Genomic DNA, 72,089 nt, shown 5'->3' with positions numbered 1-72,089 from the left:
GTAAGCCTCATACAATGAACTGATATCCAACACCGCTAAAGCTTCTTGAATTCTGTGTTGCAACCCGTCTACAAAATGGTCAATTCTGTCTCGCTCACCGGAAAAGTAGTCAGGAACATACATCTCCAACTCATTAAACTTCACAAAATAATCCTCAACTGACATCGAGCCCTGCTTTAAGTCCAGCAATTCTTGCTTCTTCGCTTTTCGAATATGCGACGGTATAAACCTAGCCTTTAACTTTGCTTTAAATTCATCCCAAGTCATATCCACTTGGTCTACACCTGCAGCTTCTTCACCTAACCACCACCGATTTGCTCGGCCTTCCAAGAAATAGGCTCCAATATTAACTCGTTGATCTGGCGGAACCTGAACAACACGAAATATCTTTTCCATCTTTTCAACCCAAAACTCAAGGACTCCTGGCTCCACTGAACCAGAATATGTTGGTGGGTTATGCCGCATCACAGCATCAATGAAACTCCTCTGTTGAGGCATCATCGCGGCCATAAACTGCCGAAAGAAATCCTGACTAGGTGCCTCTGTTGGTACATGCGCTGGCACAGGATACTGTGACTTATCAGACGAAGGATCAAACTCTGGGCCTTGAATAGCCCTACGTACACCACCACCTCGAGAATTCGACATACTGCCCCCAATTTTTCCTGATTCAATATCAATTCAGCACACAGCTAAACCAAGCATAACAATAAAAGATAGATCACATTAACATGAATGCACCCGCAAAACCCAAACCTCACCAAACCAATTCAATATCATTATTATTTTCAAAACCTTTTTAATTCAAAGAGCCAAAATCTATCAAACCTAGGCTCTGATACCAACTTGTAACACCCCCAGTTGGCTCATACTGGAAATGCTACCGCCACACTGCATCATGAGGTCGTCACCTCCTACTTCGGGCCCCACAACACAGTGTTAAGGCTAAAATTAATTATATAAGCATTTTATTATTCCCAAAAAAAAACAGGTTTATAAATATTTACAAAAACATACTCCCAAAACGGGAGGTTTTTCTAGTTAGAATTTACATATAATACATCAGATGCAGTTCACTCATTCAGCCCGTCTTTCTATCTCCCGAGACGTCCCCTGTCCCGGAGGTGCCATGCGTACCTGAATCAAATATTTTTCTTAAAAGCAGTCTAGAATTAAATCCATTTTAAGAACTAACATAAAATATGCCATGTCATGCTCGAAAATATAGTTTAATTTCCGTCATTTGCAAAATAAATGCCATGCCATGCCCATACTGAAATAATGTAACAATAATGTCAAAATCGACAACTCATGCACATATACCCATATACATATGTCAAAGTGAGCAGCCGGAATAACCTCGGCTCCATAATAACGGCTCACTAGACTATCATCAATAAATAGCCGGAAAATCCTCGGCTCAAGGAAGGACCTGGTAAACCCATAATAATATAACGGTCACCCGGTCACTTCCATATACCCACCATACGACTCCCGCAATCAATACATGGATAGCCGAGCGTTGTCGCCATTAACCACAAGACACCCCATAGTCTGTGATAGCGAAGATAGGACCCTCCTGTCTAGCCCTACCCCGTGTAGCGTAGTAGAATCCGTGCAACCTGGAATCACCCGAAGGAAACCCGGAAACTCTACTCCTCCTCGCACGCCCTAACGGGATCGCGTTTGGAGTTTGGCATATGATCCTAAACTACCGGTAGACCTCACTAGTAGCTACTCCAATGAGTGGAACAACACCGAACACGAATGATTAGACCAAATACGTCTCAACTGCAATGGGTCTAATCCCTGAATGACCGTGCGACTAAGTCACCCAGTTGTCCGACTATCGTCCACTATCGCCAAAGTGTTACGGTACATCGGGGTCGAATATCCTAACCCCAGATGATGCCCTCGCCTAGCACTACCGCACACGGCGACTAAACGATAGATCCATAAAACATATCCGATAAATCGTGCGATGTGTGCAGCATGTCAATAAGTGAATTTAATGAAAAGGGCTGGTGAGACGGCCCACCTATCCTCCTTTTCATAAATTCACCAACACGATCAAGTACGTATATCAATTACCGTAAAACGAAGTTTCACACATGTATATACACACACATATATACATATATAGATGCACTGACCAAATGATTCCACATAATATCATATTAACATATTAATCAGAATCGCATGCAACATGCATACCTAATTTCTTAAAATTAGATTTAATTCCCTACTGCTTACCTCCTACCGATACTTTCTGGATTTTTATAACTTCACCCAAGTCTCCTCCAACGTACACCTGTCCCATTATTTACTCAAATCAGATGAGCTTTATGCTTATTCTCAGGAGCTACCTGCTTATTCCAAAGCTAATTTCTATAATTAACTCGTCGGGCTCCAAACTTTTATATTTAGTAGAATATGATATTCTAGCTATAAAATCCTTCTACCTCATAATATTTATATTGCCCGATTATTAAATAAAAATACGCAAAGGTATGAACAAGCAGGCAGGTGCAATATACTGCCGTTTTTTTTATTCGACTTGGATTGGTACGAAATTCTCAAAATATAACGTCGGCGCTACGAATAGGCTATTAGCTAAAGAAATTCATCGATTAAATAGCTAAATAGCCAATTTTGAATTTTTGAAGAATTTCTAATTTAATACTCCAATATCAAAATTCGTATTAAAATTTATAATCGGACTCTACGAATAGCAAGGAATACCATACCCAAGTCGGAATTGGAATCGGACGGCTAAATCTTTTTCTTCCTTTTTTTTTTTCTTCTCCTTTCTTCTTCTCCTTCGCGTTTCGTCTTCTGCGTTCCTTCGCAGGTAAGTTTGTTATATATATATATATAATTATATTATTATTATATATATTATATATATTATATTATATTATATTATTATTATTAACGTTATTATTATTATTATTATTAAATTATATATTATATTATATTTTTATATTTATCCTTATCGATATTTATCCATTTAACAATCTTTTTAATTATAACTAATATACAAAATTGGAATATAATTTATCCCAAAATATTAATTTCTTGATTCCATTACTATTGTCAAATATTTATTTGCTATAATAATATTATTTTATACATTCCGAAATCGGGGCATTACAATTTTTTAGAATCGCAATTAAAAAATGATATTGGAAGAACAAGCCGAATATATTTTTATTAAAAATTGTATATAAATAATATTGATTTGAGTTTGAATTATAAAAGAACAAGAATTTGTTTGATTAGTATTTTAGTTTAAGGTATTTTTTTTATATGAGACTTCGAGCGTGTTTGGCAATTAGCTGATAGCTGTTAGCTGATTCAATTAGCTGATAGCTGTTAGCTGATTCAATTAGCTGGTTTGACTAGCTGATTCGATTAGCTGTTTGTATTAAAATGTTTGGTAAAAGAACTGTTTGATATTAGCTGTTTATACGTAAAATGACAATTGAGGATATTTCTATTTTATTTTTATTTCTAATATATTCAATTACGTTCTTTTGAGTTTAGAATATTTAAAATTTTTTGTTATTAGTTATTGAAAATTGTAAAAATGTTATAAAATTATTTATTTTTATTACAGTTAGATTTAAAAAATAATATATTTTTATTAAAATATATAAATAGTTTTTCTATTGAAAATGATGTAAAATATAAAATAATAAATTTTTCGTGTATATATTTATTATGTTAGTTATCTATTAATTCATTATATTTATAATTTTTCAATAAATTTAATTTATTTAATTTATTTTTAGTATAAAATTTATATAATGTAATTTTAATATAAAAATAAATTATTAATATTTATATTTTCTATTTTATGTTGATTTTAATAAATTTATATATTTTACAATTAAAATAATTTTTATATAAAAATTAATTATTTTAAATTTATAAAAATAAAAATATAATATAATAAAATATTATAATATAATTAATAAATAATCAAAATATATTTATTTGTGTAAAATGCATAATGAATTTTTAAGGGCATATAAGGAATAAAAACAAAAAAATCTATTTCAAAACGCTGGGTAAGTTAGCTTTTCAGAAATTAGCTTTTTGATCCAAAAACTATTCCAAAATGCTAATTTAAATTAGCTTTTTGACTGGTCAAACAGCTAAAAGCTGTTCAATAAGCTAAAAACTCTTCAAAAAGCTATTTGCCAAACACCCCCTTCGTAATTTTATTGGTAATATGAAAAATAATATTTTATATTAAATATTAAATTTTTGTAGGAAAACATTATATATATATTGAGAATAATCATCTATTTTTTTTAGATGAACTGATTTTTTTGTGTTACAAAGATAACTATGTTGATAATATAAAAAATAATATTTTGTATTGAATAAATGATTTTTTATTAGTGAATAATATATATTATATTAATTAATTTTTATATTTATATTTTTTTAATACTAATTTATGGAGAATTGTTTATTAAAAAATGTTTAGTGAAAGAGAAGTTTGTCAATAATTTTTGGTTGGTAAGGAAACCCAAAGTCATAGTTTCAGTTTCTCTTCCAACAAACGACGTCGTTCCTCGTCGCTTTGGCGTTATACTATTGGTCCATTGCATCCACGACACGACTATCCGATCTCGACCTGAAGCCTGCGTACTCCCATCCCCCTTCCTCAAGTTCCTTGCTTGCAGCTGCAACATCATTGGACGAAAAGCCATGTCTAGATCTCTCATAAAATCATGTTTGAGCCGCCTGCTGGAAGGCATCCACCACAACCGTCGATCTTTACAAACCCTGGCTTATGAGGAGGTCAAATCGTCTCAGGACAGGCCCGCTGAGTTCACTGCTTTTGTACTCCACGGCCTCCTGGGCTCCGGTCGGAACTGGCGCTCCTTCTCCCGATTGCTCGCTTCGCGTCTTTCTCCCTCCGGTGCGTGAATTGGCTTACATTCTCTTTAGCTTGTGCAATTCATGTCTACGTGTTTCTCTCTTTTGTTTTTAATGGGATGCAGTTTCGCATGAGAGGTGAGGTATTGACGGTTAGGGCAGTTCATTCATTTGCTTCTGAGCTAATAGAATAAGTTCAAGCAATTAACGGATATGAATAGGTCAAATTTCCGCTTAATTTGTTTTTCCAGGCCTAGAAATGTGCTTGACCTATTTGCGTACGAATTATTTTGATTAATTTGGTATGTTTTGTGCATTGGAGGATTCTTTAGAAGACGCCATAGTTGGTGATTCTTAGTTAAATTGTGATTGCATAGCCTTGTCAGAGTAAGGCACGTTTATATCCTATCAGCTCATGTTCAAAGTGAAACCAAGACAGATTCTCATGCTTCATACATATAATGAAACATAGCTTATGATGCCATGCAGTTTGGAGGATGGTTCTTGTGGATTTGAGGAATCACGGCAAGTCTGCTGAGGTAGAAGGATTGTTGCCACCTCATAATCTGGAAAACGCTGCGAAAGATCTCGCCAATTTGGTGAATTCCGAAGGTTGGAAGTGGCCGGATGTTGTTATAGGTCATTCAATGGGAGGGAAGGTTGCTTTGCAATTTGCTCAACATTGTGTTAATGGGCAATTTGGGGAAAATGTTAGCTTGCCCAAACAGGTATTTTTCCTTTGATGATCTAATCTTCAATCTCATCTATTTGTCGTCCAATTTTCTATAGTTTGATAGTGATATATTTTTGAGGAACAATAGGTAAGCCTTATTAGGCAATAAAATATGCACCTTAACTAGATTATGAAAATCCTGTTCCATGTGATTCAATACGGATGCTTTCCTTTATAATTTTGATATTAACTTTCTCAGCTAATGTACGTGTAAAACTGTTGCAGAACAGCTGTGGGTACTTGATTCCGTTCCTGGAAAAGTGATAGAGGATAATAGCGATGGTGAAGTGGAAAAAGTTCTGCAGACCTTGCAGAGTCTACCTTCTACAGTCCCGTCGAGGAAGTAATTCCCTTACTCTCTGTTCTTTGGTCAGTTGATAATCTAGTGATATGATCTTTGTTGTTAGTATCTGATTATAAGTGCAGAATTGATTCGTCTAGTGCATGTTTTGGAAAATTTATTACTTGCCTTTAACACTGCGACCTGTGGCAATGCTTTAATCCTCTGTTTTCTATGTTGTTGTTGTTGGAATTGAGGAGTTTTGAAAAAGAATTATAGTAGAGAAAAATTTTATTCGAAAGAAACGTTGATGCTTTCTTATTTCTCAAATGCTCATACTACATGGGTATTTATAGGAAGATTATTTATAGTAGGTAAAATTTATTAATACATTGAGAATAGTAAAAGTCTGTTCTGCCTTGAGAATTGGTGCATTGGAATTCTTATTCTTTTTATTGGAATTGCAAATTATATTTAACACCCCCCTCTTAATTTGTAATTCCAAAATCCTTCTTGAACTGTTGAAACTTCTCTTCAAATTCTTCTGAGCCAAACATCTTCTTGAACCGCTTTATTCGCAGCAATGTACTCTGCCTCCGCGGATGACATAGCAACTGAATTTTGCTTCTTTGCTTCTTCGAACTCCACGAAATTGCTTCTGATCCCAAGCAAAAAAATGTATCCCGATGTGCTCTTCCGGTCATCTTGGCTTCCAGCCTAATCACACTTTGTGAATCCAATCAACTTATTGTTCTCCTCCCTCGAATATTTGATGTCAAGATGTTTTGTCCCTTGAATGTAACGGGGAATCCTTTTTGCAGCTGCAAAATGTGGTTTGCTTGGATTGCTCATAAATTTGGAAATCAAATTTACAACATGTAAGATATCCGGCCTTGTGTGTGTTAGGTAGATGAGCGATCCGACAAGGCTCCGATAAATGTTTGGGTCAAATTTTTCTGCACCATCATCAAACTTTAATCTTTCGTTCAGGGCCATGGGTGTTGCAGCAGACTTGCAATTCTCCATTATAAACTTCTTTAACATGTCTGTTGCATACTTCTCCAGAGAAATGGAGATGCTTCCATTTTCTTGCTTTACTTGAATGCTGAGAAAATACTTCATCATTCCGAGATTGGTCATTTTAAACTCTCTCATCATCGCTTCTTTGAACCATTTCATCATTGCATCATTTGTTCCTGCACAGACTAGATCATCGACATATAGGAAAACCATCAAAAAATCATTCTCATTTTTCTTCACATAGAGAGATGGTTCGGAAGGATTTGTCAGAAATTCATTTTGCCGGAAATATGCATCAATCGTATTGTTCTAGCATCTCGGCGCTTGCTTCAGCCCATACAGTGCTTTGTGCAGCCTGTACACTTTTTCCTCTTTGCCTTTCGCTTCAAATCCTTGTGGTTGTTTGACGTACACCTCCTATTCTAGTTCTCCATTTAGAAATGCAGTTTTTACGTCAAAGTTGGAACACTTTCAACTCCAATTGTGCTGCAATTGCAAGAACAGCTCTTATTGTTTCCATTCTAGCCACGAGTGCAAATGTCCCCGTAAAATCCACTCCAAGCTATTGTGCATATATCCCTTTGCCACAAGTCGTGCCTTGTACTTTGGTATAGTTCCATCTTCATTAAACTTGGTCCTGAAGACCCATTTCAATCCAATCGCCTTTGAAGAGATCCACCAACTTCCATGTTTGATTCTCTTCGATACTTTTCATTTCATCGTCCATCGCATTTTTTCACACTTCTTCTTTCATAGATTCTTCAAAGATTGTGTTTCGCATGCAAATAGCGCAACATAAGATAAGTTATAAATTTCATCTAAAGAACGATACCTGCATGGCTTTTCATCCGAATCTGATACTTCTTGCTGAGAGTTACTGCTTGATGGATCAGTAATTCTTTGGGATGATTGTTGTGGAAGAAGTGGGTCGAGCTCAATGGAGGTTGTTGTTGTTTCTTCTTTATCCCATTTCCATGCCACGGTTTCATCAAAGACAACATCTCTTGATAGTACCAATTCCTTCGTTGATGGATTGAATAAGCGATATCCCTTTGATTCGTCGCTATATCCGATGAAGATAAATTTTTCTCATTTTCCATCAAACTTCTCCCTATTTTTGGATGGAATTAAAGCATAGGCAATGCAGCCAAAAACTTTCAATTGACTTACAATGGGTTTCTTCTTATCCCATGCTTCGTATGGTGTCTTGTCTCGCGCTGCTTTCGTTGGAGATAAATTCAGAATATGCACAGCAGTGTGGACAGCTTCTGCCGAGAATTCATTCGGTAGATTTTTTCCAGTAAGCATGCTTCGCGCCATTTTTTCAATCGTCCGGTTTTTTCTTTCTGTTACACCATTTTGTTGTGGTGTGTGTCGGACTGTGAGTTGTCTTTTTATCCCTTCTTTTCTTCAAAACTCTATGAATGGCTTGAAGATGAATTCTCCTCCTCGATCAGTTCGTAAACACTTTATTGCAAAGCCACTTTGTTTTTCAGAAAGTGCTTTAAAGTGCATAAACCTTTGAAATGCTTCCGACTTATGCTCTAGGATGTATACCCACATCATTCTCGTAAAGTCATCAACAAATAAAAGAAAGTAACTTTTATTTCCTAATGACCGTGTTCTTGTTGGACCACAAATATCTGCATGCACAATGTCAAGAGGTGCATGTGCTCTCCCTGCAACTTTCGGAAATAGGAGCCGATGCATTTTTCCATATATACATCCTTCACAAATTTTTTCATAATTTCCGATTTTTAGAAGACCGACAACCATGTCTTTCTGCTGCTGTAGAAGCTGCAAGCCTTTGAAATTGAGATGTCCATATCTCAAATGCCAAAGGTAAGAGTCATCCTCGGCAGCAATCTTCAATGCGACATGCAACTCTATTGTTGAGAGGAAAAAGATTGTTAGCCGACATCTCCACCTGTGCTACACAATCTCCATAATTTTTGTCGAAAATTTCACGCCTTCCATTGGAAAAAATCAGCTTATATCCATTTCTCATCATTTGCCCACCACTCAAAAGATTTTGTGATATATTGGGCTAGAAATTTACATCATGGATGAATTTGTCACCTTTTTTGGTTTGACCGGAAACAATTCCTTTTCCTTCAGTCATCACCTTCTTTCCATCACCGAGCTCAACATGTGAGGAGTAGCCTCTATCAATTTTATGGAAATCTTCTTGATTTCCAGATAAATGGTTGCTGCAGCCGCTGTCCAAGTACCACATCGCGGCTGATTTTCTACTATCTGATCGGGAGATAAATAACTTACATGATTCATCCCCTGCTGAGAAGTGCGCCTCTTTCTGTTCTTCTCTTTGTTTATTCTTTTGTTTATGCCAACAATCTTTGTCGGCATGGTTTGGCACCTTGCATGTCTTGCATCTCTACCAACAATTTCTTGATTCGTGGCCTTTTTTATTGAACACGTAACACTCTACATCTGATTTTCAAATTCACCTTTCCCTCTATCCCTTTTCTGAAATTTTCGGTCTCGCCCTCTCCCGGGTGCTTGACCGAAGGAAGATCCCCCTCTTCCTTGTTGCAATGAATTCTTGGAAATGTGTGCCTTTACTTGAAAAACCCGCTCTAATGGTTGGTTATTGTAGTTGCTCATTATTTGCTCATAGGCTTCCAAGGTTCCCATAAGTTCGAATTGAGTTAGTGTCCTGAGATTTTTCGTCTCAATGATGACAACAATGATGTGCTCAAATTTCTGCGGCAAACTTCTCAGAATCTTCTCCACTACTTTTGTCTTTGGAACTTCCTCTCCGCAACTTTTAATTTGATTGATTATTTCAGCGACTTTTGAGAAGAAATCGCGTACCATTTCATTTTCCTTCATAGAAGATTGCAGCTTTATGGTAATCACCTTTTCTCGATCCTTGAAACTCTGTTTTCAGAATCTTCCAAACTTCCTTCGCTTTCTTAATGCCAAAAATTCTGCGGTCGATAGGTTTGCCAACAGCTTGCTGGATAAACCGCAATGCTGTCGCATTTCTCTTCACATTTTCCTTATAATTTCTCTGCATTTCTTCTGTCCAATCTTCGGTTGCTGCCTCTGGTGGTTCTTCATAACCATCTTCCAGAACATCCCACAAATCTTGTGAGATGGAAATGGTCTCCATTTGCGAACTCCAGTAATCGAAATGCTCTTAATTTGAAAATGGGAATTTGGGCACTGGTATAATTGAAAACTGAATTTGATGCTGAAGCCATCTTCTCTTTGATAATAAAACCTAATGCTCTGATACCAAATCTGTTAGAATTGAGGAGTTGTGGAAGAGAATTATAGTAGAGAGAACTTTTATTTGAAAGAAATGTTGATAGAAATGTTGATGCTTTCTCATTTCTCAAATGCTCATACTACATGGGTATTTATAGGAAGATTATTTGTAGTAGGTAAAATTTATTGATACATTGATAATAGTCAAAAGTCTGTTCTTGAACCTTCACTGCCTTGAAAATTAGTGCGTTGAAATTCTTATTCTTTTTATTTTGGAATTGCAAATTATATTTAACAGTTGTGATCAATGCTTCGGTAGTTAATTCATTTGCTTGTTAGTCAGAAGAATCTGCTGTTGGCATTGATGCGCCCTATTCAATTGACTTATCATAGCTGGTTTATGTTTTTTTTTTTAAACTTAAAGGGTGTGAGGCTTCTAACTTTGAAAAAGTTATGTGATATGCTTTTTATCGTCAATTATCAGGCCATAACGTATAGTTTTGTTAGGTGGTTGGTAGATCACATGCTGAAGCTTGGGTTTTCAAAGAGTTTATCACATTGGATCGGAAGCAACCTCAAGAAATCCGGCAACAAGGAAACTTGGGCATTTAATCTTGACGGGGCTGTGCAGATGTTTAAGTCTTACAGGTGACTTAAAAAACATTTCGTGCATCATCCCTTATTTTGTAATTAGAAACATAATGGGTGTTTAAATTGAAGATCCTTTTTGAATTAATGTTAGAGAGATGGATTATTGGCCCCTGTTGGAGCAGCCACCCAAAGGCATGACAATATCCATAGTACGTGCTGAGAATAGCGACAGATGGAGCCGGGATATCATAGAACAGCTGGATCACGTGGCCTCTAAACGGGATGATGAAACAGTGGGGAAAACCTTGATTCATGTCCTTCCAAATTCAGGGCACTGGGTTCATGTCGACAACCCGAAAGGGCTTCTGGAGATTGTAGCTCCCGGGATGGCTTCCCTGAGGTAGCGATACATATCAGATCCATTTATATATATATATATATATATATAGTTTGAGTAATGAATAAATAGTGTAAACATATGTTGGTTCTCTGTTTTGCGTAACATTTGATTTCATTCGTTGTTTTTTTTTTTTTTATCCATGACATGAAAATTCATGGTCGCTACTGAGTAAACTTCAATAAGTAAACCGTTGGTTGAATCTAATAGTCGGTTGGAAGGAAGATCATGTTAGCATGTATTTTTTGGAAACTTCCACTGCTTTTTTTCATATATTGCAAGCTGCCTTGATGGTGTATTTTATACTCATTAGGTTGAATTAGGGAATGCAGGTTATTTTCATGCTCGTCTAATATGCCCAATGGTTAATGCATCTATCTTCAGCTGAAAAAGACATTAAAATGGGCACCCAGCACCTAAGGTTCAATGGAAGCAGGTGCTCTATGATTATCTTTTTCAAATATGACCGACGATAATTGGAGCGGTCTGATTCACAACTCTAGTGTTTATGTCAAAATGAATCTTAAATACTTGTGCAATGGCTTGTGATTCTACCATAGCAGTTTGAACCCATCATTCTCGAGTAATGACTTGACAAACCCATCATCTATTTCACGCACATAAGCATGTGTGCCCTGCCCTTTTCTCGTCATCCAAAGGACTTCTTGTTAGGGAACGTGGTTGATGTCTTACCCTTGGACTCGGGGAAAAGTTCATTTAGACAAGCTTTTTTATGTGTCGCTTAAGTGCTGCACTACATCGGGTGATGACTATTGCCATTGAATGACAAGCTTACTGGGATTGTGCTGTGCTACCCACAATTTATGTTGGACCTAATTTCTTCTTGTCCTAGCATAAAAGGAGCCTATTGCAATCCGTTTGTCACGCCAAGAAAAATTGTGAAGGTCCAACTATTCTCCTTTTGCATCTAAATGGGGACCAATTGGTCCCTCTTTATCTTGCATCAATTACATTTTTTGTCCAAATATATACCCGGGCAGTCCTTGATGCGGGGACCATAGAATCCTAACTTAATACGATATGTGTTTGAATTCACCATACTCAATTTAGCGATTTCTCATCCTAAAAGAAGGTAAAAATCCAATTGATCAATGTTGTTGAAAATCAATGGTTGTACTTTCACTATAATCATCAATTTGTTACATTTGAAAATTAACAAAATCGAAGAAAATTTCAAATTGATATTCAAAGTGATTTTTTTTTTTAAAAAAAAAAACTTAATGATAGAATCATTTAATTTCATGAATAAAAAATATACTAAAAATACTAGTAAAATAAACGAAATGATCTTCAAACTTTTGATATATTCGATTGATATACTTTGAAATTGTGTATTTCCTAGCTATTTAAATTTTAAGGGCAACATTGGATAGATAGGAAACTTTTTGGAGAAACTTTTATTGAAAAACTTTCCTATAGAGTGAAAACGTTTTTGGTAGTGAGGTTTTGTAGTTGAGAATTTGGACATCTCTAATCTATTTTTCTTCTTCATAAATATCAATAATTCATGTTGTATGAAATTTTATTCATTAAGATTGAATATTCAATAGCAATGAACAAAAATCAGCTCCTTTACATGAGTGTCAATATCAAACCTTCGGGTCTAAATTTTTGTGTCAATAATTATGTATTATTTTAATATTTTAATATAAAAATATTAATTAACTATAAAGGTATTCATATTAAAATATGATTATTTTAGGTGTGTTTATTTTATATTTAATTTTGTACTTATAGTTCAATTTATTAATAGAATAATCGTTAGATATCATATTTAATATAGAAAATAATATATTTTTCATAAAAATTAAGATATAAAAAAAACAATAAATGTATATATAATATTGTATATGATATTTATTAGTATTTTAGTCATTTTAAATAATATCTATATTAAAATAGTCATGTATATGATTTGTTCTTGAAAAGTTTTATAAAATATTGTTACATTTGCTCACAGCTCACATGCAACCCGCAACAGCCGTTACCGTTCGGGTGTGTTTTTGGGTATACCTCGGATCGAATTTAATAGTCTGCAAACTAAGTTCGATAAAACAAGTCACACTAGATGAACCATGTTGGGACATACAAGATTTAGGGGCATCGGGATTTGAACCAATGACCTTACGTTCACGAGTCCATCCCCACAACATCAGGCGATCTGTTACATGACCATATTTATTTAAAAATTGAGAGTTTGTTTGTTTAGTATTTCGATTTAGATTTTTGTATATGAGGTATATGAAATTGTGTCGGTAATATCACTACAAAAAACAACTCTTCATTTTCGAAGGAAAAATTCCCTCGCAAATCAAATTATTTTCCTCTCAAAACCTGTTAGCGAAAGAAGTTGCGAAAGAATAAATGTCATCGCTAAACAACTGCTCGCTAATTTGGATCTGAGGAAAATTCCCTCGCAACATTTTGCGAGGGAAAAATTCATTCGTAAATGTTTGCGAGGAAATTTTTCGAGGTATAGTCTTTCGTAATTATATAACTACAAATTTTGCGAGAAAATAAATTCCCTCTCAAAATTCGTTCTTGGTTGATTTAAATTTGCGAGGGAATTTATTTTGAGCAAAAATCCATCGTAAATTATTTTATAATTTCTCTCGATCGTACACCTATCTCAAACAATTACCAAAATAATATAGATTTATTTCGAATTCATATATCTGTCTCAAATAACTATAAACTAACAGTATAAATCCATTTTAAATTTGTACATGTCTAAAGCAAGTACAAACTAACAATATAAGAAATCAATTCAATAACTCAAGATAATACAAAATAAACTTATCTTCAGTAAGTAACCATTCCATTAATTCAAAAAATGCCAAAAACTAAACGAAATATAAAACAAGAATACATCATGCGACCGGGGGAGCACCGGTATCACCGTTCGGGTCACGGCGGTCTAAGTGAGTCTGAATCTTCTGAACTGTACCATGCTGGTCATATTTTGTTTCCTTAGAATTTGTTGCTCCCGCTTAATAATCATTATGCATTACCTACTTGTAGGCTCAACTATAGGGGTGCGACAGTCGCTACCGAACAACGATCATTCAGTAGGCACTGTCGATGCCAACGACCCCAATCCGAATATACATTCTTTTCATATCACATGAGACTAAGCTTAGAAACTCCTCGCCCTTGCTATAGTCATTGCCCCCAAGTTTGGACGTTCCCTCTTCTATATGTTTCATTCCATCCTAAAAATAAAAAAAAAGAGGTGTTTTAATTCAAGGTAAATACTGTTTTTAATTTTTAGTAGTGCCAAGATGGTATAAATGAAAGAAACACTTGCCGCTCAACTGCAAGATGGTATGCCAAGATAGATACCATTTTTATTGTTAGGAAAAATTATAACGTAACAGAAAATACCTGCACATCTTCGAGGGTAGTTGTCACTTCTTCCAACATCTCCTCCATAATTCCATTGTATTTGTAATAGTACAAGTACCATGAACCATGAGTTCTTTAATAGATCACCGAACAACCCTGGAGGAAAATATAGAGTCGAATTTCAGTTGAAATATATAAATTATTCACGTATACAAGTTACAACTGTAGGCAAGATTCCTGTTCAACCATGAACTGAGCTCGAAGTCAAATTAATTAGGATACTATCTCTATTCCAGTTCAAATAAATAATTTTTCGAAGTATTTAACAGGTGAGTTGATGTCTGGTAATGAATCATTCAAGCAAATTTATTATTCACTGTTGGTAAAGCCACTTAGACAACTGCCAGAGGGAAGGGCTTTGTAAATCTTTATGTATTATTGTCCATGGAGTAAAAGCTACAGATCGAATCTTTAGGCAAAGTTATGCAAGAAAATGCAGACAACAAACTTGTCAGTAAAAAATCAGAGAATCATATCAAGGACCAGCCATATTGAATGCAAATATCAATTTCATAGGCATACCTGCAGAAGATTATTTATAATTATCGTCCCGTTTCATCTCCAACATTTGCCTCCCTAACAACCTGCAATCACTTGCCACATTTAGGACTCTGTTAGACTAGAAATTGATTCCGACTTTAAAATTCTCGTTCTTGAGATACGGTGGATTCCCGGGTGACTCGATGTGAGCTCCCGGTCGTACGTGATCAATTTTTTTGGGAAGATAATTAAATTAATTTGAACCCAAAATGCACTCAGCGACAAATTGTATTGGCTTGAGAAATGTCAATTATAAGAACATAAATCAAACAAGAAAACAACAAATAAAAAAAAGACAAGAAAAACGGTAAAGATACTGCAATAAAGAAGTTGTTGGTCCCTTACTACATATTATTGCTTTGCTTTCAAAAGCCAAAACTCTCACTATCATTTCTCCTTTCTTAGTCACCATCTTAATGAGCAATTAAGTATTTTCACCCTTCCATATTTCTTCCCAGCCGTTGCACACACATAATTCACATTTGATCACACTTACTCCATGCATTATGAACTTTCCTTGAATTGCCAAAAAAAATATTTGTTCTTTAAATTAAAAAAAAAAAAAACATATCAACATAAATGCTCCATATATTTCACAAAATATTAATTATTCAAAACAATTAAAAATTTTGAAATATACCTACTTGAAAATTTTTATTTCCTAATGAAACTAGGCTATCATATTATTTAGGTCAACAACATCCAAGATCAACCCATTTATTCAAACTCCTATCCACCTTGTATAAACCCAAATGGATAGAGATCAATCCGTTTATTCATTTTTCACTCAACCGACCTTGCTTCCATCATCGAAATCTTCTTGCCCGAGATTTCTCTGCACCCCAAACCCTCTCGTCACTTCCAAGTTTAAACTTCTTCCCAACCAAACACTCTCAAGAAAGCAATGCCCAACACCTTTGATAGTCCACCTCTAACTCCAAAAATATTTTCAAGCTTTCGGAACTCTTCGGTAACCATTTTGATGGATTTTTTCTTCTTTAACTCTCTTTCGATCTTGAGAAAACTTTACCGACGCTGCTCGATGCCCCAGCTGATTCGAAGGACGATGTACTTTATTCCTCTTGCTTATGGTTGAACTCTAGAATATACCCCAGTTCTCTCGCTCAATTACCGCGAACAAACACCGGTTACCATTCATGGATGGAAAGGCTATTAAAAGCTCGTGAAAAGAAATGGCACACTTCCGGTATCTATGAGATAGTGAGAATTTCAATCATCCTTTCTCTTGCTCAGTAGACGTGGTAGCGAGCTTGATTGGGTATTAGAATAGTGAGTTTAGCGTTTTCCTCTTCCCGTGTGGTCCAATGTTTCCTTCATTGTTGGATGTTGCCGCAGTATTAGGACTGCCTGTAGATGGCCGCAGACTACCTTTGGCGTCCTATGGACTATCCTGGTCCATGGTTATTTCATTTTACAAGAGGTAGGGGCAATATGAAAACTTATGTGACCAGGAATCAGAAGAAGGGCAAAGTGAAACACGAAGAAAATGTGGTCTTCTTAATGTATTGGTATTCTTGTGTTTTTATCTACACCGTAGCTAAAGGCGTAGCCCAAGAATGTGAAGCTTTGATGGAAGTAATGATATCAGGTCAACACTTTGCCCTCGTTTCCACCTTCTTATCTCATTTATATCTTGGATTGAATAAATTATCGGAGCAATGTGCAACAATGAAACCGCCTTCAAGTTCATCCAATCCTTTATGGTACCTCTCATTATTGTTACTTCTTTGTATTTTTCTGACCTTTATAATGACTCCATTCCCACTCCTCGATTCCAACTTGACCGTATATATGGCTATTCCTAATCAAAATAGTTTTTCCCTACAAAACCGCTTTTGAGATCGTCAACTTTCTCTTAACCCAAGTGAATTTCCCTAACTTCCTGCTATTCCTGCTATCGATAGAACTTACGGACCATCATGGTTCACCAAAAACTTGATAAAGGCTTTTAACTCAACCTCTCCTTCGAACTCATCTTGGTTGAGCGTATTGACAGCCCACCCCTTAACTAACGGTCTCTGCATAAAATCTCATTCCTACCGTATCAAGCTTGAATCATACCTACCTCAGTATTGTGCATGAAAAATTGGTTTGACTCAGATTATACCAATCCCTTCTCTCTTAATTGGTCTTCCACTCTCGCCATGCTTGTGGGATCATGGACTGACAGAAGCAGATTTTCACCTTTGTAAAGAAATTCGATCTTGTATGCACACTTTCGAGAACATTAGTTTCGATATGTCACACCCAAGGAAACTGCTCGTTTCAAAGAATAGTAGATTAACATGTGGAGCTTAGCTTTTCCAAAATTAGTTCATACCTATTTGGAACGGTTGGTTGATGTTTAATCCGAGTCCAAAAGTTCAACCCGATTGGATAACAATGCACGATCCCCTACTCCTTTATCTCCAGGTACTATCAACATACATACATTGTTTTTCTTTCTAACCTCATGTTAATGATCTTTTCCTTTATATTTCATCCCTGGTGGTTAACTTTTTTTATTCGCCTCCTCGCCAAATAATTCGGCGATACCCCTCTTTTCTATCAAAGGTATAAAATTTTAGTACTATTATTATTATGATTTTGACCAGCTTCATTCGAATTCAACCTGCGATGAACTCTTTCCCAGATGATTTCCGAGAAACCGAAGGGAACACCACCTCCGGTTGCTCAAAGTTCTTTTGATTCTATTCCGGCTGCTCCTCAGACCATTCCAGCAACCATTCCATCTTCTCGAGGTCCAGCCGAAGTAGTATTCAAGGAATACTTCCAGTCTACCACCTGAAAAGGACCTGCTTCACACCTTTTAACATTGAGTTGCTTCAGAACAAATATTTCTTCTATTTGGCATTATCTTCAAGAACTCCCTTCTAGCCTTGAAGCTCTGACTTCAATCCACTTGGCGCTAAGTGATATTGTCAAACTTGCTCCTACTCAAGCATCCCAAATTTTAGCGTTTGCATCTCGGATAGGGGAAATGGGGTCAACGACGCCGAATTCTCTAGGATCAAAGGGTAAATAGTAGACATGATCTAGCTCGACTATCTACCCTACAAGGTAACAAACAAGCTCTCTTCCAAAACTTCGAAATGGTAGAAAATTATATTTCAGCCAAAAAAGTCCAGTTAGCTTCTTTGCAACATGAGGAAACGGTACTACAAGATGAATTAGTGCAGGTGCAAACTCGCCTAGTAGAAGTGAAACCAACAATTGAAGGATTGACCTATGAATTATCCGTCCAACGAGAACACCAACAACTTTACCTCCAATCTATCAAGCTTGACCCTAAAATTAACAAATAGCAGCACGAGAATCTTTACTGACCGATGACCTTCGCCACAGTGATCAGGGGCTCGCCACTCTTGAAGAAGAATGAAAGACAGTGATTGCATTATGGGATTCTATTGTCCAAATTGAAATTAATGCAATGGCATCCAATCTTGCAGCACCTGCTTCTCCTTATGTCGGGATTATCCATGCTAAAATAGTTTTATCCTCGGCTCCTGACCATCCCAGCTGCACCCAGAGCCAAATGCCAACACTTTGCTCCAGCTCGCCATTATACCGGTGCCTACTCGTTTTTCAGGAAGACAACAACACAATAGGTCTATCTGATGCACATTTGCACATCGCACATAAGATGATGGATTAAATCAAGTTGATTCATATCCTTTTGATCGCCATTTTGACACTGGTTTATTATCTATATATATGTGTGTATTTTTTCTAGCCACTCAATTATATGATGTATGCACCAGATAAAACATGAACAATCTTGCGACCAATGCAACACACCATTTCACTCACATTTAGCCCATCCACACTCTACTCAACATTTTTTATAAACATGTAATATGATTTCAAAAATCTTGCATTCACAGCCCCTTTAAATTCCAACCCATCATGATGCATTATCCGATACGCTCCATTTGGTAACACATCACTAATCACATAAGGACCTTCTCAGCTCGGCAACAAAACACATATCCTAACTAAATCACCAACTTCAAACGATCGGCCTTTAACTTTTTTATTATACTATTGTGCCACATTGGCTTATGTGGCTGGATATTTTCAAAAGCAATCCATCGCTCCTTCACCTGATTGAGCTCATCAAACAACACCTAGTGATAATCTTCAATGCTCAATCCATGCTGTAAAGTGACCCGCAGAGAAGAAACCGTGATCTCTATTGGCAACATAGCATTTTGTCCATATGTTAATCGGAAAAATGAAAAACCAATCGCAATGTTCTTGGCATTCCGATATGCCTACAGTGCCTCCAATAAAACTTCATGCCATTTTCGAGGGCTATCTCCCCAATACCTTTGTAATGCTCATCTCCGAATTTTTATTTGTAACCTCGGCCTGCCCGTTGGCCTAAGCGTAATACGGTAATGAATGAATTAATTTGATCTCATATTGAACCACAAACGCTTTGACTCGCTCTCTAGTAAACACTGCCTCTTGATCAACCGTAATCGTTTAAGAAATTTCAAAGTGGTTAATTATATATATTTTTTATGAACCGGATAACATCCATCTAATTGATGCTCACATATGGAGCAGCCTTCGCCCATTTCGTAAAATAATCAGTCGCCCCAAGAATGAATGTAACAACCCCCAGTTGGCTCATACTAGAAATGCTACCGCCACACTGCATTATGAGGTCGTCACATTCTACTTCGGGCCCCACAATACAGTGTTAAGGCTAAATTAACTATAAAAACATTTTTATATAAAAGAATTCGATTTATGAATATTTTCAAAAACATGCACCTAAACATGAAGTTTTCCAGTTAAAAATTTACATATAATACAACAGAGGCAAGTTCACTCACTCAGCCCGCCTTTCTATATCCGAGACGTCCTCTGTCCCGGAGGTGCCATGCATACCTGGACCAATTATTTTTCTTAAAATCAGTCTAGAATTAAATCCATTTTAAGAACTAACATGAAATATGTCATATCATACTTTTTAAAATAAAGTCTAATCCCCGTCAATCACAAAATACGTGTTGTGCCATGTCAATAGTGAAATGATGTAACAAAGATATCAAACTCGACAACCATGCACATACACATATATACATCCGTCGAAGTGAGCAACCGGAATAACCTCGGATCCATAATAATAGGCTCACTGCATCTCTGTAAGTGAGCAGCCGAAATAATCTCGGCCCTATAATAACAAGCTCATTAGACCATCATCAATAAATAGCCGGAAAATCCTCAGCTAAAGGAAGGACCTTGTAGGTCCTAACTAACCAAATCCAGCAAACAATAAGAACAAAACCTCACCACCCCAAGATGAACTCGATTAGACACAGAGAGTTTGTAACCAGACCAAACAATGTAGGCACACTGAAAGCAGTAAAATCAAAATGCAAAAACCAGTTGTTAACCCAGTTCGGTCATCAATGACCTACATTTGGGGGGTTCCAACCCAGGCTCATCTCAACTCATTAAGGAATAGTTCAGACTTAAAATGATACACTCTTCAATGTTTAGCACACAGAAATCCTCAAACCCCAACTCTCATATTTCTTTTTGCCTTACATCACACCATATAACACTCATTCAAGCCTTTTTTTCTTCCTCACTAGATCACAGATGCTCAGTATCTTTTTCCACACACTGATCATCAACCACCACCTCATCTCTATCCCTCTATAATCTGTAGTATATTTTATTTGGTTTGTTGTAACATAATCTGCGAATCTATCTCAGTTACGCCACTGAAGGGACCAACCTCCTTCTCATTTTTCTTTTTGGTAACATCTATTGGATATCTTCATATTGGGGCACATTTACGGAATCAAGCCCAAGCTCAATTGGACTTCTGTACGCCACTGGATTTCACTGGTTGATCGATCTTCCTGCAGAAAACCATCAACCAGAACTAAAAATCATATCAACTATTAACAATCTCCCTCATTTTGGTTGATGTTGACCAACCAGAAGAGATGCAACACCATGAAATACGTCTAGGCTAATACAAATTAAACTCCCCCTCAAGTCAACAACCAAAAAATGCATGCACAAACACAAAAACAACAAAGTTTATACTAGTTCAACCCCCATACATAATCAATCAAAAGTAAAAAGAACACGACATGGGCAACAACCACTTTCATGCAAAAATTGGGGCAGCAACAATGTCACAGCAGCAATGTCACGAAACCTCCATCATCTCAATCCACAGAGCCTCTAGCTTTAAAACAAACACTCCAACATCAACATCTCCTTCTTCTCACCCTTTGGTTAACATGAACCAGAGTAATCATCTCCGTCATCATCATGTCCATCTTCTTCATCAACATGTCCATCCTCAACATTATCACCATGATGTAGAATGTCGCGAAGCATCCTATTCATCTTCCCAATGGAATGCCGAATCTTAGCACTTTGTTGCTCCAACTGAAATAGCTCTTGTTCATGCTTACGATTCTCTGACTGGAGAAACAGAACCAGCTCTTCTCCAAAGAGTGCTGGCCCATCCTTTAGATCATTGTGTGTGATTGACATATTCTTCGAAGGACGACGAGATTTGACATGTATGACAGCTTCATCGGCAGATGGATGAATCCCCATTGAGGCAAGCAATCCAGTGATCAAGGCCGGGTATGGAAAATTGAAGCCATCACAGATATTATCAAGAGAGAATGTCAGCATTGGGCCCAGAACAACTCTCCCAAAATTTATGGAGTCTAAACATGAATCAATGCAATAAACCAAAACTCCCATTTGAGTGCTGACATTTGAGGAGTTAGATATGGGCAGTATATTGGAAGCACATAGGTGATAAAGATAGTGGTACTTAACTGTAAACAAGGCCGGGCTGAAAACCGTGTGCCCAAAATCCGCAAACTTTCCAACAGAGATAACTTTCCCAACGACATAATAAGGTATAGTCAGATAATGATTGAGGCCATGATCAAGAGTGCTTATGGGAACCTTCAAGAAAACAGAGATTGTATCAGAAGATAGCTCCAATAATTTTCCCTGAATGTAGATTTTGTGAAACCAGGGTGAGGAGGAATCATCAATCATAGTTGACAGGTTTGCATAGAATTCTCAAACAAGAGATGGACAAAACAAGAGAAAGAGGGAACCCAATGGTAAAGATGGACGCCCATCGATCAACACCCTTAAATATAAAGGCTTGAGATGACGAATTTGTTCATCGGAAGGTTTTGGAAATGCCAACACTTCTGAACAAACATCTTCATCACCAACAAGAGAAGACACCTTTACCTCTTCTACATTAACATCTCCATCCAAACGGTTATGCTGCGAGCTTTTGGGATGGAACTCAACTGGAAGTATTCCCAAAACATCTACTTCATATGGATTGATCTTGCTAAAAATCTCATCAACTTCTCTCTCAGTAGCTTCTTCGTCAACCTCAATTTCCTTTCCAAATTGTCATCCACACTCACTATAACTTTTCCAAATTTTATGTATACTCCATCAGACTTGCTGGCTATCTGCTATTTGAGAGGCACCCATATTTGAGTTGTCGTCAGTTGAGGCTTCCTTGGTAACCACTGTTGAACTATCAACATCGAAAATCACTTTTAAATTGAAATAACCTACATCTCCTGTCGCTGACAACAACTTCATTGGCGGCCAACGGCCTGCCAAATATCTTTTTCCGCACTATTTAGAGTTGATATACTCGGCATTTGCTCCCCAATTGGAACAGTCTATGTATCTTGGCATTGGCGGTTTGTTTCTTTGCAACAAACAACCCGCCAAACATTTTTTCCAATTGGATCCTCTCGTCGCTGGCGCTTAATTTCTTGGTGGCCAATGACCCGCAAGCCTTTTCTCCAATATTATTTTGAGTCACTTGAGTTGGAAATTGCTTTCCCGTTGATACAATTTGCATCTTTTGTTGCTAGCGATTCATTTCTTCGCAAAAAATAGCCTGCCAAGTTCCCATTCTAGCAATATTTTTCTGACTTCGAGGTAAGCTACATTTCCAAATGTCTCCACCACTACCATGGCTGGTTTTCCTACTTCGACTTCCCATTTCTTCTTTGAAACTTCATTTTGATATTTTTTAGCCAAATTCTCTCTTTGTAGCCTTTTTTTTGTGTCAAGGACAAGATACTCTGCTCCTGAACCACATGTGCCTTGCGATTAAAAATCCGTTCCTCCATCGACTGTACCATAAGAGGCTTTCTCATCATGTGGGGGTGAATATCTACCCGATCACCCATGGTGACATTGCAAAAGATGTTCCCTTTCTTGGAATCAACTTCAACTACCGTCGATGATAGGCACAAGCAATCTTTCAACGTCGGCCTCTCTCATGAAAAATCACCCTTTGCAATGTTGTTTTTCAAATTTCCAAGTCACTGAAATATTGATCCGGATCGCCGCCCTTGATTTCCTTTAAATTGTGCAGCTTGTGGACTCCTCAAACTTTAAAAAACAGAGTTACGTTGCTACTCTCCACCTTTAGTTGACATAACATTGACATCCACATGAAAAAGATCCGAATAAACCTTCATATCCTTCCCCTCGGCTAATTTCAAACGATTACTCTTCAATGCTTGTTGTATGCCATTTTGAAATGTCACACAATTCCCGATTGAATGGCTGTAAGAATCATGTTATTTACCATGCACTCGACCTTTCAATTGGTCTAACGCCAAAATTTTCTAGCCGTCCTTCAACTTGATTTGTTTTCAGCAAAAAATAAAAAATTTGATCCGCCTTACTAATATTGAATGAATAAGCAACCTTCGGACTAACATATTTTTCTTTGGCCGGCGGCAAACAAATCTGGCAGCTCGTGCTCCTCCATAGCACTTTCATCAACACCCTCATCAATAATCAAAACAGATTGATTCACCGGCCTGGTTCGAATCACCCGAGCAACCTGTCGCTCTCTTATCATTTGTTTTGTATGAACAACAAGAACCACCAATTGCTAAAGGTCGCCGAATTTTGTTGTGCCAATTTCTCTTTTAAGTTACGGGTGCATGTTTTTCACGGCTATGTTCATCGCTTGAGCATCTGGAATTTGAACATTACAACGACTTTTCAATTGCCGAAAATGTTCAATGTACTCCACCGCTGACTCGTCAATTTTTTTCCTTGAGCTCATTAGATTGAGCAATGTAAATTCATCCGGCGGACTGTAAAATCGGTCGTGGAACGCCCTTTCCAAATCTTGCCACGATTGTACGGAATTTGGAGGTAGTGCCGAATACTGACTAAATGCGGCACCTGTTAACGGCAATGAGAAGAGCTGAAGTTTATGCCAATCATTATAGCCTGGTTCGTCGAATTGTGCGGTGAAACCGCTTATATCCTCCACACTAGAACGTCCATCCTCGCTTGAAAAAAGTATAAACTCGGTAACTCTAAAATTGTATGGCAATGGCATCGTAGCTCCTACCCAATCGGGGTACGATCGTTGATGTGATGTGCAATCTAAAGGGCATAAATATTGTCCAAAAACTCTTTGAACAACCTCTATTAATGTTTGTGGATCAATCGCCGCTTGATTCGCTAGTGGGGTAACGGGTGGCAATGGATGCATCGGAGATGCTATACCGGCAGCTTTATAATTGTCAGCCGACGGATCCATTAGCGCTTGTTGTCCCTGATATTGAGGATATAAGGGGACCGCCTAGAGCTTCAAATAGGCACTGCCCCCAAGGTGTTTGCTATTGTAGTACAATTCCTTATCTTGGGAATGAATTTGTGGCGTTATCCCTCGAATCATACATCAGAATCCCACCGTACAGAATGGTTAGCACCGCTTGCCCTCCGACTCCATTTGGCGATTTCCATCGGAGCATATGCACCTGTCCAAACATTAATGATCGCACTTCTGATGATGATAAAAGCTGAAAAAAATATTTTGATTAAAAGATGATATTTACCTAATCAAAGGTAGTTGAGAGTACATGAACAACTAATAAAAATCAAAGGTAGCATTCTAGAATCAATACCACTGCCCCAAAGTAAGAATATAGAAGTATGTTAGAGCTTCACTCTGTAGAATTACATTATCATTTGGTGGAAAATATTTAGCCTTCATCTCGGAAACCTTACATGCAAAATTGATAAATGGATGAGAAAAAGGTTCAGTCAATGGAATTGATAGAGAGAAATATCAAATGGTTGCAAATAACTACCAACTAGAAGAGTAAATCATTAGACACTCCAGAAAACAAGTACACCGTCTCCACCAAAGAATAGAATAGGAAATGAGAAATGATCGATCGGATTGCATTTGGAAGTGATCAAGAGTCTCTTGCTCCTGCAGCCCCCATGAGTCAATTCTGAATTTCAAGCACAAATGTTAAAGCATCTGGTCGTGAAGCCGCGGAGGCAAATAATTCCTACGTGTGCTTGAGGCTGCTTAAATGGTATCTCTTTATTATCAGACACCAAGTAACATAAAGATATTTATCAATTACATCAAATACAGCCTTATAAAAACAAATGCACTACAAGAAAAAATCATTTTTGTAACAAAACTTTTTTGTCTCTAAATCTACTTTTTCCGTTACTAATGATATTAGAGACGGAATTAGTAATGGAATTACGTTACCTACGTGAACTTTAGGGACGAAATTCCGTTACAAATATATTATTTTTTTGTAGTGATGTAATGAAGGATCCGAAGACCAAACTAGAGTTTCGTGGTGCTACAATCCCAGAATTAGAATAAATCGCTATAACTAATCATGTTAGGCAGTGATTTTAACTTCCTGAATGATTTTGAAACGAACACAGAGTAGTGGAAAGCGTAAGGGATTATGGGGAGGAATTCGCGTCTTTTCGGTCCGAAGCCAGCCGGTAATGGACCTACTTACCTTGCTTGTAGATTAACTTCTACGCTAGTATCCCAATCAAAGAGTTGACAAAGGGGATGAGCGGAACAAGGAGTCTGTTCTATATTGCCCCACAGGGATTGCCTGAAGTTGAAATCCTTATGTTGACTGACACGGCACTTTCTAATACGCAAGTCATTCTACCTAGAGATTTGGTGTTGCCGGTGGTCTTCGAGAGGAACTATGGCAACTACCGAGACTGCCGGTCCCCGAAGGAGAACGCCTGCTCGAAGTTCGACGCCGATTTCGACCGGGAATTCTGCATGACGGATCGATGAGGTTCTTGGACGCCGGCGGGAAACCGATTCACCCTTTCCTCTCTGTGTCGCACTTCTTTGAATTCACGGTAGTCGACAAAGACCTCAGAAGCATAACAATATTTCTCGTCCGGCAGGGTTGAAACCCTAAACTTAAATGGTTTTGAATTCTTGGAGAATTGAAATGGATTAGATCAGGGTTGCTATGGTAGAAGATATTGAATTGGATTTAAAAGGGTTTGGTAGAACTATGATGGCAAACAGTGAGTGGGTGGAAGATAGTATTGCGAGAAAAAAAAGTCACGCAATCTACCAAGGTAAAATCGTCAACACGACAAGGAGAGGACAATACGTTAAATGCACCCATGAATATTCACATCAGCACATGTTACGTATACAAACAACACATATTACTACAATGTTATATATACAAATAACAAACATTAATATTACATACAGCAGATGCTATGTATAATAGAGGTATGTGTTATTTTTCAATAATAATATGTTTGTTGTTTTTTAATAAAAATAAGTTTGTTGTATACAAATATGTCATGTGCTAAAATCAACTATTGTGTATTATATAAGACTATAGCATGTGTTGTTAATTTATATAGTATTGTATTTATATTATATTAACACATAAAATATGATGTCTATACTGTGTGTTCTCTGTAATAATATCTTGTATTGTTGAGACTATAACATGTATTTTTTTGTTCATATTCTGTATTTATATTATATTAACGTATACAATGTGATATTTGTAGTAATATTATGTGTTGTCTAATAGCCCACCATGCATTGTTCAGCATAATATTAAATTTTAAATTTAGCAATGTAGCCGCCATAATAATATGATATATAGATGATTTTATTTAATAATTTGTTTTTTATATTTAAAAATGATAATACTAATAATAATAAAATAGGTATTTCATTTGTTTATATGTTTATTGTTTTCATTTAAAACTATTTTTATTTTTTTAATAAAACATTATATATTATTTTTTGTAAGTTTTTTGTTATAAAAAAATCATTTTAATTAATTTAATATAATTTAAAAATTCAATAAGGAAATTAATTAAAATTTTTAATTTAATAAAAATAATAAAATAGTTTATAATTTATCTAGGAGATATAAATCATTTTCAAAATTTCTAGCAAATTATGTCCGTTAATTACGAATGAATCAATCTACTCACAAAATTCCTTCGTAAAAAATGTAAATACCTAAATCCATTGGTATTTGCGAGGTAAATAAATTTTTTTATAAAATTCCTTGGCTAATTCATAGTTTCTTTTGTAGTGTATAAAAAATATTATTTTATATTGAATGTTAATTTTGATAAAAGTATAAAATATATATTGAAATCGTGTCGAATAAAAATTTGGATAAGCAAACTCTGAATTTACATTAAAATTTAAATGTTAAAAATTACTATATGCCATATTCCATATGAGCTTGAAATGTGTCATATTAACATAAATGGCAATATTCCAATAACATTTTCAACGAATATATGTAAGATGTAAGATTATTTTCATACATACTTTACGTTAAGGATAAATATAATAACAAATGTTACACATCACTAAAAATACATGTAAAAAAAAATTTGTTTGATTTTGATTTGAATTTGAATTTGAATTTTTGTTGAAATATTATTTTATATAATATTATTTAATATAAGATAATGTATTTATGTTGAGAACTACAATGATTAATCAGTGACAACACACCATTGTTTAGAATAATAAATTCATTACAAATATATTTATCCCCTCAAATATATATATGTATATATATATATAAAAGAGTGTGTTTATGTAGGAAAAATATTTGGCAAAATTGGTTTAGATTTTTTTTATTACATTTCAATTTTAAAGTAGATTTGATGCTATGATTCATCTATTATAATAGGTGCCAATTTTGTATAATTCATTTGCATGTAATTTGGCATGTTTACTAAGATGTATCTTTGTTAGACATTATCAAGTTATCAAGTTGATGACTAATCAATATTGTAAGCACCTATGTCCCCTAAGAGATTGTACGGTGGTGTGAGAGTTGGACTCGTGAATATCATGGGATCAAACTTTCAACGCCTCAATAATAATATAAATGTATGTTAAATTAAATTTATAAAATTAATAATGATGTAACTTGGTTATTAAATTGAATTAATTAGAATGATATATTTATATTTATATTTTTTATAATATAAAATTTTATTTTCTACAAAATGACATATATATTGTATATATTTTATTAAATTTAAATTATTCAAATAATTAAACAATTAATTTGCTTTAAGAAACTTCTCATAAATTGTACTCAATTTTTAAAAATTTAAAAAATATAATTAAAAAAAAATGGCCAGTATGCAACAACCTATCCTTAGCCACGCAGAGCTTGTCTTCTGCCCCATCAACTTTGCACGTAAATCAAATATTAAATCCAGAAATCTCTAAAAAAAAAAAAATCCTGTTGAGCCCAAATTTTAAAGATTAGGGTTTTGGCCAAAGATAAGGAAAGAATTTGGGTCAAGTGGTGGGCCAAGAGTGAATTTTGATTGGTCCAACTTACAGGGCTCAACAGACCATCGAACTTGTTGGGTTGGCGCATCAGATAAGGGGGTCATCCGAATTCCGGTACTGGGTAGGGTGATGATGAAGGAACTGAACTGATTGAAACTACTGATTGGTCGATTGTATTTTTGGTCTGCTACATGTCAATATAAGATTTCCTGAAGGCAACCGACATGCGTGTGAACAGGGTAACCGACGTGCGTGTGAACAGGGTAACCGACTCAAAGACGGTTTCGGACGGTTTAAGTGGGACTTTATTTAAAGACTGTTGGAGGATAGAAAAAATAATCTTCAATCATCTCACGAAAAATCTTATTGGGGATCACTCATTTTAACTTTCTCAGTTCTTAGTGCATTTTCTAGTTCTCTGCGTACTGTATTTTAGGGATTTGTGATCTCTCATAATCTTTACTTCAAGTTCGGAATATATTTTTGAATTTTACTTTTTATTGTTGAAATTCCACGTCAACACACCCTACATAAAAAATTAAATAAAGTAAAAATAGAATGTATTGTGTAAGTTTAAATTTTGTTTAAATGTTTGAGTTGTGAGTTGTTTTGGGTAACAATCCGGAAATATATTCCGACGCATGTCATTTGGAAACAAAAAATAAAAAATATCATTAACATCAAACTAAACATTCACATAAAGCAATGTTAGAACATCATCAACATGTCCGACGACATAATTACATAAAATACATACGACCACCTTCTAAAATCAAAACATGAACACGTTTATGATTTTGTGCAGTGGCACAATAATCCTTAGAAGATAAATCCCAAACGAACACACCCTAAATAAACATATATAAAAAGAACGCATATTTTTGTTTTAAACAGCATATGTTGTGTGTTGTATGAAATAATGATGTGTTGTTGTTTATATTTGTAATGTATGTTGTCTAGGAGTATATTATGTATTAAAATCAATTATTGCATGTATTATGTGAGACTATATCATGTGATATTAGTTTATATAAGGTATTTGTATTATAATAATATATATATATGATGTTCTGACGGTAGTAATGTCATATGATATTTGTTAGCACATGACCACCGCATTTTTTTGGCATAGTTAGCACATGACTGCAACGTTTTTGGCATAGAGATTAAAAAAAATAATATTTTAATATTAATTTTGTATTTTTTTTATAAGGATAAAATTGAAGTCTTAGGATTTCTACTACCACATAGGGGGGTTTCGAGCCCCTGAGCTGTCGTGTTTGTTGTTACATCGATTATGTTGTTAAATATATGGACTATCTAACTAGTCGGATTTGATCAATTCTTACCAAGTCAATATTTTAATATTGATTGAATAAGTCAATATGTACATATTTTTACAATTAATTTAGCTCAAAATGATAAAAATATATGACTTTTTATTTCTCAACAAAATCCTTAAGCCCCTCGATGGAATAATGCTAGCTCCGTCATTGTTTACTCTGCCGAGAAGCTAGTAGCCTCTTCTCTTCTCTTTGCAAGCACGCTTAATTTTGAATCTTATATGAAACCATGTATGTATTTTTTCAAATTCCATTGTTTCTAATTTGCATCTTTGCCTTAGATCATGAACAAAGTTGAATCTATGCACAACTTAATATATATAGTGTATTTTTTGAATCCACGTGTTTTATCAATTCCTACAGCATGCCTAAATTTGTGTCAAAAACCGGGTAGTTTGATGAAAGATTTGATTCAAATAAATTTTTACACAACCATAAACAAAATTTGTACAAAATTAGACGACATATCACGAAAGAATTGAATATAATATCTTTGTTAGTTAGTTAATTCATCGATCTCCCAGTCGAGCATTGCTCATTGGCCAAGCTTTGAAACTCTTGATATCAATGGGCTCGCTGCCATTGTTGAATAGAAGCAATTTTGCGTTTTCATGTTGCGCTAGAGTCGGATAAACCCTAGATGTAATGCACGTCTTTCCTCTTTCCGCAAAGCTCTCCACCACAGAATTGTCTATCTGCGAAAATAAATACAATTACATTGGACATTATTGGGGTCAGATAAGATCGAATAGTTTTTGTCTCTCTACATTTATACATACCAAAGTCCTTAAGGAAATGTGGTTTTCGACCGTATCCTTGTTGAACTCTATGTTAACAAATCCTCCAAATGAAGGCCTATACGCATCCTTACCATCTTTTAGATTCGACCGGTCTTTCCCATCCTTTAGGCTGCTTCTGTTCATTCATTCATTTCTTCATTCGTTACAACATTCAACATTATATGATTGATATATAACTGTTGAATGAGTCAAGCGAGTTCGAGTATCTGTTGTTCGAGCTTAACTCGAATTTTTATCGATATAGGCTCGACTGGACTCGACTTGTTAAGAATTTGAGCTAGGCTCATGAGGCTCAAAACCGAACTTAAATTTGAGGTTGGCTTGAATCTTCTACATATAATGTATAAATTAAATATATCTAATGTTATTTATAATTTATTTTAATAACATATTTAAATTCAATTGATAATTATAATTTTTTATATTAAAGTTATATATTATATTAATATATTCATTAATATAAATATATAATCACTAACAAACTTAATTGAACTACGTAGCCGCAAGTTGAGCTCGACCTTGGGTCATTTATAGAAATAATAATTTTTGAACTCGACTTCAGCTCATTTATAGAAATAATAATTTATCTCTATAATTAGTCGAGTCGAGATATTAACGGTTTGAGTAGAGCTTGGTCCGTGAGCTACTCGATTCGTTTAATAGCTCTGCTGACATGCAAACGATAAGAGAAAAAAAAAAGTACCTTACCTGGATGCATCAGAGCACATAAGCACTCTATACTTGTTAGTACTATCATTGTTTTGTGGATCCCTAAAAACTCTCAAAAATATGGGCGTATATTCCTTGAGGTTTTTTGAAGCCAATGTTATGAGCCCGAACGGTCCTAACCCGCCCTCCACTGTCGAATCCTTTTCGCCACAAAGTTTCTGCGCATCATATCGAATCCAGATCGGATCAAACACCTCTGCCTTCTCCAAGCTGTCGAACGAGAATATAACTTCCATGTCAGCCTGCATCATCATCTTCTTCTTCATCATCTTATAGAACAAATCAAATCATATTAAATTAAATTATAATTAAATTATAATTAAGATATATATACATATGTGTGTATGTATGTATGACCTGTGCAGATGTTATCCCTTTGATTTCAAGTTGGTCTCCTTTGTTAAGCTTATGATTTTTGACTGTGACCTCTTTCCCTCTTAGGGTTTCCACTTCCTCCACAGGCCACAACAACAGTTGCTTACCATTTGGATCCATAACTATTGTCCGTGGGATCGCCTCCAACGTTATTTAAAAAAAACAAAAATAAAAACAAAGAAGATGAGAATGTTTAAGTAAGAATTTTTTAAAATATTTTAAATTAAATTAAATTAATAAATAACTTACTAAAATATTTTATATTATGTTAAACCAATTAATCAATATTATCTATATCCTTCTTCTCTTCTAATTTTTGCATTGATGTCACTATTTTTTTCTTCCGACATTGCATGGTTTGTTTAGTTTTTCTTTCATATTTTATTATTTTATAAGTTTCTATTTCTACAATTTATTAACAAATTCGTAAAAATAATTCTGATTTATTTAAATATTTTCTATTATTATTATATTTAAATATACCTACTACTGAGATTTAGAACTTTGTATTGTTTTACATTAGTTATTTATTTTGAAATGTTTATTTATAAACTCTAGGATACTACTTATTAATTATTTTTTGGATAGAGTTGGACTGACTAAATTTTATCATGTCCTCTCGCGGGTTAGCCTACAATCAATTTGTTTATTTGCGGTCTATAGGTGGTTATAGGCTAATCCACTATGCTAACTCGTTTTAACTATAATTAAAATACAAAAGTTTTTTTTTTATATTTATTAAGACTATAATTATTAAAAATGGATAAATTGATTTCGGACGAAAAATAAATAATATTGTTAATGATGGCTCAAAAAAAGATTGAGAGAGAAAGATATAAATATACCAAATATCTAAATAGAAGACTTAGTACAAAGCCCAATATGTGGAAGATGATTTAATAGATCAAGTTACAAATACTAAAGAAACAATTCAAAAACAATCTAATCTGGAAAGAATTTAGTTAATACCAAAAGGCCTTGGTCAAAAGGGGAGGAGCCGAGAAAATGTGACGCAGCTAAATAGAAATGTTTTAGAAAGGTCATACATAATGTGGATAGGTGGCCTATAAGGCTGAAAACTTAGGAATAAAATGTGTAAATGGGTGAACTTGCAAGCTCTATAAATAATAAAAACTTTCATTTATTGAATTCCAACAATTAAATCCAACCTTTCAATTGTTTTATTCTCATCATTATTATTCATTTAGTGTAATAAATTCAATATTCATGAGACTTAGTTCAAAGGCTTACTTAAGTTAAACGGGAAAACATTTTCAGTCTTCCGATTGGTCCAAATCTATACAGGTCATCAAAAGAAATATTTTTATTTAAAAAATTTGTATGCTCAGTAGGACATAATTTCTTGAGTTAGTTGCAGAATCTCTTTTCCCTATATTCCTACCAAACTCAAATCCATACAGGTAATCCAAAGAAAACTTTTTATGTCAACATATTAGCATGCTTGTAGAACCCCTAATGTCTCAATATGTTCTTGCTATTATGAAATCAATCGTTAGATAGCCTCAGGCCACCAAAAATGTCAACAATAGCTAGCAAAAGAACAAAATCGAGGAGCCGAAAAACTATCCATACCTTAACGGTCATATAAATTATTATCCACTAGTAAAAGGGAGGAAAAAAACACCATAAGCATGTCAATAAGTGTCTTCGAATTCGGGAGGAAATTCAAAATTTTCCTTAAAGTCTAGCCTTAGAGATCTCTTAGTATTTAGTAGACATCATCAAGCTTACATTAAAGAACAAGATCATTTGGTTAATAAAGCAAAAAATAAAAAATCTTGAAGTGACAATCCCAATTAGCAGGATCTCACATTTTCTACCAGCTACCCAAAGGTAAAAGTTTGGTCACTCTGATCTTTATACCATAACTATATGTACAAGTGACGATTCTCTAAAAAAAAAAAGAGATAAAAAATGTTCTCAGTTATACTTCCCCAACAAATGGATGGTCACAACCCCACCACTTTATCCAACTCTTAGCTGAATTGGGGGCATGAACAAGTAGGCCTACAGATAACATATATATTGGTATCAAAACTCATCATTCACCCAAACCACGTCACAGACGACTATTTCACTACCTGCATACCTGGCTTCCAAATGGATTTTGGCCACAAGTAAGTTGTCAACCAAATCATGGACCTTTGATGCCAAAGATGCAACAACCATTATTCCAACCATTATACAACCATATTCGTCTACGTCATCTACCTTCCCTCAGCTACTTTATACTTTGGTAGAGTAGGCCATCATAATCGAAGGTTCAAATCAAATATTAGTTTCATAGTCTTCACCACAAAAATATTGTCAAAAAATTAATGTCATACTTCTCTCCATCAAAAGCCACCACTCAATCGCTTAACGGGGACCGACTATCGACCAATAAACTATTTTAGCCACCTAGTGGAGCCTCGGGAAAACACACATCCTTGCATTCTCTAGAGAAAATGTGTCAACCTAGGCACCTTAGTTGAAAATAATAAGTTCATCATAATTTATCGGCATAGCACTTCTATACATGAATATCTCGCTCAAAGTAGGATAGAGGCCCTAAGGAAGACTATCACCAGTTAACATATTCCGATTCCACAAGTCAACCAACAAGAATTGCTCGTTCAAAACCGATAAGAATGTAGTATGGTAACCATTTGCCATGATTGTAGTAACCAAATACTATGCAAAAGAAGCCAAGCATGTATTTGGCGATCTTTTTAGGATCCCAACAAAGTCGTTCTCATACTACATAACCCTTGAACATTCACTTCTCACGAATTCAAGGTTTTCAAAGTCATACATTTCTCTATGCAAGATTCATAGCTATGATTGAACATTTTAGTTGGTTTATAGCTCAATACGGGGAATATTTCGAAAATAACAATTGGTATAAGCTTTTATTTTCATTATCTTTTCATGGCCAGCCTTCAGCTAGTACAATTTCTTCTAGCATAATTATCTTCAAACTTAAGAAAATATGGAATAAGCTTTCCATAAATGATTATACAATCCTTTGCCCAAGATCACCATCTCCGATCTTACCAGTCTATGCTAAAGAGGGGATGAGCCCGTAGATCAATTATTAAAGTGCTTTAGAAAGAAAACAGATACATGCAAGATAAAATTTCCCAAGAACTAGGTTTCAAATACAGAAATCAATAATATACATCCCTAGTTATAAAGAAGCTTTCTTTCCAAAAGTATACCAACTTTTGACAATTGACTTTCAAGGAAATCAAGGCAAAGTAGATAATTTAGGAAGCTCAAATAGCTAACGAGAATAGATAACATGTAGGCATTAATTTTTTTTCCAATTCAGGAGATAAAATCAGATTCAGATATGGGAGGAAAGTAACACATTTGGCCCCACTATCACCTAAGGTAAAACATTCACTTACCCAAACCTAAAACCATCCAAATAGAAAAAATTGAATACCAAGCTCCAACGAGAAGATTTGTGAATATCTTCTCAAGGATAACCAACTTAGGTTGAAGAAAAGAAAAAAGTTCCCGACCAATGAGGAACTCAATGGTAGATCCTATTGTTAGTGGCACGATCATTCATGGTGTCAAGTGAAAAATTATATTTCCTTCTATAATGCTACTCAGAGGGCAATCAAGGATAGATGATTGAAGCTCATTGAGAAATCTGGCATGAAGATCAATGACACCAAAAATTTTTTAGCACCTATAAATATCATTGAAATATATTTCAGAAAGCCCCAAAAGCCTACTGTTGGTATATTTTAGGAATTAGAAGGAGAAAAAAGTTGAGAAACTGAAACATGATTTTACGTTTATTCGCTTGAGGTGAGGCTTTAAAAGATAACAATAAAAACTGAATCGCTAACTACTTCCTAAAAGCTAAGAACAACCCTAACTAAGTTATTTGAAGTAGTCCACAATTTTAAAAACTAAAAAATAAATAAAATAAAGAAAATAAAGTTGTAGCATCAGACTAAAGCACGATTTCAACACTCATCCTTGCTTTGAATGCTGTAAACTCCAAGTCTCTCTCTAAGAAACTCAAATTTGCTTCTCAATAAAGACTTAGTTAGTATGACAGCTAACTGTAGATCAGTTTTGCAATACTTTAATTCAACCAAGCCTTCTTTCTGAACTTCCCTAAGAAAGAACAATTTGATCTGGAAATGCTTGGTTTTTCCATGAAAGATATAGGATTATGAGAAATTGCAATTGCAGCCTAATTATCCACAAAAAAGTTGATGCTTTTGTCTTGTTTCAAATTTAGATCTTCCAACACCTTTTTTAGCCAAAGTTCTTGATTTACAGCTGCATTAGCGGCTATAAATTCTGATTATATGGTAGATTGAGCCACCATATTATATTTTTTGGAGCACCATGAGAATACTCCTGAACCAAGCTCAAAACAGTAGCCTGAAGTACTTTTCATATCATTCAGCAAACCTCCCCAATCACTATCAGAATAGCCCTGTAGAACACACTCTTGATTTTCAAAAAACTTGATTCCATAACTAGGTATTCCTTTTACATATCTAAGGACACGCTTAGAAACCGTAAGATGAGTGTCAGTTCCACAGTTTAAAAATCTAGATAAAAAGCTTGCAGTGTACAAAATATCAGGCCATGTAGCAGTCAAATATATCAAGCAACCCACTAAACTTCTATATAGTGTTTCATCAACCTTTTCAGCTCCATCTTTTTTCTTCAGGTTTTCCTTTTGAGGCATTGGAGTGCGTACACTTTTGCATTCATCCATTCTAAATTTCTTTAGAATCTCCCTTGCATATTTTTCTTGATAAATGAACACTCCATTGTTTTGCTTTATTTCCATTCCTAGGAAGTAAGTCATTTCCCCCAAATCTGTCATCTCAAAGACTTTATTCATATCTTTCTTGAACTTCCTTACAAGTTCTTCATTGCTACATGTTACCAATAGATCATCTACATATAATGAAACAATAATGAAATTGATTTCATCACCTTTTATGTAGAGTGTAACTTCATTGACACTTTTCTTAAACCTCAATTGCATAAAGTGCTCGTCAGTTATGTTGTACCAAGCTCTTGGAGCCTGTTTAGGCTATACAAAGCCTTCTTTAGCAAGTACACATCATCGTCTTGCCCTTTCACAATAAACCCTTCGGGTTGTTCAACAAAAATCTCCTCCTCCAAGAGACCATTTAAGAAGGCTGATTTAACATCAAGTTGATAAACTTTCCAGCCCTTCTATGCAGCTATTGCAAGCAATAATCTAATAGTGTCCAACCTCACAACATGAGCAAAAGTGTCAAAAAAATCAACACTAGAAATCTGAGCGTACCCTTTCACAGCAAGCCTAGCTTTATACTTGTTTATTGAGCCATCAGGATTCAACTTTGTACGGTACACCCATTTGACTCCAATTACTTTTCTATTAGCTGGCCTTTTCACTAATATCCATTCAAGTTTTTATTAATCATCCTGATTTCATCTTCCATTGCAGAGGTCTATTTTGGATCATTTTTTTGCTTCCCAAAAATCTGGAGGTTCAAAAACAACTATATTGCATCTTTCATAAATATTAGATAATGATCTCATACCTCTAACAAGGGGGTCATCAATTAACTCATCTTCTTTGAGTTCCAATGTTGGGCTGGATCAGAAACCAAGGTAATTTGTTGCTTTGCATTCCAATCCCATGAATCATCTTCCATGAAATGCACATCTTCACTTATTAGAATTTTCTTACTATGTGGTTGGAAAACTATATAAGCCTTTGAGATTGTGTTATAACCGATGAAAACTTCTGCTTCTGCTCTTTTATCCAGCTTATCCCTTCTGTTTTGTGGAACATAAACAAAAAAGGGACATCCAAATACTTTGAGATTTTTTAAGAAAGGTTTGAATCCATACCAAACTTCATGTGAAATTTTATCAGCTAAAGCTTTGACAGACAACCTGTTAAGGAGAAATACGGCAGCATGGGTTGCTTCTGCCCAATATTCCTTCGGAAAATTTTTCTCAAACATCAAACATCTAGCCATCTTCATTATGGTACAATTTTTCCTCTCATTAACTTTATTTTTTTGTGGTGTGTATGGAGCAATGATCTAGTGTTCAATTCCAGCCTCTTCACAGAAAATATTACATTGATTGGAAGTATACTCCTTGCCATTATCGGATCTCAAGCTCTGAATTTTGCAACCACTTTATGTTTCAATCCATTGTTTGAATTTTTGAAACACACCAGCAACTTCAGACTTGTATTTGAGGAAATAGATTCAGAAAAATCTAAATAATCATCAATGAAGATCAAGAAATACCTACTTTCATGTAATGATAGAGTTTTGTGAGGTCCGGCTAAATCTGTGTGTATCAACTGTAACTTCTCAGTAGCTCTCCAAGTAGCTTTCTTGAAAGGAAGTCATTATTGTTTTCCCAATTGACAAATTTTGCAATCTGAACTTTCAGATTCAAGATTAGGAAGACCTTGAGCCAAATCCTTTGCCTTCAAATTCAGCACTGCTTTGTGGTTGAAATGTCCAAGCCTTTTGTGCCAAACTTCTGCATTTGATTTTTTTTTAGCAAAAAAGGCATTTTTCTCATCCTCCAAAGGATCAAGTGCAAAGCTTTTTCCGTCCATTTTTACTTTGAAGACATCATTACCTTTTGCATCCCTTATTAGACAAAAAATTATCTTCGAATATCACCTTGAAACCATTATGAATCAACTGGGCAACACTCAACAGATTTTGGTTGAGCTTTGGTACATACAATACATCATGTATAAACCTTGTACCTGAGGTGGTTTCAATCGCCACAGTCCCTTCTCCTTCAGATGCAATATGTTCTTCATTGCTAACCTTCACAACCGAAACTACAGTAGTATCCAATTTCTTAAAAAGATCTCGATCAAAGGTCATGTGGTTGGTACAACCACTATCGATGAGCCACTTGTCACTCGAATGACATGTTTAGAAACAAGAGGCAACAAAGAGCTGCTCTTGTTCTTGATCAGATGTTTAAGCGGCATTCATGTGTTGAATGTCACTTTTTCAGATTTTCTAATGATGACCATTTTTGTTGCACTTCTCACACTTTTGATCTGGTCGTTTCCAGCACTTGAAAGGTGGATGCACCTTTTTTCCACAATGATTGCAAGGGGGTTCAGGCAGCTGGTCTGGCCGTTTCCAGCACTTGAAGGGTGGATGTCCCTTCTTTCCACAATGTTTGCAAGGAGGAAAATTAGGCTTTGTACCTTTTAGTGTATTGCGAGAATCAAAATTTGAGTTTCCTTTCTTAGTTTGAGTGCTCTGATTTTTTGCAACTAATGACTCTTCAACTGATTCTTCAGACCTCATCAACCTTCTTTGCTCTTGTGATTAGAGTGTTTGTGTCAATTCTATCAAGCTCATGCTTGACATATCTTTAGTATTTTCAAGTGAAGATATAGTGGTTTCAAACCTTTCAGGAACAGTTACTAGAATTTTTTGAAATATTCGGGAATCTGAAAGTTGAGAGCCAAGAAGTCTTACTTTGTTTGCAATTCCAAGCAGTTGGTCATAGTACTCTTTCACAGTTTCAGATTCCTTCATCCTTTGAAGCTCAAACTCTCTCAGAAGGTTCATAATATTCATTCCTTTGATCATTTCATCTCCTTTGTACTCCTTCTTCAGAAATTCCCAGACTTCATAGGCTGATTTCAATGTCATGATTTTGACAAAAATTTCTTGTGAGACAGCAGAAAAGAGTGTTGCCTTTGCCTTTGACTTTCTTGTTTTCTTCTGGGTGTGATTCCTGATTTGCACCATAGTTGGACTTTTAGGTAGTTAAGGAACTTCGTAGTCCTTTTCTATTGCTTCCCATAAATCATTTGCCTCCAAATGAGCCTGTATACGTGCAGCCCAGATTTGGTATCCTTCCTCTTTGAACAAAGGTGATGTCAGTGCAGTGAAGGTAACTTTTGAATCCATAGTGACTTCGAATCGATCAAAGGTCCCTTAAGAAGTACGCTCTGATACCAGATTGTTGGTATATTTTAGAAATTAGAAAGAGAAAAAAATTTGAGAAACTGAAACTTGATTTCACATTTTTAGCTTGATTAGGCTTTAAAAGATAGCAGGTCCCTTAAGAAGTACGCTCTGATACCAGATTGTTGGTATATTTTAGGAATTAGAAGGAGAAGAAAGGTTGAGAAACTAAAACTTGATTTCACATTTATTCACTTGAGAAGAGGCTTTAAAAGATAGCAATAAAAACTTAATCACCAACTACTTCCTAAAAGTCAGGAACAACTCTAGCTAAGTTATTTGAAGTAGTCCACAATTTTAAAAATTGAAACATAAATAAAATAAAGTTGCAGCGGCAGACTAAAGTACGGTTTCAACACCTTAAAAATTGACATAAAGAAATAAGAAGAAAAAATGCCTATATGTAAGACTTTGTTTGAGAGGTTTAGTCAAATGTGTAAGCCACATAGATATACTCTAATATTGTGACACCTCGTCCCGCAAGCCACGCAAAGCCTGATGTGTCGGGATTGTAGACTGACCCCAAAGGTCAACATGAGTCATTTCAGCACGTTTTTTTCTTCACTCACGCACACCCTAGAAGACTTCCCAAGGGTCACTCATCCTCAAATTATTCTAAGGTAAGCACGTTTACCTCTGAAGTTCTTTTAGTTGGGCTCCCGAAAAGGAATGTGTACATTGTTAATATGAGTAGTCTATTCAATCCACTTAACCTATATTCAACCTCGGATGGCCTGAAACCTGCTCATCCACAGATTTAGCCTAGCACCAGCCCAACTTCGAGAGTATTACAAATATAAAATTGTTTGTCTCCTAAAAACATAATGGCATAAGTTAGTTGTAAAAAGAATTAAGAGGTATGGAGTGTGACCTCAGTCTAGCAAACAGTTATGACTCCTCAATATACTTAATGGCCCATCAAAGCCCCAACGGATAGAAATTGGATAGCTAACAAGGTGCATGGACACCTCAAGATAGCTACATTATCCAAAAAATAGCAAAAACAATACTCACACCTATCCAAGAGATTGTATGAGAAAGCTCAGCTTACAGAAGATGTAAGGGAGGCCCCATGACTTTGGGAGCAAAAAGATATAGTTTTAGACAAACACAACCTATGATGTGAATTAGAAAACAATACTGACACCTATCCAAGAGATTGGATGAGAAAGCTCAGCTTATCGAAGATGTAAGAAGGCCCCATGACTTTGGGAGCAAAAAGATATAGTTTTAGACAAACACAACCTATGATGTGAATTAGAAAACAATACTGACACCTATCCAAGAGATTGGATAAGAAAGCTCAGCTTATCGAAGATGTAAGGGAGGCCCCATGACTTTGGGAGCAAAAAGATATAGTTTTAGACAAACACAACCTATGAAGCCAATTAGAAACTTGCAAAAATATAAAGGCCCAAAAGCAAATTAATAGGAAATGACTTTTATACTATGTTAGAATATGAAACTGAAATTCTCTATTTCAATCATAAGAATAAGTACATATTTATAGTGATATACAAATCGTCTAAATAAGGCAAGAATCATATGAATATCTTAAATAAGACAACTGTCATAAATATATTATATTTGTTCTCAATATATTTTAACACCCCTCCTTAAACTCAAGATATGATCGAACAAACTTGAGTTTGTCAAAAGTGATTGAAAAAGATATAGTCGAGATCTTCCACGTATAAATTTGAATTCGCGAAGATTGACTGAAAGGGATTGGAAACAAGACTCGCTCGCTCACAACGGAACTAGAGTCGAAAACAAAACTCATTGACTCTTAATAGAGCTAGAGTCAGAAATAGGACTCGCTCGCTCACAACAAAGCTAGAGTCGTAAACAGGACTCCCTCGCTCTCAATAGAGTTAGAGTTGAAAACTGGACTCTCAACGACGTTAGAGTTGAAAGTAGACTATGACAGTGGAGTAGTAGAGACGGAGACGGCATGAAAATAACAGCATGACCGTGAATAGAATCAGATACATCAATAAAATATAAAAATATATATATAACTGGTCATAGATGTACCCGGAGAGAATTTGGCTCTATTACCATGTTAGAATTTTGGGGAAAAAATAATAAAATTGTATTATTGATCATCAAAATAAGTAATCTAATCTATGAATGAGACCAAATCTAAGTAATCTAATATATGAATGAGACCAAATCTAAATATAAATCTACTAATTTAAAACCGAATATTTAAAATATTTTAACATCCCCCTCAAACTCAAGTGGTATAACATAAATCAACTTGAGTTTGATAAGGAAGTTGAATATAAATGCAAAAATAAAAAATAAAAAATAAAAATAACAGTTGACTCTCCACCGGAGCCGAACACAGTTGACTCTCCATCGGAGCCAAAAACGATATGACTCTCCACCAGAGCTGAAAACAACATGACTCTCTACTGAAGCCAAAAACAACATGACTCTCTACCGGAGCCGAAAACGACATGACTCTCTATTGGAGCTGAAACAGAAGATCGCACGCAAACAACAGACAAGCAGCGGACAGATGGCAGATGACAAACAGATTTCATATTGCACGCAGGCAACAGACAGACAACGGACAGATGGCAGGTCACAGACAGATTTCATATCGCACGCAGGCAACAAAAAGACAGTAGACAAATCACATCGTAAAAATGGGAAATATCACAGAACAGATTGCACACACTAGACATATCATAGAACATATCGCAAAAAAGATCGAATAACCCAACCGGTAACAGTCGCAAAAAAAAAATCAACTACGATCACAAAACCAACCCCACCACAGCGTAGGGAATTAAAGCAGGAGGCGGCGGCCGGAGGTAGCCCCACCACACGCGGCCGGAAGAGCGCCGGCGAAAAAGCTCTTCCGCAGCGATTTGCATCGACGGCGCATGATGGCTCCACGCATGGCGGTTGGCGGAGAATTTTCAGTGGCTGGCCGGTGACGACAAGGCGCTTCCAACAGCGGCGACGGTGTCGACCGGCGAGTAGCGGGTGGCGGCGGTTGCTAGGGTTTCTATTTTGAAAAATCGAGCTAGCAGACAGATCTTAGAAAAATTTCATAGACAAATTTCCAAAGGTATGATCTCAAAATCACAAGACCTCAGGGTACAGTCCAGGTTGATTGTACCCGAAGAAACACGGGTTTGTAAGCTATATCTACGACATGAGAAAAATAGGCTCTGATACCATGTTCGAATATGAAACTGAAATTCTCTATTTCAAGAATACGTACATATTTATAGTGATATACAAATCGTCTAAACAAGGCAAGAATCCTACGAATCTCTTAAATAAGACAACTATCATAAATATAATATATTGCTTCTAAATATATTCAAACATATTAGATCGAGGTGTGTGACACATGAATATCGAAAGACCAATCCAAGAAATGTAGTACCAAAGATTCAAAAGTTAGCTTGTATATCTCACAAATGACCAGGATTTAAAGCGAGCTTTTCTTATCAAGAAGATTTACAGTCAACACTACATGATTTTTTTCAATGGAATTTCACACCTATATATCTAACCTCATTTCCTACAAGAAGACACAATGGGTCAAGGAAGCAAGTCTTAATCTTTGAGTTGATGAAGTGGATAATTTATTATAAATGAATCTAGAGGATTTGATTGTCAAAAGACCCAGTGAAGAGAGCAAACTACACTTAAAACCACTTTTTTTTTTTTTATTGTGGCGCTGGATAGACAAACCATTATCATAATACTAGTAGATGGTGGGGAATCCATGATGATTACCAACTTGTAAAAGATTAAGGGATCATAAATGATTTGACCTCAACAGAAATGAAAACAACAATCTTCATGAGAAACATCCAAAAGACCATTAGACTTCATAACAAACCCTCAAAAGGAATGCAAGGCCCTTTTTGTCATAGAAGGGAACCCTACCAATTTCCCTATCTTAGAACGAGATTGGATTCATACATGGCAGTGTGTATTGCCTACTTTCCAACACAATATGATGTTTTGAAATGGTAACAAGGTGAAGATAGTTGAAGTAGAAGTCAATCCCTTTATGGAGGTACATCCACTCAAAATGAATTATAATCCCCTTAACATTTTCTATGATGTTGGAGAATGCATGAAGATACAAAAAATGTAACTTAACTATAAAGGGTTTCGAAGTTCAAACTAGAGCCAATATATGGTCTACTTCTCAAGATGGTAGTGATGATTAACAACCAACAAATAATTAGAGAGTGGAAAGAACAACTTAGAGGGTCTTCATCGTAGGATGATTCTATCATAATGCATTCCCTAGAATAACAGAAAAATCAAATAGTTTTCCACTACTAGGTGATGGCCAAAACAAGAAGGATTTCGCTTTCCTAAATGGTGCCAATGTTCGAAGCATAGGATTTCCTAAAAGACGTCAATTTGGGAGATATAATTAACACAAGGATGACCATAGCCAATGCCTTGAAACTTTTAAAGTAAGATGGTATCACTATGAAAGAGTAAAATTGGACTTTGTTGCAATAATTAAATTATTGTCCGATGAACGAACGAAACAGACTTTGGAGCACATTTTCCTTAACATGCTAATGGAGTTAGATATAGGGAAGTTGAAAACATTCATAAAAGCCAAATACTTGAAGAAAAAAGCACAAAGGATAGGAAGTTACATTGTGAGCATTTAAGTTTCCGGCTTCATGTGTTTGTTTGGGGGATTAGATTGGATTTACACTATTCATTCTATTTTTTTTCCCCAAAAATATCAAATCAAACACCTATTTTTTATTTTTTATATTATACTAAAAATCAATTTTACATTCAAAACATCACATTAACACCTATTTATATCACATCATACAACTATTCAAATTCAAAAGTTTTACAATTCAAATCCCAACTAAAAATCTAAACCCCCTAAACAAACACACCCGAAATAGATTTGTGCCACTCATTATTAGATAAGAATATCTCACCTCTAATTTCATCTGAAACTGTTTAGGGAGAGGAAACAATTGGCCCAAAATTGGATGGAGGATGAAAATCGAAGAAAGAGATAAGAAACTTTGGATGAACTAATGCTAATGGATGTAAGCGTCATTGCTCTGAAACACCCAAAACTCAGTAGAAGACAACCTAGTGGATCAGCCTTCAAACCATAAGATACAATCTAAAAAAATGCATTTTGTGTATTCAATTTAATATTATATTCGTGAAACCTAACCCTTAATTTACTTATCAGTGTTACGAAGAACTCAATATTTTTTAGGCCAATAAAGTTCAAAAGAAAATTTATCTCAGCTTTGATTAATTAGAAGATAGATAGGTAGATACCTGAATACCAGCCCAACCTTTGGAGATATCATCGGAGGTAGCGTCGGACTCATTGGCCCAACCCCACAACACCCTTCGATTCTTCTCAGGATCAAAGAATGACTTGGACGCATAAAAGTTGCCGTAGTCATATCTCAGCCTCAGCTCAGGCCTAGCCATGTCCGAATCCGGCACGTACCGATCTCGCGCACTGTCGTACCTCCCCATCATGTAATAATCATATCTCTTCTCATCCAAGCTCATTTTCAGCACGTGCTTCACACGTGGCCCTGCCGCCGAAACATCTAGTCCCTTCTCGTTATCCTCCGCCACCGGGAAGAAGTCCGGGCACTCCCAATTGCCTGTCCCCTCGACTTCGTGGAGGTGGTGCCCGACCTTCACCCACCGCCGGAAGTCCCGGCTCTTGTACAGGAATGCAATCCCCTGCTGGCCCCACCGGCCCCCGACGGCGATCCTCCACTGGCCCCCGTTCACGCGCCACGCTGTGGTCGGGTCACGGAAGGCCGTCCGGTCGACGGACTCGTCGCCGGCGATCAAGGGATTGTCGTCTGGCTTGATCCAGTCCCGGAGATCGGGGTCGGAGAGGTTCGCCGGAACGGCGTAGTTTTGAACCTGAGTGCCGGTCGCATCGACGACTCCGGTGTAGAGAATGACGGGGCGGTTTCCTGGAAGGATGGTGGCGGAGCCGGACCAGGTGCCGAAGAGGTCGAAGGGCTTGGAGGGGTAGATGGCGGGAAGGGGGAGGTGACGCCAGTGGATGAGGTCGGCGGAGACGGAGTGGGCCCAGACGATGTTGGTGCCCCAGACGGCGGCGTTAGGGTTGTACTGGTAGAAGAGATGGTACACTCCCTTGTAATACATTGGCCCTGCAATGCAATGCAGTAATACTACTGCACTCATCAATTCAATCCATTCCATTCATATAAATACTAGCTACACTACTACTCCATAATGTTGGTAGGGATGGATCTGTCTGTCTGTCTAAATCTAATGAAAGACACACCATTTTTAATTTGACGACGTCGATGATGATGATGATGATGATGATGGCCACTCACCGTTGGGATCTGTAGTTGGACGTGGCGAATTGGATTGGATTGGATTGCACCAAAAGATGATTGTCAAACTAGTCAGTCAGCCATTAACTGTTGCATTATATGTATAAATATATAAATATTATTGGCAATTACCATTGATCCAATGTTTATGGGGCTGAAAATGGAAGCCGGTCCGGTGTTGGTTTGTTACATTGGCAGGGGCAGATGCAGATGCAGATTGTAAATGCGCGAAAACGGTGTGGGAAGCATTGGCGTAGAGGAGAAATTGCTGTAGGGAGCATACCAATAATGCTGACAAACCCCAAATACCACTTCTAAATACTGAGAAATCCATGGGGATGAATGGGGCTTTGCCAGCAAGATTGATTTCTTTCTTTTTTTTCTTTTCCTTTTTTCTTTATTTTCTTCTTTATTGTGTTTTTTTTTTTTTTTTTTTTTTTTTCTTTCTGTACAAACTGTTGTAATAACAAGAAAAAACAATTTATTTATTTATTTATGTAGAGTGGAGGCAAAAACATTAAACGAGGGGAAATGAGTGAGAGTGTGTTTATTTATATTTATAGGTCGGGTGGATGAGCAAGCAAAAAGGATGGATTTTCTTTTTTGTTTTTTTTTAAGGGATAGGAAGGAAGGTTGATTTTAGTTAATGGTAATCCATGATGTTGTGTTCCTAAGTGAATGTTGTGTCTCTCGATGCTCAGACAAACATGGACAATCAATCAACAAATCTTCTACTTTAATAATAGTACCATATATTTTTTGAGTAATAATAATAATAATTGAATATATAAATATGGTTACAGCAGAGTATCAGAGTTAGTTAAAACGAAAATACAAAAGTAATTCCTCCCTTCTATGAAATTAATATAGGAATTGTTGGGATGCAAATCTAAGTCTCGCATCGGAAGTTGCGAAGAAAATTGCACATCTTATAAGTCTCAAGTCTCAAGTGAACTCCATTAGTATGAAACCTTTTGGAAAATGTCCAAAAAATGTTGAGTCAACCCAGTCCCAACAAAAACGAATGTGAAAATGTCCTCCACTCCACTCCACTCACAGAGGTTAAACTATAACACACACAGCTGATATAATAAACCAACAAAGAAGAAGTTACAACAGAGTATGTATGTATGTGATGTGATGTGTATGAATGAATGAGGTAACAACATTACTCAGCACAGCAGGCAGCAAGGGATGTAAGGATGGATGGATAACACTAGTACAACATTACTCTGCACCGAAAGAAAGGGTCCATCCAGTCGGCTTGTGTGCAGCAGCGCTTATAGTCGAAACATTACACTGATAAGTAAGTTGCTTGTTAGTTGATCTGCGAAAGAGGCGACCGTTGCTGAGTAGTATGGGACGGTTTACTTTCCTTCTCCGGTGGAAAAGGAAAAGAATCCACTGAATTGTTTTCCTGGAATTTTTCTTGAAGGGCTTCAACAGGCATGGCGCGAAGCGCCTCGATGCTGCTCTTGCTTGGGATATCCGCCTCACACTTTGCAGGCGTGGACCCACTTGGTTCGTAATCCTAACAATCAATAGCAAATCAGAAACATGTGTTTATCGAGTGATTTAGATGGTGTAGACAGAAACATTACACATTTTCTAAAACAATGTAATAATGTTGGATTCACAAGTTAAAGTAGGATATGTGAATTATATATATACCTTATACTTTTGCCGGAAGGTGACATCGGCATTCTCTTCTATGCAGGCTGCCTGCTGAGAATGGTTGCTCTTGAAGTTTTTGATTGTTTCTGAATGAGCGCTCGTAGTTGTCTGAATTTCGGAAATGGGTTGTCTCTCTTGTTCTGATAAGCCTAAATTTTTATGCCAGGAAGGAAAATAAGCAAACTTTCACGAATCGTACTGCATAAAACAATAATGTTACTGATGGAACCAACCATTAAGGCTTTCAATGATTTCCTCGGAGCTCTTCTCCACTGCTCCCTCGACTGTAACTCTCATAAGTTCAATTTCAATATCATGTTGCTCGTTATTCTCGGTTGTTTTCCTGAAACAGGTATTCCAGAATAGATATATAATCATGCGGGGCCATAATTTCTTGAAACTATTATCAATTTGCATAAATAAACGACAGATACAAACGTGTGTGATAGAGAAATGACAAACCTCACACTTGAAGCAATCGTCGAGGCATGCTGATTACCAATATCTATCAATGATTGTTGAGTTCTTTGCCAATGGTTTGAAGCTGTATCGGCCGTGTTTACGCTAAGAGGTAATAGCATCAAAGACCAAGGTCAAACAGAGAAAAGTACAATAAGAGGCCAAGGATGAGTTTGACTTTAGCCACAAAGTAGAGTTCGTAAATGATCATTGTAATAAGGGGGGAGGGAGAGGGGCATTTGTCTTACCATTTCTGTAACAATAACTCCATACGACAATGCTTAGCAGCTGTGAAGCCAGCATTATCCTTAAAGTCACTCTCAGCTTGGGTAAAACAATCCTCCCATTTCCTTTTTAAATCTTTCGTAATACCATCCATAGTTGAAACATGCCCATCAAAAGTTTTCTTGTTCTCATTTACAGTTTCTGTAAGTTCACACAGCCTTGTACCCACCTGCATTCCATCAATATTATTAGCCATCATCTAGTGAAGCTACAAACTACTAGGGGAAAAAAAATCGACAGAGCAGAAAAGCAAACCATCTTCTTCTGCCGACTCATGCAAGCAGAAACGAGATTAGTCATCTCAGATATAAGTTTCTCAGCATCTGATCTGGATTGTTCCTGAACAAATTGAAATGAATATATATAAGCAACAGCAGATATATTCACCCCAATTGTAATGTAGCTCTGAATTCATTAGTAAACCTCGTAGGCTTTCTGAAATTCAGAAATGCATTTTGTCTGAGCTTCATCAATTTCAGCAGCATGGTTGCCAAGCCTTATTGATTCTATTGAAAGCCTCTCAATAGCTTCATGAAGGGATTCTGACGTGTTCATCATGTGATTTATGCTAGCATTGAATCTCTGAGGGAAAAACTCAAGTCAAACATATCATATATGGTATATCTGCCCGTGCATAAGAAATAAATATGCAAGGATTTGTTTACCAGTAATTTGAAATAACCTCTCAAACGATCAAAACGGAATAACTAATATACAATGTGAATTAGGCCAACCTCTCGAAGCTCTCCTGCTAAGTGAGCCATTTCTACTTGGTGATCAGTTAGCGTTCGGCGAAGATCAGCAAACAGTGATTCCACTTCAATAGCCTCCGAATTTAATAACTGCAACATAGTGTTGAAAAAAAGGACGATGTTATAGCATGCAAAGTAATAAAAACATACAAAACATTATAAAAGGACACAAAAGCGTTTCATACATCTTGAATTGCTTTTGAGTTGGAAGCAGCCATGGTCGACAGTTCATCTAAACCAGCATTACATCCAGCATTATGCAGACGAATACCATTTTGAACAGCTTCGAAATGAGAAATACACAAAACCTTAGAGGAGCATACTTTTTTCTTCAATTCAGTGGACGCCTGCAAACAAAACAAAATAATAATAATAATAATAATAATAATAATAATAATAATAATAATAATAATAAATGAAAAAGAGGGAGGAATGCCATGATAGGAAACAACAAATTCTAAAACATCATATCTACCTGAACTCATTCATACAATTGAAATAACAGATAATATAAATTAAAACAACCATGTTGAAAGAATGTTACAATCAGATATCAGTACCTTTTCATGAACTTCAAGTAGAGAATTACATATTTTCTCAACACATTGTAGGTGTTCATCCTGTTGGGACACAGATCCTGTCACCAAGTTGCATAGCATACTGAGCTGTTGCGTAAGATCGGCTTGAAAGCTGTCAACAGTTGACCTGTTAGCAGCATTCATTTTCTCTTCCCGGGCTGAAAATAATAACAATGAAAAGAACTCAACTTTGTTCGACTCTGAGTCAATTAAGCTTTTAAAAGCTGAAATGCAAGAAAAAGGCATACCGAGTTTGAGAAATAGAGAGGCATTATCCTTCTGAGATTTTTCCAAATCAGCCCGTAATGCACATGCTTGACGGGCCAGTGCATTCTCTAATCATATTTAATAAAGACTATTTAGAAACCACTTCAAGAAAATTTCTATTTGCTAGTGCAGCCATGCAATACCTGCTTTCTTCTGCTCAGATATAATAAAGTCCCTTTCCTTGACTGAATACCGGCAGCTCTGGAGTTCATACTCACTGTCTGCCAACAACTTGCTTGTCCGGTTGAAATCTGCCTGTAAACAATCCAAAGTAAGCCTCACACACAACATCAAGCATTACCTGCCACAGTAAGTATGACTTACAAGTGTCTCATCCAGTCTGTTGCTCAAGTCAGTACATTGCTCAACCTGGGTCTGGTATTTGGATTGCAGTTCCTCAATTTTCTGTTCAGAGAAGTTCACCCATAAGATGCTATAATACCTAATTTGTGTTTACTGTAGAAAACACATCATGTAAGCTAACCTTCTGATAGTTTTCTAATGTCACACCCATTTGTTCTATCTGATCAGCCATTGCCTAAAATAGAGGAAAGCATGATGAGAAAATAAGAGGCATGCAAATGTAGACATTTACACATGTTACATAGCAAGGAATAAATAAATTTAAACAACCACAATGTGAAGGATGATTTAAGACAACCAAACGGATATTAAACAAGGTAACAAGCTTAATTAGGCCATTTCAGCATCCCTAATGCACCACACCTTTCTTTCATTCTCTCCCTGATAATAAAGCTCCTTAGGAATGTAGACCCCATTCTTTTCGCGTGAAGCATAAACCTCTGTTAATGAAGAGTAGAGAGAGAGAGAGCTAAATTCAATGCGAATTCAAATAGCATATCTGTTATAGAAGCTTCAGTGCAGCTACAAAAGTTTACCTGCTTTCAGCCGTTCTATTTCACCATAGAGATCCTTGATCAAAGTTGATTTCATCATCTTTTGATTTACCTATAAATAGAATGAAAATATTCAGAACAGGATATTTTTATGAGTGTGAAATGGTTGTGACTAGCATTGTTTTGAGAGTGCAATAGTGGCAGCTACCATTCTCATCAAAACACATTACTTTTACATTTAATATCAGGCTACACAAAGATGTATTGTCAATCAACAGTGAACTGGATAGTGGACACACCTAGCAATTAACAGTTTGAGCATCATTGCAATCTCTAACAATTACAAGAAAAATACATTATAGCTGAAAAGTCCTGTCGCCCAATAATAGATGCGATAGGGAGAGATACATATAATCCAAATTAAACAATAGCAACTTATCATATTTGGGCTGGGCCTGAAGTGACTGTAAGAAATTACTAATGTGTTCTGTATTCAATATGAGCATTACTGACAAACAAACCTAAAAATGTTAATCATAATGTCGATCATTAAGAAAAGACAACAGATGCAACATACCTCAGGCTTATTTTTAATATTCTTAGCTCTGTGGGCATAATCCAATGTGCTAAGTGTTTCCTCCAGACAATGAACAGCTGGTGATACAGTAGCAATAATGCATGTCTTAGTTCTTCCTCCCAATGAATCACGGAGCAAACGTGTGAGTTTGCTATCCCTGATAAGAGAAACAGCAGTTAGCACACAATGTTTGAAACTTCAGTTTAAAAGTATGTCAATTTTAAATAGCAGCTGGAGATTAAACCTATATGGAACATGCCCAAGATGCTCTACTAATGCGCTGATCACCCGTCCTAGTGTAAGCAAACTTTTATTTATTTCTCCAGCTTCTCTTGCCCTCCCCTTGAATTGTTCGGTGAAATGTCAGCATGAAAGTAGAAACAGCTAAGCCAGAAAAGGGGCTAAGTTGAATAACAATAAATTTACCTCAGAGTAGAATATCATATACAAATAATTCATTCTATGGTCACTATTGTGACTACTTGAGCTCAAAATAGAAATTTACCTCCCTAGCACCGGATCGCGAGATGTTCTCTGAACCAGCCAAATCTACCAAATTCAACTTGCCACATTTTATGAGCTCTTCTCCTTCTGGTGTTACTTCTTTTATATGTATGGTTATGGAGAACAGTGAATGTGATCGACTGGTGCCCAAAACAATATTTCCATTAAGTTCAATTTCAGAAGAGCAAACAAAATAAAATCCATTAACTAGCAGAACATAATGAAAACCTTGATTGCTTGTTAAGTAGGGTTTCAGCTGTTCGTCGCTTAGCAGATCCCCTTTCAATCAAAGTTAAAATCTCACTTGCACTTGTCACAATTTCTTCTTCTAGACCTTTGACTAGGACACCACCTTTCCCATCTTCCATTAGTGGCAATTGCTTTTTCTTGTCTTCAAGTGCAACTCTAGACAAATCTTCAGGGGCAAGTAAATCTGTAATCTCTTCATTATATAGCTCCAAGAAAGTGACTTTCACACTGTATTCTGCATTTTGACTCTCTAATGTGTCAAAAATTTGCTTTACAGCTCTGGGTATCACTCCAGCTCCAGGTGGCAGATCCCGACTTGCACCACCCTTCATAATATATATACACAAAATATAGTTAAAAGGCTGAATGATAAAGTGAAGTATACTTCCATGTGGTCATACCTTTGATCTCTTGCAGTCACCTTCCATGGTATAAGTCTTTCCAGTGCCAGTTTGTCCATAGGCAAATATTGTACAGTTAAAACCTTCCAAAACCTCATTTACAATTGGAACAACGGCTTGATCATAAAGATCTCTTTGTTGAGCATTAGGTCCAAACACCTGAATACAACCAAAATAAAAATCATAAAATCTCCTAAAAACAATCAGAACCAAAATGTTGTTAGCCATATGTTACAGCAAGTACAAACTACCATTTCCAGGGCAAAAAGAAGCATAAAGTCAAAATCGAGAACGATGAAAAAAAATTATGTTAAGCACCTAATTTCATTAGGGTTCTAACAGCATATGAATTGCGATCCAATAGCTCCATCAAAGAAGAAACTATGTGTTATAACGTTATAAATACATCCAAAAAAGTAAAAGAGGGTAAGGATTCAACCGCACATGCTAATAACATAATAATCACGATAATTTCAAAAACATATGCAAATAAATAAAGTATCAACCAAAATCAAATTTCATTTCATGTCATAAGAATTATATTCAATGCGTGGGTAAGCATATCAGAGTATGACACGTTTTACCTTATCAAAAGTAAAAACCCTGTCAATATGCTTGCCGGCAATGTTTTGCGAAACTGAGACCTCTCTCTGGTATTCGTTGCACGATACAACTTGCGGCACATTGTTCCGCAATTCATCCTCACTAAACGGCCTGCCAATTGCACCAATTTCCTTACTAGAGCCAAAGTTCCACCAAATAAAAAATGTTCAAATTAAAACCCTAAGAAGCATACCTGCAACGCAGCAGAACCTGAACATTCACTCCTTTCTCCTTCTCATTGCGACCCAACATATTTAGAACGGTTGCCTGTGGAGCTCGTTTCTACAGCGAGATCTCGTCAGCGTGTGCTGAACAAACAGTGAAAGAATGAAACTGGCGAGCGGAAAGGAGCGGATCGGGGCGCGTCGGTTAAATTTGAATTTTGAGGAGAGGAGCCTCTGCGGAATTCGGATCCAACGGTCCAAACATATATTTGAAGGAAATGACGGATATACCCTTTCATATTAAATGCTGTTGGGCCTCTATTAGGTCTTGGGCCTAATAAATGGGCCTATAGACCTAAACTATGCTTGAGGCAACCAGCAGCCTCTCTTAAGGCCCGTTTGGTTGAGACAATTAGGGAGTGTTTGTTTGGGTTTAGATTTTGGAGTGGAATTGGAATAATAAAAAAAGAATTTGAACTGAAATAGTTATATAATATGATGTAAATAAGTACTAAGCACGGTAAGAGTATGTCCGATATACTGTAACATAATTATATATATCTTAATATTTTAAGTTTACATATTTTAAATATATATTTTTTAATTATAATTTATGAAATAAATATATAATGTATAATTTTATAATGTTATACAAATATAAGTAAAAATAAAATAATTAGTAAAAAAATTATATAAAATAGTATACATACAACAGCGGAAATATATAAATCATAAAATTTAAGTAAAAATTGTTTTTATAAAATACCACCCAATCTTGAAATGTCAAGAAATGAAAAACAAAAATGTTATAATTATGGAGATTTTTTTATAATGTGTACATATTCTTCATATAAAACTAATCTCATACCTGAAATACTAAAGATGCATCATCTGGTTTTGCAAATATTATAGGCACAAAAACAATAAATGTAAACGTGTGGTTACTAAATACAGTCAAATAATTGTTTTAGTATTTTCTTTCCATTTATTTAAAAATATAAATAAAACATATAAAATATATTTTATAATATACAACTAACATATAAAATATACTTTGGGTCGTCATAGGCTTGATGACTTCTTCAACATAAAATGTATATTTGAGTTGTCTGTCGAATAATTTAATTTCATGGTCTCACTACTATCATACGTCTTTATGTAAACTTGATATACAGAATTAGTTAAAAAAAAATAAAAAATTCACAGACTATTAACATCAATTAATTGGACACGCACAATTATTCGAAAAAATTTTACCTGTAAAAATATGGTAATTATTTTAAATAATATTAAACACATAGTTGAACATATATTTAAAATTATATATCTAACTTCATCTTTATGTCTGAAGTCACATATATGAATTCGTTTGAGATTTGATATTTTCAATAAGTCTCGTATTGAAAATATTTTTGACCTAAAGAATGACACTAATATCTCTGCATAATAAAAGCCTTTAAATCTAAATAAAATAGTTAAAATCAATTATAATTAGAAGATTATAAAATATATATATTTGATATAAATATTAAATGTAATTATTCGCCAATTATGAAAAGTTTCTAAGCTCGTCGGTGGGTTTACATACATTTTAGTATAATGATGTGTGTAAACTGTAAATACATGTGCCTATAAATTTTTTATAAAAAAAACAATTGTAAAAAAAAAATTACAAACTAATATAATTAATGTAAAGAAAATAGGATAATTTAAATAACGGTATATAGAGAGTTAATTATATACCTTCAAAATTCTTTATCATAACACCACATGTCCATAGAATTTATTTTTTGACATGTATTCTTTCTCATTTCACTATCATCCATAGAATGTTTGATACGTAGAATCATGTCAACAATTGTCATACTTATATATATATATATATTATCTCCTATGTTCACCTATAAGAGTTATATTTATATTTTACGTTATTGTATTTAATATTAAAAATATCATTATATTTGTATAATTTTTTGTACAAATATCATTAAATTAGTATTACAAGACATTAATTGAAGTATTTTGGCTCTTTTCCCTTAATTTGTATTATATTTTGATATAATAATTATTATTCAAATATTAACACGCAAAAAGTAAATGTAACCCTTAGAGCCGGACGGAGGTAGTACATAGAAGTAAATATAATTTATTTCGGTACTAAAATATATTAAAAAAATAGAAATTAGCCGTGTATCTTGTATTAAAAAGAATAAACTCACGCATGGGATAATCATTCTCCAATAAATACTAATCATCCGTGTGAACAACCAAGTCATAATACATTTGCAAAAAAAATTAATAAAATAAATTACGAATTTAAGATTAGCAAACTATTATATATATACACAGTTATAGTTCAATATATCAAAGAGTTGGTCTTCCCTATTCACATGAGAATCTAATTCATTTAGAGGGACAATATTGTGGAATTCACGCAGAAAGTCTTCGTCGGAATCACATGAATTTTCGATGGTCACATTATGTCGCAATATTAGTTGGTAACGATGAAGTACTAATCTGTATATTTTATCAGTTATTATCACTTGTGCGTTATGACTATTATAAATAGCCTCTTTTGTAAGACATGAACTTCCCATTAACTATGCCTTGCATGACAAATCCCTATAGTGAAAATTTTCGTAAGGAACACTTATAAATTATGACAATAAAAAAAATATTATCAAAACCGTAGGTATCTAACTATGGAATGCAATTGTAGATATATATATACTTACATTAGCATCAACAAACAACATCTTCAAAACTCTTACATTATATTTTGGATTTCGCACATCCAATAATCTAATTAATCGAACTTTACTACTAATGTTGCCACACTTTAGCGTTAAATTTTTCAATCGATGAACAATTGCATCTGTATCATCGGAATAATTACATATCTAATTGTAAGTTATAAATAAATGTATAATAATATCGAACAGTAAAATAACTCACGTAATTAATAAAGTTGTAATTATTGCAAATTAACACAACATGAACTACATGGTATTATTAAAATAGAAAGGAAAATGAAGCATAATTACGAATATAATCAAGTACTTCTGAATACACTATATTCCTAGTACAATTGAAAGGGATATCACTTCTCTTCCGGATGACAATTTTTAATCCAAATGGATTTGTCACCCGTGACAATGCAACATATAGCATACCATAAGCAAAAATAGGATTCGGTAGGTACAACTCGACACTATCAGTTATTTGGCCTGACTTTTATTTATTGTCATCTCAAATGACAACTTGATCAGAATTTTTTTTTTTTTGAATTTTCATCTGAACTTATGTTTGAGTTTGAGTTTTGGTCCATATGATCCGTGGAATTAAAACTTCCTCACCTACATGAGAACCACTTATGATTCGCGCCTTAAGAACCTTATCACCCAATTTTAAAACAGTAAGTCGAGTTCCATTACATAGATCCAACGATTGATTGATATTTTTAAGAAGAAATTATTGGTGCCCAGTCTTTAAGCTCCAGGGAATGATTGGAAAATCCAAAAAGATTAATCATATTCAACCACTCGGGAGGGCTCAAATGTTGTTCTGAGTTTTTAGCTTCACCCGGTGCTACAGTGTCAACACTGTAATACTTCTGGATACCATCAGGAAGCATAGATAACATCATAGAATTAATTTCATCAACATTTTCATTTCTTTGTGCTAAATGGCTCCTTCTTTCAAATAAGTCGAGTCTTTATACCTTCTCAATCAAATGGGGATATGTTTATGCTATTAGAGAATTGATGCTATTATCTCCATATTTGAATATAATCCTCTCTGTGATTTCAATCCAATTAGATTCTCCACCATCTTGAAATTCAGATACATAATTTTTCCTTCACCCATCATATTTACCCATTCGGCAAAATGATGATTCATCAAGTGAATCTCGTGAGACATCTCGTGAGATGAATCTCATATTCATCTTCAAATTGATAACTTTTCATTGATTTAATAACTCAAAAATTATGAAAAGAAACTTCCACATTAACCTCACACATTCCTTTAGTGACTAAAGGCAAGATCTGCTTAAAATCTCCCTCTAATATGCATAAATTTCTTCCAAAAGGCTTATTAGAGTAGAAATTTTCAGAATTTATTAATATATCTTGCAATTTCCTATTCACTGCCTCAAATCTATGACGATGCATCATCGGTGCCTCATCCCATAATATAAATGAGCACTCTCAAATCAAATTTGCCAAATTTTAGTTGACATTAATGGAGCAATATGATGAACCATTCAATTCAATTGGTATCTTGAAGCGTGAATATGCGGTTTGACCCCCTGACAGTAACAAAGGTGCAATTCCAGATAATGCAACTGGTAGTACAATTTTTCTCTGTGATTGAAACTTAACAACGATGGTCTTCCACAAATATGTTTTTCCCATTCATCCACTTCCATTGACAAAGAAAAGCCTTCCATATTTACTCTCATAAAATTCAATAATTGCATTGTAAGCACGAAGTTGATCAATATTCAATCCTACAGTCAATGAATGACATGAATGTTCTTCATTACTTGCATTGTAATTGAGCTCTTCTCGTATCAGTCTATTTGATAGATAGGTAGATGATCTATCAGATGATTGTGACATCAGAGGAAAATCTGCAAGATATCTATCATTTTTGCTAAGAATCAATTTAATTTCTTGAAGCCCCCCAATCCTTGAGATCCATATCACTTACACAAACGTCATTTCTTGACTCTCTTTTGAAAATTGTAGAACAAATCATCAACCATTGACTTCCAATGTTGTTCCCATAAGTTAACAAGGTTGGTTAGCTCAGAAAACATAAGCATCGTCACAAACATAATCCGCAATTTTGAAGAAGAAGTCTAGCTGGCAGCTTCAGACAATGCTTCATGCCATTCATTGTTATTAGAAACAAATTACATAACTTAAACATATTTAATTATATAAAAAATATTTAAGTTAATATTATAATTTACATATTAATAATTTTTTTTTCTAACTTTTTTCAAACTCCGCTAGTGACTAGAGCTGTTAACAATCCGAACCGAGCGGAGCCAAATTTTAAGTGTTCGTTAACGTTCGCGAACAAGGCTCGTGTTCGTTCGTTAAGCTTTCGAGCTCGTTCGTAGTGTTCGAGCTCGGCTCATTAAGAATTTTTGTTGTTTGAGCTCGTGTTCGTGTTCGGCTCATTTAGGCTCGATTAAGCTTGTTCGAGTTCGTTCGAGATCGTTTGTCTTTTTTTAAAAAAATTTATATATAAATTATAAAGAAAATTTAAAATTATTTAATTTATATATTTTAAATTAATATTTTATTTATTTATAAATTATAATTTTATATGTATATATATTATTTATAATAAATATATTATTTAAACGAACGTTCGCAAACAAAGCTTGGGCTCGTTTGTTAACAAAAACGAGTATGTTTATGTTGTTCGGTTCGGCTCGTTAACGTTCGCGAACGAGCTTTAATCAAGCGGAATCGAGCCGAACCGAGCCGAGTTCACGAACGACTCGGTTCGTTTAACAGCTCTACTAGTGACATAAATATATACTCAATCTATTTTTATTAGATTATCATTATAATTTTATATTTTGGAAAAGAATACGAATCTGACCGTTTCTTCCATTCATTTCTACGGTCAAAATGACAGTCACTCTAACAATTGCACAGTGATGGACGCCATTCATCTGCACAATCCGGCTGGACACCATTTGCCTGTATAGTTCCAAATCAAATACGATAAAGATGAAGAAAGAAAAATGAAGAGAAGGTAAAACAAAAAAAAGAAAAGAAAAGAAAATAAGAACAATAATTTCAAAATGAGATTTTTTAACCTTTATTTGTCTCCCATAAAAAATGAAGAAGGCAACAAAGAGCGACATTTTGGTGGGCAAAAATCGACGGAAACGGCGACCATAGGAGAAAAGGTTGGAATGAAGGAAAAATAAAGAATGAGAAGAGCAATAATTTTTTTTTTTGTATAAACTCATTTTCTTATATGTGGAAGAAGATCAATATTAAAAAGGAAAAACAAAGAGAATAAGAAAAATAACCCTTATCGGTGATTCAAACGAGCAATAGCGGTGGAGATTCGAAATCGCGAGGAAGGTGGCGGCGCAGGGCAGGGATTGAAGGCGGTGAAGCAGCGGAGCAAGGTGGGGGTCGATGGCGGTGTAGCAGTGACGTATTGTGAGAGTAGATCAAAATTAAAAGAAAAAAAATAAAGAGAACAAAAAAATAAATCTTACTGGTGATTCGAACGGGCAATAGCGGTGGAGCTTCAGAACTGCGGGAGCGGTGGAGCTTCAGAACTACGGGAGCGGTGGCACAAGATAGGGATCGATGGTGGTGGAGCGGCGGCGAATTGGAGAAATCGGGAGGATGAAGAAGAAGAAGGGCGAGAGTTTTGAGAGGGATGACTGCTTGTGAAAATAATTCATGGTTTTTTCATTTGAAATGAGTTACATAAGATTAAACATAATTTTTTAAAATTAATATTAAAATATTTTTGTGTATATATTTTTTTAATCAATCAATTTACATCATCAATAAAACATCTAATTAAAAAGATTAAAAAAAAAATCTTATAAATTAAATGTAATAACCAATTAAATGCTTCAACCAATCAATATTTTTTTAAAAAATTCAAAATACTACATTGTGGTGGGGATCACAAGGAGTTCAAATATATATATAAGATTAATATAATATTTTAAATTTAAAAATAATTTTTAGTATAGTATAAAAATAAAAAAATAGAGATTGGGCCAATGATTGGGTTGGTTGGATTGATCGAGGGGTAGTGTGAGAAAATTGGGTGAAATAGGATGTTTCTAAGGTCCACAGGTTGGAAACTCCGCAAGAGGGAAGGTCCGCAGGTCGGAAGGTCCGCGGGTCGGAAGGTCCACAGGTCGGAAACTCCGCAAGACGGAAGGTCCGCAGGTCGGAAGGTCCGTAGGTCGGGTGGTCCGCAGGTCGGATGGTCCGCAAGTCGGAAGGTTCGTAGATCAGAAAGTCTGCGAGTCGGACTGTCAGTCGGGAGGTATGCGGCTGGACCAAACAAGTCGGATGGTCTGTCAATCGGGAGGTATGCAGCTGGATCAAACAAGTCGGATGGTCTGTCAGTCGGGAGGTATGCGGCTGGACCAAACAAGTCGGATGGTCTGTCAGTCGAGAGGTATACGGCTGGACCAAAAAGTCTGATAGTTTGTAAGTCGGGAGGTATGCAGCTGGACCAAAAAGTCTGATGGTCTGCAAGTCGGGAGGTTTGCAGTCGGGCCAAAAAGGGGGAAGGTCTGCGGTCGGTCCAGAGAGTCGGGTACTGTTGCTAGTGAGCGAGAATGACATTTCGGCCGGTTGAGGGCACGTGTCAACAGGAGAAGGGTTAGCAGACGGTTGAAAAAGAGGCGCGTAACTGTTCGGGCGACGGTTTCCAGTACCGTTTCTCAAGGAATATTTAAGGATTTGGATTTTTCTGAAGAAATTATCTTCAATCAACTTCAACAAAGCAAAGTCAGATTCGGGGATCACCACTTTAAATTTTTAGCATTTTAATTTCCAATTTATTTTCTTGTGTACCCGTACAGTGTTTAGAGATTCCTAATCTCAGGTAATAATTAATCAAATTTAAGGATATTTCCATATTTTTGAATTTTACTTTTTGTTTGTTGAAAAAATACATCAACAATAATACTAATATTTTATTTGTTTTGTCCTATGTAATATGAGCATATTATTGTAGATACGAGAATTTAGATAAAATATAATTAGTAAGTAATTAAGAAGTATATAGTAAAAATAATTATTATATAATAAAAATAATTATTTATACGTAAAACTATTGTTTATCTTTATTGATAAATTTAATAAATAAGTAATGTATAAAGTATTTGATTCTTCCAAAGCGTAATAATATAATTATTGTTTTTATTATATTAGATAAATAAATTTTGTATCACATTTTATAAATAAATTTATCGAATTTTATTAAATATTTTTATTTTTCTTTATTTATATAACACAAGAGTAAAACAATAAAATTATTATATTTTTCTTTCCCTTCCCTTCCATATCAACCAAATACACTATTACAATTTTAATATTCTTTCCTCTCCCTTCGCCTCCCCTCCCTTCTATCAAAAATTCTTCTCCTCCCTTCCCCTCATTTGAACCAAACATACCCTTATTTAAAGAGGGTGTATTCTTGGATTTCTTTTTAATTTTAAGAAATTTGTAGATTTAAAAAAAAAGTAAATTATAGAATCATACAGAGTTTGACCGATTTTGATTATTGATTCATATGGAATTATAGATTTTGATAAACTTGTTGTGTTATTTATTGATTTATAGTGTCCGTTCATTGTGTTTTTAGAGATTGTATATTTTATATTAGGTAAGAAGAATTATATTAATAATATAAAAATAGGTGTTTTATATATCTTTAACCTATGTTGTCTTATACGATAACATATGTTAGTATTATAAATATATTAAAATATGTATAAATATATGTTAATTATCCGTATAACATATATTGATCCGATCAAATCAACACCATGCTCACTTGGCCGGATCAACGGCTGAACCAAGCCCTATAAAAATAATATTTTTAGTTGAATCATCAATAAATTATATAATATATATTGTATTAATAGATATATATATTGTATTTTTTTAATAATATTTATTAAAATTATTTCACCCAAAAATACTAATTTTTTAATAATATTTATTAAAATTATTTCACCCAAAAATACTAAAAGTAAACAAAATTGATTTCATAGAAGTTATAGATTCATAGGACAAATATTTTTTTTTATTAATTTTTATAATTTCTACAACCTACTATTACAAAATCTATATGAAGTATTACTTATATATATATATATATATGTCAAAATATTCAATAAAAATATTAATAAAACATTAGTTCCATTAGCTGAAAGCCTACCGAAACATCCAAATAATTGGAGTGCTCGATCGTAAGACTGCCTATTGAACATCCGATGAAAAATTTGTCTGGGTTTACGTTGAAAGTTTCTCCCGTGGGTGACACAGCCTACTGGCACGGGCTGACATTCCTGCCCCTGGTTCTCGGCCATAGTCCGTCCCATGTGTGCGAGCCCCTGTTCTAGTACGGTTGTTTAATGACCCATATCTTGGTGCAGGTACGTGTTCCGCATGATTCTTCCATACTGTATGGTATATCCCGGGCGTGTTGCGCACAGGAAAACGGCTAGTCGAGGCCCCAGCACGGGCGTAGCCTAGGCGCCGGGCGTGTCAGCTTCCGGACACGTGACACTACACTATGTTTGCTGCTCGGCCTGTAGCGCGCTGCCTCGCTCCCTAGTTCGAATGAAAATAATTAAATAAATAAATAAATTGGGTGTTCGCTTTCCTTGACAAACCGAGTTCTAAAAACAATATATAATTATTTATTATTATTATTATTCTCTTTATTTTAATAATAATAATATATTTGTATATAATACTATTATGTTTATAATTTTTTATTATATTATTATTCAGTATATCAATATATTTTTATAATAACTTAATATTTAATTTAATTATTTAGTAAATTTAGACAAAATTACTTAGGATTCATTTTGGTGTGAAAGTTTGTATTATTATCTATTGTGGTTTAAGAATTGCACGAGAATCTTTTGTGTTTTCGTAACATTAAAACATATTTCGTTTTTAAGATATTTTATACAATATTTTAAAACTATAAGGGGGTCTTATGCAATTTTTAGAATATTTTATGCAATAATTTTTTAAAATACAAGAAAACTTTATGCAATTTTTAAATCATAGGGAAGTGTGATGCAGACTTTCAAACCTAGTGTGGATTATAAGCAATTTTGTCTTAAATTAATTATATCAATTATTTTTTATCTTGTAATAATCTACTTAATTGTTGTTATTATTAATATCACATGATCCGTCCAACAAAAAAGTATACATTTATTTTTGGTACGGAGTTTAAGAGTTAGTATTATTTTATCTTTATTTTTTAGAATAAAAATAATGATGTGATGGTAAAATATGAGTAATTGTAGAAAAAAATGAAATCTATAGTTACTTTAAAAACTAAATGATTATTTCGTAATTTGACAACACAAATAGAATGTGTATACCTTATGAGTGGACGAAGAGAGTATGACTTATATAATTTTGTTACATAAAAATATATTTTATATAAAATCAAAATTAAAATTGATGATTTTTTTAAAGAAAATTAAAATTTAAAAAATAAACATTAAAAAATAAATGAATATAAATAAACTATTTAAACTAGAACCAATAATTTTTTAACTGAAACCGACAGAATGTTCAATTTTGATTTAATCTTTCAACAAATCGAAATTGTTTCGATTTGAATCATTTAAGTCTACATTGTTATTTTAAGCACATATATATATTTTTTAATGTATTTTTTCAACAATAAAAAGTAAAATCCGAAAATAGAAAATTATCTTCGAATTTGATATAATTAGTGCTCGAGATTAGGAATCTTTAAACACTGTAGGATACATAAATAAAATAGAAAAATAAAACTAAAGACTGGAAAATAAAGTGTTGATCCCCAAAAGCAATTCTCTTGAATTTGATGTCGATTGAAGATGATTTTTCAGAACAGACCCGAATCCTTAAATATTCCTTCAAGAAAACGTTTCAGAAGCGTCGCCTGGTTGGTTATAGCAACTGCCCACCAATTCCTCCTTTATTGACACGTGTCTTTAACCGTCTCGCCAAACGCTTCCACCAGTTCCAGAACTCAACTGGCCCGACCGACCGCCTCTGGGGCCTTACTTCTTTAAATGGACGGCTAGTCCCGAACGAATGCTCCAAAACGCCCAGCATGCTTCAGACAGACTGCAGGCCGACCGACTGACCCAAACGCATAACCCAACAATTGACCCACCGACCATTCCAGAGACTAACTGGTCACTAGACCAAAGGACTTATTGGTCGCCCCATCAAGCGACCAACATCTGATCTCTCCAGACGATTCAATGGTCGCCCCAACAAGCGACCAACATCTAATCTCTCCAAACGATTCAATGGTCTCCCCAACCAAGCGACTAAACTACTATTCATTTAATTAGGCGACTAATTAATAGACTTTCTTCGCTTGGTCCAAATTCCGTATCAGCCGTCCTTCTTTGCCCGACTTTCTGTTTCGACCGACCTCATTTGGTCCGACCGCGAACTATCCGACAGCGAACCAACCGACCGGCTCTGTTTGCCTTATTTCCTTAGATGGACAACTGGTTCAACAGACTATCCTCTTGACAGACCTCCGCGTCTGCCGATACTTCTTCTTTGCCCGACCTTATCACGTCCGATCTCCGTGCCCGACCTTGTCCTGTCCGACCTCCGTATCTGACTTTATTACGTCCGATCCTCCATGCCCTACCTTGTCCTGTCCGACCTCCATACCGGCCGATCATCCTTCCTTGTCCGACTTTCTTTAAGATCCTGCTACCATTATTATTATTATTATTATTATTATTTTTCGTGCTTAACAACTTGCCTCCTCCGCAAAACTCCTAAGCGTCATTTCTCATAATGTTTAGGAGTTAGCAGGCTGTCATCCGAAGCCACGTCAGCCTCAGATCCGACCTCCATCTTTCGAGGCTACGTTGGACCCAACCTCCATTTATCGCGAACTGGTGCTGGCCTGCGCGTTGGTCGATCTTGCACTACCATTTCTTCAGCACTTCTCCCCTGACAGAAGTCGTGATCGTTTTCTCTGAAAAATGATTCTAACATCCCTGCCTTGGATGCTAAATTGGCGAGATCTTGAACGTCGTGGACCGTTAAAGCCTCCCGCAGTTGTGTATGCATATTTCGGACCACCAAATTGGTCATCTCGCTCTCCTCAATGATTGTCGGGCAACGTCCCTTCATTAATCGCATCCGCTCTATGAATTGGTAGACGGTCTCCTCCGGTATTTGCCTGATCTCCAGAAGGTCTATGAGTGAGACTGTTGGAAGAGAATTAAAGAATCTTACATGAAAGGCCGCTTCCAAACCTTCCAAGGTTTGTATTTGTCCAGGTGGTAGATCGACAAACCACGAAAAAGCTGTTATGGCAAGAGACAAACCAAATAGTTGCAGTTTATAAAAAGGGTTATTACCGACCTCTCATAACTGTGCTGTGAACCGACCCACATGCTCTATGGTGGAGGATCCGTCTTCTCCTGAGAAAACATGAAAGTCTGGCGGTTGATAATTCCTCGGGAGAGGATACTCATTGATGATTCTTTGGAAATGGCCTTTGATACGCCGGTCGGTTAACCGTTTGCGGGTTCATTCCGAAATGCACCCGCAAAACTTGAGCGATATCCTCCGGATCTACCCTGGGTGGAACAGAATCTTCCCTAGAGAAGGCTGGCTCGGCTGGGATGGGATTATGAATCTGATCTCCAAATCTTTCTTCTCTGGGGATGGTTGGCTCGGCTGGGATGGGATTATGAGCCTGTCCCCCCAACCTCTCATTCAGCTGGGTATTATCAACCCTCGGTCCCAAAGAAACATTATCTGGGAAAGTTAGAGGAGTCTTCCCTATATCTGTTCGGTTGAAAGTTGTGACTCTTGGAAATGCACTGTCAACGTATGTTGGCCCTGCAAACGTTGATCCTGGAGAAGTTGCCTGAAAGCGAGAAGGTGACAACGCTGGAGGCATGTTTGAATGTAGTGTGAATTTAGAGAACGTCTGATCCAACATGTTCTGCATTAGATTTTGTTGTTCACGCAACATGTTCTGCATAACCAAAGTTTGCTGATTGTTCAATTGTTGAACATAAGACAACCAATCGGTAGGTGGTTGGGGAATCTTCCCTGGATTTGGCATGACAGGTGGTGAAATATTTTCTCCCACCGGTGCTGATGATGATTGAGGTTGTGAGCCTGCCATATTGATCTTTCTGATGATTCGGCCAGACCTCAGTCGTACGAAATTCTATGTTGATGTAGGATCAGCAATCTTGCCTTTCTCCCACTGTGGTCTCCAAATTGTTGATGTATTTTTTCAACAATAAAAAGTAAAATCCGAAAATAGAAAATTATCTTCGAATTTGATATAATTAGTGACCGAGATTAGGAATCTCTAAACACTGTAGGATACACAAATAAAATAGAAAAATAAACTAAAGACTGGAAAATAAAATGGTGATCCCCAAAAGCAATTCTCTTGAATTTGATGTCGATTGAAGATTATTTTTTTAGAACAGACCCGAATCCTTAAATATTCCTTCAAGAAAACGTTTCAGAACCGTCGCCTGGTTGGTTACAGCAACCGCCCACCAATTCCTCATTTATTGACACGTGTCTTTAACCGTCTCGCCAAACGCTTCCACCAGTTCCAGAACTCAACCGGTCCGACCGACCACCTCTGGGCGCCTTACTTCTTTAAATGGACGGCTAGTCCCGAACGAATGCTCCAAAACGCCCAGCATGCTTCAGACAAACTGCAGGCCGACCGACTGACCCAAACTTCTAACCTAACGATTGACCCACCGACCATTCCAGAGACTAACTGGTCGCTAGACCAAATGACTTATTGGTCGCCCCATCAAGCGACCGACATCTGATCTCTCCAGACGATTCAATGGTCGCCCCAACAAGTGACCAACATCTGATCTCTCCAGACGATTCAATGGTCGCCCCAACCAAGCGACTGAACTATTGTTCACTTAATTAGACGACTAATTAACAGACCTTCTTCGCTTGGTCCAAACTCCGTATCAGCCGTCCTTCTTTGCCCGACTTCCTGTTTCGACCGACCTCAGTATCAGCCGTCCTCTTTCGCCCGACTTCCACTTTCGACCGACCTCCGTATCATCCGTCCTTCTTCGCCCGACTTTCTGTTTTGACCGACCTCATTTGGTCCGACCGCGAACCATCCGACAGCGAACCAACCGACCGGCTCTGTTTGTCTTATCTCCTTAGATGGACAAGTGGTTCAACAGACTATCCTCTTGACAGACCTCCGCGTCTGCCGATACTTCTTCTTTGCCCGACCTTATCACGTCCGAACTCCGTGCCCGACCTTGTCCTGTCCGACCTCCGTATCTGACTTTATTACGTCCGATCCTCCGTGCCCGACCTTGTCCCGTCCGACCTCCATACCGGCCGATCATCCTTCCTTGTCCGACTTTCTTTAAGATCCTGCTACCATTATTATTATTATTATTATTATTTTTCGTGCGTAACAATATAATTTTTCGTATTATTTCAAATATAAAATGTCAAAATATTTGTAATTTTTTAGTTCATACCTAAACTTTTATTCTTATATTGATATTTTTTTTAATAAAACATTAAATATATATTAAAATTAAATAGTTATTAATGATATTAATAAAATAATATCTATTTTAAAATTTAAAAATCTATAAAAATCTCAAGTCATTACCGGATTTTATACAATATAATTTATTAATAATTTTACAAGAGAATCCAACAAAATTTATGAATTATTAAAGTTCATAAATTGTTGAATGCTTAAAAATTTTAAGACTTTCAATTTAAAAACTTTTAAATTTTGTATTGAATATCTCAATATTTTAAAAGATTTTAAAATTTTTGAATTGAATACATTCAATTTTTAAAAGATTTTAAAAATCAGAATTAAATACACCTATATTTTAGAAATCCAAATAATTCTATATACTCTTAATTGAATATACCTGTATAAATGTGAATTTAAATCAAACTACATTAGTAAATTTGAAATATAAGAAAAAAATTGTGTATATAGTGTGTGTACACCTAGGCAGACATGTTAAGTTGATTTTTTTTTTAAATATACATACCTATTTTTTGTAAGGCTGAGCCCAAGCGGGCGGCCGGCCTACGTAACCTAAACGGAGATCAAATCATACGTAGTTCTTCTGGTACAAGCAATTCAGTCAAGTACAAGCAACCCAACCTGCTAAAATGTGTAAGTCTAGTCTAAGTAAGCAAGCGCTAAAACTAATATGATTAAATAAGGCAATAAAACAAGCAAAAGCTCCTAAGTAAGGCCCATATCATCAATAAAGCAAGTCAAAATATACTATAATTAAATCTCAAGAACTAGAAGGAAAATCACTTCCCCTCGCAGGAAATTTAAATCATTTGAAAAAGTACAAAATTGACACTTATGCCTGAAAAAAATATTTTAAGCCTATCGATGCCCTCACTAGACCTCTCAGTTGGAACTCAACTTCACAAAGAAGCAACCGGAGAACAAGTGATATGAATCCCTACTTCGAAGACAATATAAGCTTTTGAACATGTGAAGGGAAGAAGAAAAGAGTGGGTGAAAATTAGCAACAAATCTTACCAGAATTTGAGTCGTTTGTGCGCAATCGGCCTCTCTCGTCGCCAGAATTTGCCCTCTCTAATTCGTTCTCTCTACAGTTTAGAAAGTGACCAGCGTGAGAAACAAAAAAAAAAAACCCAATATATGGTTTTTAGTGTATTTTTTGTGATTTAAAATTATACCTTCGACACGTGTATTGCATGTGGACTTTGAAGGCTTTTTCTTTTTCTCTACACCGTTGCTATTACTCTTAGGAGGTCTCTGTTCTTTGGAGGTCTTCGACGCCTGTGAAGTCATTTGGTTCCGCCAATCTTGGGGTCCTTCTCACTCTATCCTGTCTTGGGACCTTTGCCTTAAGTCTTTGCTAACTCTTCGAAAGTCTTGGTTAGGATGAGACCCTTTGATCATGTAGGTCTCGGTCCTTTGGATTCTTCATTCTATCCTATGGCGAGGCATTGCCTTGTGGACCTTCGGCCAGTGTCCAACAAAAAAAAAATATCATATTCATTTCGGAGAGAAATTACCAAAAACCAGCCATGTACCTTGAGGGATAAACTATTGAAAATAAGAAACTGTAGGGAAGACAAGGGTATGCATACAAAGGATTTAAAGAGATGAAACTATATTGAAATAAAAAAATCATGGTGGGGGAATATTTTGCAAAAGATTTCCTTTCATTTTCAAAGTAAAAAATAACTTACCAATTAATTGGGTGAAAGGACAATGACGATGAGATTGAATGCCAGCTACATGGTAGCTTTGGAACTTTCAATAAAAATTTTTTAACACCACAATTTATGTAACAAACAGTGTCAAGGTCGATCCACATGAACTGTGTAGTTTCATTCCTACTTTGTCACAAATTTAAATATTGGGGGGAGTGTTTAGAAAAAATCAACTAAAGAAATTACAATAAGCGATGGCAATGTAAAATGAATTTCAATGAGATTAAACTTCTAGACCAATGAGTGAATAAGAAACCGAACTAAAGATTCGATCATCGATTTTAAATAACCTTATTATTCTATTGATAAATTGGTTATTGACATTAGATATGATCATAACGCTCAGTTTTTTCTTACTTCATTGGCAATAATAGTAAGACCGATTGACTGCATCCCTAATTAAAGAAATAATCTAGGTACGATCATAGATTAATTTCTTCAATAGAAAATAGCACAAGAAAAACTCAAATTCAAATATTCAATCAATTAAAAAATGATTAAATTATTTGATTATGCAATTCCTAGGCTAAACTTGTCAACTTATTTAGCACTTCATCCAACAATTGCATAATTACGGATGCAAATGTTCAACTGCACACACTTGATAAATCAATCTAAAATTCGGACGCGATAAAAGATTAAATAAAATAATTGTAGACATGAATTACAAAAATTGCACAAATATCAATTTAATAAACAAGATTCAATTCAAATCAAAATATAATATCACAAATCTATATCCGGAATCCACATCAAACCTCGAACTAGAATAAAGTTGCGAGACATTCTTTGGCTGAGGGCTAGGCCTTGGGTTCAATACATGTGTTGGAAAAAAAAAAACTTGTAAACTTAGAATATTATGAAAATGATATTTAATGAACATGCACCGTTGAAATACTTTTTTGTTATAGGAACTATCATATTCATAGACAAATGCACTAATTTACTCATATAGAGCTTATATATTTGTTGTGGAGGTATACCCACATATTTATCGAAGTATATATCAACTTTACTGGTGTTTTTACTTTGATAATATAGGTATCGAAATAGATATAGAAGATATATAATATACAATCATGAGTATGTAGGTGCATATTGGTCTTGTTTCTTTCAAATTGGCTACACCCTCCATTTCCAATGGCTGTCTGGGATCTACAGTGTCACTGTTTATTGATGACATACATCCACACTTATGAAATATACACTAAAGCCATATATTAAATAAAGCTTCAGTAAGTGAAAAAAAATTATAATATGAATATTGTCATTACCTTCTACGATTTGGTCGTGCTTGGATAGATTAAGTATTAAATACATCCTTATTATATTTTTGTAAATAAAACAATCTCTAATGGATTAATCATATCTTGCATTAAAAAGAAAGAAAAAAAAAACTTGCAAGAAAGTGTTCATAACTATATATAGAATGGTTGAGTAATGAGGCTAGGGTCAATAGAGTTTAGGCTTAATAATCTCCAACTAGACATTGGTGATTAATATTTAGATGGTTGGTGTGTTTTGACATAGTCTTAGATGGATTAGTAAATACTAACCTCTGCACCACCATCAAATTAGATTAAATTTTACAAATAAATATATCACTCATTAGATATATGTATATATATATATATTTATTCTAATCATGCAAATACCTTTTATAGGTCCATAATTTTCTTTTTGTGACATATATTTACATATATGATATTGTTATATAAAGGGCATATTTTAGCTTTAGAGAACAACTTAGTTGGACTTTCAAGATTCATTGACTACACATTTTAATCATTACAATGAAATTATGCAAATTAACATTACATGAAGAAATGTTGCATAAGTTTGTGACTAACTTAACACACCACAATTCAAACTCATTTTCAGAATATGAGAGCTACTAATCCAGCTAATTCAAATTTGTTTTAAACATCAATTAATTGAATATTGGGTAGAAATAACGAATTGTTCCAATACCACAACAACTACAATAATTCTAAATATAATGAAAAACAATAACACACAACCAGAACTTCTTTTCTAGACATCCTAAGGTGTTTCTTGTTCCTCTCAGTCTTTTTTTTTTTTTTTTTTATCGGAATCCTCTCAGTCTTTATTTGAGTCATCCGCTGTGGAAGGAAGGTATTATAAATATGTAGATAAGCCTTTTATTTTATTTTTTGGTCCAGAAGCATTTAAAACAAATATATAAATATTGAGGAGTATATACAATACTTATTCAACTTTA

At 35.4% G+C, this 72,089-nt stretch overlaps 4 protein-coding genes and 2 long non-coding RNA genes across 8 annotated transcripts in view; 1 reads left to right on the top strand and 5 right to left on the bottom strand.

Annotated features, from left to right (window-relative positions):
* LOC127265030 (uncharacterized) overlaps positions 1 to 2,832 on the bottom strand; it is an 8,871-nt gene extending 6,039 nt beyond the window's left edge. The window contains exon 1 of the long non-coding RNA XR_007841870.1: positions 2,748 to 2,832. This is a non-coding gene — a long non-coding RNA (uncharacterized LOC127265030). The remainder of the gene's footprint in view (positions 1 to 2,747) is intronic.
* A 1,752-nt stretch (positions 2,833 to 4,584) lies between these two features.
* On the top strand, positions 4,585 to 11,424 carry LOC127264696 (uncharacterized). The gene is made up of 5 exons (XM_051294198.1): positions 4,585 to 4,936; positions 5,383 to 5,621; positions 5,857 to 5,969; positions 10,668 to 10,808; positions 10,903 to 11,424. The coding sequence occupies exons 1-5, from the start codon at positions 4,723 to 4,725 to the stop codon at positions 11,153 to 11,155; spliced, it is 960 nt and encodes a 319-aa protein (XP_051150155.1). The 5' UTR covers positions 4,585 to 4,722; the 3' UTR covers positions 11,156 to 11,424.
* Positions 11,425 to 14,010: 2,586 nt separating this feature from the next.
* Positions 14,011 to 15,161, bottom strand: LOC127265066 (uncharacterized). The gene is made up of 3 exons (XR_007841879.1): positions 15,097 to 15,161; positions 14,554 to 14,670; positions 14,011 to 14,381 (listed from the first exon to the last, which is right to left on the bottom strand). It is a non-coding gene; the product is annotated as an uncharacterized LOC127265066 (long non-coding RNA).
* An 8,690-nt stretch (positions 15,162 to 23,851) lies between these two features.
* Positions 23,852 to 26,524, bottom strand: LOC127265065 (uncharacterized). 2 transcript variants are annotated; one of them, XM_051294738.1, is made up of 2 exons: positions 25,983 to 26,524; positions 23,852 to 24,965 (listed from the first exon to the last, which is right to left on the bottom strand). In XM_051294738.1, exon 2 carries the CDS (start codon positions 24,743 to 24,745, stop codon positions 24,125 to 24,127), a length of 621 nt encoding a protein of 206 aa, XP_051150695.1. In that variant the 5' UTR covers positions 24,746 to 24,965; positions 25,983 to 26,524; the 3' UTR covers positions 23,852 to 24,124. The 2 variants fall into 2 exon arrangements, 1 of the variants encoding a protein (XP_051150695.1); XR_007841878.1 differs by lacking the exon at positions 23,852 to 24,965 and adding an exon at positions 24,989 to 25,445.
* A 4,083-nt stretch (positions 26,525 to 30,607) lies between these two features.
* LOC127265064 (beta-fructofuranosidase, insoluble isoenzyme 1-like) lies at positions 30,608 to 46,774 on the bottom strand. 2 transcript variants are annotated; one of them, XM_051294737.1, is made up of 7 exons: positions 46,561 to 46,774; positions 46,429 to 46,437; positions 45,371 to 46,236; positions 32,028 to 32,186; positions 31,650 to 31,912; positions 30,921 to 31,056; positions 30,608 to 30,836 (listed from the first exon to the last, which is right to left on the bottom strand). In XM_051294737.1, the coding sequence occupies exons 1-7, from the start codon at positions 46,760 to 46,762 to the stop codon at positions 30,651 to 30,653; spliced, it is 1,821 nt and encodes a 606-aa protein (XP_051150694.1). In that variant the 5' UTR covers positions 46,763 to 46,774; the 3' UTR covers positions 30,608 to 30,650. The 2 variants fall into 2 exon arrangements, with proteins under 2 accessions (XP_051150694.1, XP_051150692.1); XM_051294735.1 differs by lacking the exons at positions 32,028 to 32,186; positions 46,429 to 46,437; positions 46,561 to 46,774 and having other exon boundaries at positions 45,371 to 46,314.
* A 516-nt stretch (positions 46,775 to 47,290) lies between these two features.
* Positions 47,291 to 54,013, bottom strand: LOC127264688 (kinesin-like protein KIN-5C). Its single transcript, XM_051294188.1, has 23 exons — positions 53,828 to 54,013; positions 53,616 to 53,745; positions 53,032 to 53,190; positions 52,610 to 52,956; positions 52,383 to 52,521; positions 52,122 to 52,219; positions 51,878 to 52,034; positions 51,343 to 51,412; positions 51,170 to 51,246; positions 50,928 to 50,981; positions 50,768 to 50,848; positions 50,587 to 50,698; positions 50,425 to 50,511; positions 50,159 to 50,334; positions 49,784 to 49,945; positions 49,581 to 49,688; positions 49,270 to 49,428; positions 49,102 to 49,185; positions 48,810 to 49,015; positions 48,565 to 48,666; positions 48,336 to 48,445; positions 48,100 to 48,251; positions 47,291 to 47,959 (listed from the first exon to the last, which is right to left on the bottom strand). Exons 1-23 carry the CDS (start codon positions 53,884 to 53,886, stop codon positions 47,747 to 47,749), a joined length of 3,042 nt encoding a protein of 1,013 aa, XP_051150145.1. The 5' UTR covers positions 53,887 to 54,013; the 3' UTR covers positions 47,291 to 47,746.
* Positions 54,014 to 72,089: the final 18,076 nt, after the last annotated feature.

The sequence above is a fragment of the Andrographis paniculata genome, unplaced genomic scaffold (genome assembly GCF_009805555.1).
Source record: "Andrographis paniculata isolate CXL003 unplaced genomic scaffold, ASM980555v1 Contig71END, whole genome shotgun sequence".
Classification (NCBI taxonomy): Eukaryota; Viridiplantae; Streptophyta; class Magnoliopsida; order Lamiales; family Acanthaceae; genus Andrographis; species Andrographis paniculata.
Note: the sequence above shows the minus strand (reverse complement) of the source record. Positions and strands in the feature narration are given on the sequence as shown.

Coding starts and splice junctions, on each gene's coding strand:
- LOC127264688 (XM_051294188.1), bottom strand. CDS start 53,886: ATGTTGGGTCGCAATGAGAAGGAGAAAGGAGTGAATGTTCAGGTTCTG. Junction 50,849..50,927: donor CATTAGAAAACTATCAGAAG/GTTAGCTTACAT, acceptor TTCTCTGAACAG/AAAATTGAGGAACTGCAATC. Junction 49,186..49,269: donor AATTTCAGAAAGCCTACGAG/GTTTACTAATGA, acceptor CAATTTGTTCAG/GAACAATCCAGATCAGATGC.
- LOC127265065 (XM_051294738.1), bottom strand. CDS start 24,745: ATGGATCCGTCGGCTGACAATTATAAAGCTGCCGGTATAGCATCTCCG.
- LOC127265064 (XM_051294737.1), bottom strand. CDS start 46,762: ATGGATTTCTCAGTATTTAGAAGTGGTATTTGGGGTTTGTCAGCATTA. Junction 31,057..31,649: donor ATGTGCTCTGATGCATCCAG/GTAAGGTACTTT, acceptor ATGAATGAACAG/AAGCAGCCTAAAGGATGGGA. Junction 30,837..30,920: donor ACATTTCCTTAAGGACTTTG/GTATGTATAAAT, acceptor TTATTTTCGCAG/ATAGACAATTCTGTGGTGGA.
- LOC127264696 (XM_051294198.1), top strand. CDS start 4,723: ATGTCTAGATCTCTCATAAAATCATGTTTGAGCCGCCTGCTGGAAGGC. Junction 4,937..5,382: donor TTCGCGTCTTTCTCCCTCCG/GTGCGTGAATTG, acceptor GATGCCATGCAG/TTTGGAGGATGGTTCTTGTG. Junction 10,809..10,902: donor CAGATGTTTAAGTCTTACAG/GTGACTTAAAAA, acceptor AATTAATGTTAG/AGAGATGGATTATTGGCCCC.